Genomic DNA, 72,089 nt, shown 5'->3' on the forward strand with positions numbered 1-72,089 from the left:
TCAGTTTCACTAAACTTGAGAGCACAGGGTTGAGGGTGGTTTGTAAGTGTATCCCTCAGGCTTTAGGTTCAGTATGCTAATTTAATGTGAGTCGCCTCTACGGGCCTATGGGTGTCTCTTGACTTTGGAAGGTTCCCATTTTTAACCTTCTAATGTTGCCATTTTCAAATGTAAATGCAGAAATGTTTTGAAAGTGATAGTAGTGCTATTTTAAACCTTGCATCTTGCCATTTAATGAATGAATGAATGTTACATTTATATAGCGCTTTTCTGACACTACACTCAAAGCACTTTACACATTGAACAGGACTCTCCTCAACCACCACCAGTGTGCAGCATCCACCTGGATGATGCAACAGCAGCCATTGTGCACCAGTACACTCACCAGCTATTGGTGAAGAGGAGAGAGTGGAGTTATAGAGCCAATTAGTGGATGGGGATAATTAGGAGGCCATGATTGATAAGGGCCAATTTAGCCAGGACACCAGGGTTACACCCCTACTCTTTACAAGAAGTGCTCTAGGATTTTGAATGATCACAGAGAGTCAGGACCTCAGTTTAATGTCTCATCCAAAGGACAGTGCCTTTTTAAAGTATAGTGTCCCCATCAATATACTGGGGCATTAGGACCACACAGACCAGAGGGTGAACACCCCCTGCTGGCCTCCCTAATACCTCTTACAGCAGCAACCTTAGTTTCCCCCAGGAGGTCTCCCATCTAGGTACTGGCCAGGCTCAGCCCTGCTTAGCTTCAGTGGGAAACCAGTCTTGAGCTACAGGGTGATATGACTGCTGGATTAACACTACCTGCTCCTGTACTGAGTATGGTGATTCTGATTAAATATACAGCAAAGGTGTTTGGGCACTAATAGCAACATGGTGTTACATGAAATCGGCAAGCTGCCTCTGAATGTTCATGCATTCTGAAATCAACAACATTGTGCTGAATTACTGACAAGCTCAATCTCTTATCAGACATTTTTTGCATCATTTAAGCTGTTCACATTTCCCTGTGGCACTACTGATAGTGCTCTGCACAAGCAATCTCTGAGAAATGAGTTCTGGTTTCCCATGGAAACCAGAAAGTTTTAGCATTCACTCTGAGACATGGGTTCTTGTCCCATGGAAACCAGGAAGTAATGGCATTTAGATCAACAATGGTAAGTGCAATTCAAATGTTGCATTTTCGTACCTAAAATGACATTTTTACCCCACTTACAGTTTGGTTTAGGGTTGGGGTTTGGGTTAGGGGGAAGGGTTATTAAATATGCATTCCTGTTGATTGTATTACATCATTTAGAACTAAAACTAAAGCTCACTTTTGGCACCAACCTGTGGACATTTCATATCAACAACACCTCCAGCTTCGAATTTAGTTAAGCACCCTGACCGATTTAAGCAGCAGATCTTTCGACCTCCTGACGCTGAGTTCACAGTGTGATCAGTCTGCTAAAACCACACCTAAATATGAATTACATTGCATAAATAACACATTATCAAACCAATGTCTTTTGCAAACAAATAGCTACAACTTTTTTTTTTAACTTATTTAACTTTTCTGAGCCATTTTTGCAATTACTTTTAACCAACTGGTCTTAAAATTTTTCAGTGGTTAAAGTCAGTTTTCCTCATTTTTACAGAGGTATCACACAGGCAGAGTAAACAAAGGTGTAGTCCATCACATTAAATATGGATATGTTCAAAAAGTTTGAAAACCAGGAAGTGTCTAAATACTTCCTTAATTCTGAAATGTTTTACTTGAAAACTGTGCTTATGTTATCTTCATATAAAATAAATGCCAATTGGATGCCATTTTGTTATCTAATGTAATGACATTCAGACATTTTTAAGTGTAACGGAAGTATCCAAATAATTTTTGGGCATCACTGACTATCTGAAACATACTTCAACAACACCTTTCAAATAAACTAGCCTTTCAAAGATTGGTAAGTATTTTGCATATCTCCAAATGATGGGGTTTGACCTTTGAGCATTCAGATGATTTACAGCTGATTACACGGGTGAAATAAGGACGATGAAAACTGTTGCTGTGGATGTGGCCCAGGGCTACAGATACTGATGAATCTAAAAAGAGTGGTAAAATAAAATGACTGCCACTTAGTTTTATATTTTGTAATCTAATGCAATGACATTCACACATTTTTAAGCGTGACTTAAATGTTCAAACACTTTTTGGGGCCACTGTGTGTTTGAAACATACTGGAACAAAACACCTTTCAAATAAACTGGACTTTCAAAGATTAGTAAGAGTTTTATATTTAAAGAGACAATTCCCAAATGACAATTGCCTATGATCAAAATTTTTGTGAAATTATAGGTGGAAACACCCTTAATAACGCCAGTTGGTTTTGAAATATCTAGGTGCAGTTTACTTTGCTGTGGATTGCTGTTTTAGGTTTGTGGAGACAGCAAGCACAGCTCTTGGTTGAAAACTATGCATTATTATATATTCAAATATGTATGTTTGTACTTGAGCACCTCATTTGCCTAAATGTTTCTCACTGATTGATTGACGGTCGTGTTTCCAAACCACCACATCATCAGAAGTGTCACAGTCAATTTCGTCCCCTATCAGTTCACCTCGAGCGAAGAGACAATGGAACCCTGGGTAATGGTTCCAGAACTGGAGAGCAATATTATATAATATTAGAAATTCACTTTAGAATCTATTTGACTGATTCTTTCATTCCATCATTTGCATCTTAATAGCAGAGCCACTGGTCATGCATAGTTCCTTGCTTTAATAGGCGACAATTTTGCCTGAATGGGCATGAGGTATTCTGGCAACAATTACTGCCTCACACCATGCCAATGAATATAAATGAAACTGTAGTATGGCAGAAATATTGTATAAATGCTGCTCCCACCCATTGTTATAACAGGATAATAGTTTCATATCTCGTAGGTTTGACCTTTCATTTGTAGCTGACTACAGAGGTGAAATAAGGACAAGGAAATCAGTTGCTGTGGGTGTGGCCAAGATAATTTACATACATACACCAACAATGAAAATTCTGTCATTATTTGTTTACCCTTTTGTTGTCCCAATACCATATGCTCTTGTTTTCAGTAAATACAGACCTACATTTTGGTTTGTTCCTCAAACAAATTACTATTGTATGGCTTCAAAAGACTTGGAATATAGTTTACTGTGTATAAGCCAGAAGCACTAAAATTAACATACTAAATGTTACTATTATTTATTACTATAGCAAAAATAATACATACAAATAAACAGCTCCACAATGTAATTACACAGTAAGTAAAGGTTGCTCTTGATTATTACTCATTAAATACTAATAAAGTATAACTAACAAGCCTTATGGACTACTTTTATGGTTCTTTTATAGTGTAGATAGTCTTTGTATAAAAAAGTGCTGCATGAAAAATATTTTTCGTCCATGGACAAAATAACAACATTAGGGTTTGGAACAACGTGAGGGTGAGTAAATAATGTGAGAATTTGTATTTTTGCTTGAACCATTCCTGTAAAGTTGTGAATACATTTAAATTTTGAGTGTGACCGCTGTGTGTATTTTCCATTTCCGTTTTTGATTTGTAGTAAAATGGCCCCTAATAAACATGCAAAAAAATAAATTAAAAAATAATAATAATTAAAGCAAAAGGTTTTCCTAAACAATTGTTGTCTTCATATGGGGACAGCGGGACTAAGTTATGAAATTGTAAATAATTCCAAACTATAGAAAGTCAGATTTTTTTCAATCAGATTGTTTATTTTATTTCCAGGAGTGTTGGTTATTCATGTTTTGAGGTATTATAGACATTACAGGTGATTTACTGTAAAGCTGCTGTGTATTGGGAAAAGCACAAATAAAAAACGATACAAATATAAATTATTGACTTAATTTGACTTTTATGTTACAATGTTTTTTTTTTTTTTTTTTTTACTTTAGCATCAAAATCTCAAAATCACAAAAAAAAAAAAAAAAAGTGATAGCCAGCACTGAAGCATTTTACCAATCAGAAATTAGCATAATTAATTCTGATTCAAAGTAATTGCCAGCATTGTCCAATCACTGCCAACCATGTTAAAATTAAATTTAGCATTATAAATTCTTAATCTATGTACTGATTATCATTGTCCCATGTCTGCCAAACATGTTGAGTGGTCCAAACATCATCTGCAGCATGAAAATGAACTTTTGGTCGGATTTTATGAGTGAATGCACTTAGCTGCATAGGAAAGCTATAGGACGCTCCCTTGCCACCTGTTTAGTGAATGACTTAACCTCCAGTGTGCTGTCTGTCTGCACTGGTCTCAAAACAGTTTGAAATGCACCTTATTTTCCTAACTCCATATAAAGCCTCAGAAAAAGCCACATTTTTCAACCTTTGGAAAATAAACTGAGATCAGTCAGTTTAAATGAAATTAAATTATGCATAGCGTACAGCAAAGACAAAACACACAGTCCACAGTCCAAGTTTTTCACTTACAACCCAGTTGTAAAAAGTAAAATTAAGTATGTTAAAACTAAGTAGTCAATATATATCTTACCTAGGTGGGCCTAAAATATAAGTCATTACTGTAAAAACATACAATTCTGAAGTTTGGCAGTAATTTAACCCACTTAGAATGTGGTTCTCTGAAAGCACACTTCCTACACTTTTCTTGGCACTCTTCATCTCTGACAGCCACTTTCAAAGAGAGAGAGAGAGAGAGAGAGCAAGCAGAAGAAAAATCAAGAAGGATGGAGAGATGTAATAAGAGCGATAGAAAATGTAAAAAAAAAAAAAGAGTTGAGCAGAAGAGTGCTTAGCCTCTGATATCACCCAGCTGAGGATACCATGTCAATCAAATCTTCATAAAGAGCAGCGTGGGTGTGACTGTAATGTGTTTTTTATGGCAGGGTTGAGGGTGGGGGTCCATTGTCTATTAATATTTGATATATACTGTAATGACATTACAGCTGATTACTGAAATATTAAAAACAGACAATTCATTATTTAAGCAGTAACAAGTAAAGTAAAAATGCACTAGACCTGGTTCTAATCCACTGATCAAATCCACTGATTCTTACTGCAAAATATCATAACTGTGTATGCAATTTCATAAGAAAGAAGACAATTCTTCTGATATAATACTATAGTAATGAGCTTAAAATTTCAACTTTTAAACACAAAAGGCTTAACATATAAATGACCATAAAACTCTCTCCCTGTTATTTTCATTAGAGGGAATTCAGGTGTGCTCTAAAAAAAGGTCAGGTAGAAGAAAAGAGGCTCTCAGCAGATTCAAATAAACCTGCCTTAATGAAAACCAGGAATCACGAAAAGGAAAGTGGAAAAAGGTTGACACATTAAAAGAACAGAACCTCTCTTTTAAGTTTACCTCAGATAACTTCTGATCTGCTGGCTCACTGGTTTTTGTATTTGTCATAAAACAGTGATTGCATTTGCGGTGAGCCAGGCACACAGTAAGCAATAATATTTACAGCCCTCTGTAGTCTATTAAAGGAACAGCCTTGGAGGATGAGGGCATGCAAGCAATCAATAACCTGGATGAGGCTGGGATCCGATTGGCTGTAAAACAGGCTAAACAAAACATTAAACAAGAAGACAAATAAGCCTCATATGAGATATATAAAGTTCTTTCCTGGTTTTGAGATAATGCTGTAAAAACATAATATTGTCTTCCACAATGTATTCATGTGGAACTCACATACCCCTTGTGCAAAATCTGCTGTATATCATTAAATGAATTTAGCATTCAAATGTGACGACCCACTTAACTAATTGTGTCATCTGGTCATTTCACACAACCAGACGTCATCAATGATGAAAGACGGTAGCATCTGTCTCTATTATAATGAATGACCAGTGAGCATGCCTGAGATAACATCTTTTTCAATTTGAAGTCTTCAGAGAGCACAGAGTTTTTTGGTTCAAACGTCCAGCATTCAGCACTGGAGCTTCAGGTTTTTGGCTGTTACTCCTTATGCACACTGATGGACTGTACATGCGGTTGTCATGTTGGAGGGTCAGTTTGTGTCAATTCTTTTTTGCAGTTGTTTGCCCACCAAACAGATGGCACTTACACATGAGCGTGTGTAAGTTCTTCATTATGTGTTTTATTTGCCCGTGTGTGCTTTTTACCTTTGAGGGACAAATTTAGGAATTGTCCTTACAAACAGGGGCGTAGGAACGTTCTGAAAAGTGGGTGGGACACAATCTAAATCTAATCAGGCTCTCTTCACAATACAACTTTTTTAAGAATATCTGATAAGAATATGCGATTTATTTTCTATTCTTATAATTTGTGATATCAATTGAAAGCATAACAACTGAACTTCAGTCAATCATCAGTCAATCAAGCATTTTTTATGATAGAAAATATACTGTTAATATACAATTTCTTAGGCCTAAAACACTGTTTTAATGTCAGTGTCAAATATGATCTCACCTGAACAATTTCAGAAGCTTGTGTAACCTCTCTATCTACACTGTTGACATGGTCACTGATCTTTTTCTAAAATAGATATGCTAAAACATCACCATTAATCTAAATTCAATATAATGGCCAAACAAAAACATGGCAAAGTCAAAGAACAATAGCATTATATGAGATGTATGTCATATTGTTGTCACACACATGACCTGAGTATCTGTTCCCTTCAGTTTTTTGGATGATGGTTGTGCATTAGAAATGATTAGTCATTCAGTGTTTCTATGAAAAAGACTAACAATATAAATTGCAAGTAAATTCGCTGCAATATGCTGTATTTCATTAAAGCATTGTAGGCAACATTCATAACAGTATAGAAACAGTTAACTTGCAAGTGGAATCATGTGTAACAGTATAACAGTCACATTAATTTCTCTTTTCATCACAAACTTCTTCAGAACGTTGAATTGTTGTGAAAAAAAAAAAAAGACAGCTCTAGATGCTACGCAACAAATGAAACAGAACGCAGGTGTCTCGAGATGCATTAATAAACATGTACATTCCTTTTAAATTGACGCAATGTCTAAAAAATGATGCAGTCCTGCAAAAGACACACTAAAAACATAGCGAGACACGGTACAATGGTCAAAGATGTCCATCCAAAGCATGTTTACATTTTTAAAAAATGTGAAAAACAGTGCAGACGCACGAAAAACACATTTGCCGTGAACAACCCCTAACTCATCTGTTCACACATATCGTTTTTCATAATTTACAAACCCAAACCCAGCCCAAACCCGAAGATATACTTGAAAAACTGAATCGAACCTGGCCCGAAACCTAACAGTTTGTCGGGTTCCGCCGGGCTCGGGTCGGATAGCAGAGCTCTTATCACTAAAATGAACTGTGCTTCTGAGGACTGTGTGTGCGTGTTTGTGTGTGTGTGTATGTGTGTGTCTGTCTTTCAGTGTGTGTATTTAGTAGCCTGTCTGGTTGTCAGAGGCACTGCACTCCACAAACAGTGATATTAAACTATTGATCCATCTGTCACATCAGGTCATAAATAAGGTGAGTGTGGTGTGTGTGTTGCTGTGGCTGTGCAGAGAGTCAGCAGCTTGTTCTAGTGTGTATATGTCAGAAATTAATGTGTGTTGTTGGAGGTGGAGGCTAAGACAGGAGCTACATTGGTCAAAAGAGAGGGGAGGGAACAAGGAGGAAAAGATGGCCGCAGCTACTGAAATCTTATCCGCACTGACACACACACACACACACACACACACACACACACACACACATTCACATCTTGTTATGGACAAAGCAACGTACTTACACTCACACAAACACACACACACGCACGCACACACACACGTATAAACTCCTATAATACAAATATAAACACAAACCAGTGCCTCCAAAGACAAAGAGTACATATCAAAAACAAACAAACAAGAGAGCCATAACCCCCAGTAAAACAAATGTGCCACGGAAACATGTTTATCTTCTGTAAACAACAGCTATGTCCTCCCTGTACAAACTGCAAACAAGGAATGTCCTTCATCAGCACTATGTACCAATATGACACGGTCAAGTAAAAAAAAAACAAAAAAAAAACAATCTCAACAAAAATTGACTCTCATATACAGTATGTAGCCAAGTGGAGAAATTTCATGTAATTCAACTCTAGTCATAAATTGGACGTGGCCCTTTAAGAACCTGAGTTGTGCGACATCTGCTTTCCGGCACTCCTCGTGTTGCATATATATGCTGGTTAGAAACATGAGAACATACATTGTGCAAGAGAGCTCTCGGTTTTGTTCATCGGTTGAGAATTCTTGGGTAAAATTACAATTTTACACAAAATGCTTATAAGTTGCATTAAATATGAATTCAGAAGAGCCGTATGTGAAAATTGAGTGTTTGTTATGGATCATTTTTGAAGGATGCATATGGATTGCATGTGTGGAGTTTGATCACATTTTGTGCACGTGAGCACTGGGTATGTACATTTAGAATGAATCATATCTTATTTAATGATTTATAGCCCAGAGTGTTTTCCAATTAAGTGAACTTGTGTAATGAGAATTTTATTGTTCAAACTATTATACATGTCCTTAAAATCTGGTTAAAAAAATAAGCAAAATACTCTGAGTGATTTAAGCATGTGTTAAATGCATAAAATGCTGTGAATGATATAAGCATGTATTAAGTATGTGTTGAAGCATATGGGTAGGCTAATGCCCTGTTTGTATTTTCATTTGACATTAGCCTATACCGTATTTCATTTCCATATTCCATTTTTTGTATTTCATTACCGTATTTCATTTTTGTACTTCATTTTTGTATTTAATTTCCTTTTTTATATACATCGACTGCTGTTTTTTCTTCTTTGATTTAAAAGCCATCAGAATAAAACCCCATAAGATATTTTTGTACCCTGTGGTGATTATTTTCAACCCACCGACTACAAACAGGGGACACCTGGGCTAGTTGTCACGTTTTTTACTCCAGTGAATATTTCTCAGGGTAGGTTTCTTTTTGAAAGTCAATTTCTGCACATTTTCTTGACCAGGAAAATGTTACTGTTCATTGAACACACGTTGCATGTTATCACACGTTGCAGGTTGTCACAATGGAACCTGCCATTATACCAGTGGTTGTAGATTTAATGTGAACATTAGTGGGGAAACGCCCTCCACACACACACACCCATCCCCCACCACCCATCAACCCCCATCACACAGACTGATCTCACAGTGAAATCGGAAACAGTAGGCTAACTTATTTAGCTGAAATCGGTCAGTGCTTACTGAAATGTGAAACACTGCCCCCAGTGGCCAAAGTGGTAACTGTTGTTGGCCATATGGGCACACGTGAGTGCCATTTTTCAGGTGTAATGTCCGAGGGGTAAAATTGGGCCGAAAGTGTCCGGAACAGCGTTCCGGCACCTTCGATTAAAAAAAGAAAAAAGAAAAAAAAAAGAAAAAAAAAATCCTTGTTTGTCAATCCATTCAGTCTCTTGTATTCTCCAGTGTGGTTTTTGTTTGATCCATTTGACACATCCGTCTCTATTTAGCGAGTGTACATGCTCAAAAATATTTCAAGTTCATTATGCTTTGCTCTAGTCAGTTGTGGAAGCTGATAGAGGCAGCAAATTCGAATGGCTCAAGACCGCAAGCGCCCCAGCATATAGACGTGTGTTCTGCTTCTGTACCGCGCCATGGTCCGGTCTCTGGTTCATAGAAGTCACGTTGGGGTTGGTGCAACATCACCGGGATTCCCCCACCTCCAAAATCCCAATTTAACCCCTGGTAATGTCCACAGAGGAGCGCCAGAAGCAAGTTGTGAAGCGAGTTGATTTCAGTTGTACAGGCTATAACACAGTGAGGAGGAATGCATATTGTATAAATTGAACCCCTCAAACCCATGCAAACACCAAAAATAAACCTAACCATCACTTGGGCTGTCACAATCGCAAAATAATTCCAGGGCACTGAAACGTTCGCTCCCTAAAAATTCCCAGAATGCACTGTAAAAACAAAGGAGCACTGTTGCTCACCATGTTCCCTTACCGGAAACGTTGTCATGTCTCTCAAGTTGTTAGAAGATGAACAGTGTAAAACTACTGTATAAAGTCAAAGCCTTCTCTTAAAAAGAGATGTTGTTTGTAATGTCTTTCATCCATAATAACCATGAAAGGGAAACAATATTTCAAATATTAGAGTTGTTAGAAGAATGTTAAAAATACACTCCTTTATATTTGTCTACATGTGTACAACGAAAATGCACAACAGTCTCATTTATACAGTGATGTTGTTAATTAATACCAGCTGTGTTCCTATGCTCAAGCTCGTAATTGTGTCACAGCTGATTAAGTCATAAGTGTCCCAATGCTCAGTGGATAAACACCCTTGCCAGTGCCCAAATTTGTGTTCATGATATATACTGATTCACGACGTAGGGAGTTAGGAAGCTGATTGCAACACATACTTAGTATATATTACTTGTCCCATCAGTCCCAGTAGTGCTTGTGGTTTTGGACACTATACTGACACCCAGTGTCCTGGATACTGGAAGTTTGTTTGCTGCCGTTTCACACCGAAAATGTTTGATTATCTTCTGTTTTGTTACTTTGAGTCTGTGTTTTTCTCATCCCTATTATGGACATTCTTGGATTTAATCCAAACAAATTTATGCGCGTTGTTGTGCGCTGGACTGTGAGCTCTCTGCCCAGAGTAGACTCGCGATTGCTGTCTGATGTCACCGTTTATCTGTGATGTGTGCTGTGAGAGTTGCAGGATGTAGTGTTTTGTTTCATGACTCCTTCTTGTTTGGACATTTTATCATTTCACTTGCACTCATTCTGTTTGGACTGTCTGTTGGATCACACTCCTGCTGATTCCATCACTCTGGATTAGAGGTCTGCAACCCTACCCGGGCCCGACGGGACCCGAGAACCCGACGGATTACGGGCCGAGTTCGGGTCAGTTTTTCAAGTAGGACTTCGGATCGGGTTCGGGTTTGTAATTAATGAAAAAATTAACAGGCCTACCGAACTTGATTTGCGCACACACTCTCACTCACAGACACGCGTGATGAGTTAGGGGCCATTTACACTAAACGTGTTTTTGTGCATGTTTGTTTGTTCTGTTTTCCCCTCGTTTTCCTATATAAACACATGCTGTATAATGTCTTTGACTGTTGTGTCGTGTTTTGCTGTTTCTTCAGCGTCTCGAGCAGGACTGGCACTTTTTAAACACAGTGTCAAGTTAAAAAGATGCATGTCGAGACACCTGCGCTCTGTTTCATTCTTTGCGCTACATCTAGATTGTTTTTAGCGCAGGTGTCACAAAGATTCAACGTTCTGAACAAGTTCAGGCTGTAAAGAGGGGACTTTTGCCTTGTTTCATATTATTCCAGATTGTGCTGCACCAAGCAAAGTTTCAGCGCATAAACATTAAGTCAATGCTTTTCTTCCGTTCTGCTCTAGTGTACTGAGGGGCTGCCGTGCCTTGTTAAAACTGTATGTTTACTGTGTCAATACTGTTATGAATGTTGCCTATTTGCTTACATAAAATATAGCCTATTGCAACAGTACTTGCTAGGAGAAGAAATTATAAAAGATAGTGAGCGAGTTTGGGTTCGGGTCCAGTTCGGGCTTATAATCTGATGGTATCGTTCGGGCCGGGTAGGGTTGGGTTTCATTTTAAGGCCCGTGCAGACCTCTACTGTGGATTATACTGCTGACTTGGACTCTGTTGTTGTCTGTAGTAAATATATTGTGTTTGTTGTTATATTGTTTGGCTTGCTTGTTTTGTTTAAATGTACTCTTATGTTTGAGCATTGGCTGAAAGCGCTATATAAAGTAAACATGTTATTATTATTGTTATTATTAGTTTTAGTACCTCAGTCAATTGCATGACAGTGTCATGTGTTGTCAACATGGCAGCACCCATGAGGGGGCGACCCACTCCATGTAAAATTAAATGGCTTTTATTGGGTTTCTGAAATGGCTGGAGTCTTCATCTCATGTGAATGTACATCATTTTCAACATATTTCTAAAAAATGCTATTCAGGTCTTTATGTGTAAAACTTTTTTAATTAGCAAATACTTAGTGCACTTTTAACCAAGATTAATAAATGCTGTAAAGTAGTGTTCAATGTGAGTTCATGTTATTAAATGTGTTTCTCTCGCCTGACGACTTTGCTGCTCTGTAAAGCAGAATGAGTTTTGAGATTGGAAATGGTACACTGCTGTTTGGCTCTGTCAAAATCCTGGATTTGGATAATTTTTTGCACGACAGTGCAGGATTGGAGCAATAACATTGTGTTTTGGGATTATGTTGGCAGTGTGGTACTGGGATTTCTTCCTTACAGGATTTGCAAACATCTGTTCCAGTGTTCCCACTTAAATTTAGGAGAATACCAGCCTGCAAATCAAAAAACCTGCTGCCACTGTGTTTGTGAACAGATTTTTTTTTTTTTCTCTGTGTTTAACAAAGAAAAAAAGACAAACAGGGCAAGTGTTTGTATGTGCATATTTGGGATGGAATATTGTGTGTTTACAACAGCATGAAATAGAGATAGAGTTAATAGTGTGTGTGTGTGTGTGTGTGTGTGTGTGTGTGTGTGTGTGTGTGTGTGTGTGTGTGTGCGTGTTTGTGCATGCATGTGTGCAGACACCCTCCCTTGCACCATAGGGAAAAATGGGTGGATTAACCTAAATGGAAATTTTCTGTTCTGCGTGGCTCTCAAGGCTGTGTACAGGGGGCCTTATCTAAAGCAGGTTTTAGAGGAAGTAGATTCTTTTATTAAGGCCTTATTTCTGTCCCGCTATCGTTATTCCACAAATTCATATGTCAGAACAGGTCTATTCAACCCTCTGTGTCTCGTGGGGCATGAGGATGACAGCAACACTCTGAGAAAGCCTCAGGAGTGGATTATTATTTTACAGAGTATTGTACAGGCTAAGGGAGCTTTTTAAAGATGCTCAACAGGGAGTAGAGTGGTAGTTTGGAATGTTTAGACCAGAGTTAAATTAGCTTTAATGGAGAGAAGTTTCTGTGCTACTTTGTGTGTGTATGTGCCTGCCTTTTTATTCATTTATTTCCTTAAAACAACTTAAATAATTACCTTTTCCCTTTTCAACCCAGGAATAATGATTCTTTATAAATGTGGACCCTGTGTAATTTAAGTTGAAATGTATAATTTAATGTATGAAATGTAATTTCAGTATTAAAATATCTTAATCTCATAAAGCCTGAATGTTTTTTTTTTTTTTTTTTTTAATGGAGCTGTATTTTGAACCTATCTACAAAATCTAACAAAATAAATAAATAAATAAAATTGAATATGTGATTTTTATGTGATCAGTCTTCTAAGGGACATAATAATAGCTTGTAATGTAAAACATTGCGATCTTTATAATGACAGAGCAGGCTGCATGTGTAAAAATACATACAGTGCTGTGAAAAAGTATTTGCTGATTTCTTCTGTTTTTTATATCTCGTACTAAATTGTTTAAAAACAAAATCTAACATTAAGCAAAGGCAACCTGAGTAAACACAAAATGCAGTCTTTAAATGATCATGTTATTTATTGAAGCAAAAAAGTTATCCAATAACAACTGGGCTTGTATGAATAAGTATTTGCCCCCTTAGTTACTAAATCCCCAAATCTATGAAACTGCATTCATAATGGGGTTCAGCTGGACTAGACACACCGAGGCCAGATTATTGCCAGCCCTGTTCAATTAAATCAACACCTAAATAGAACTTTTTCAGCAGCATGAAATTGGCTAAAAGGTCTCACCCAGTAGCACACTATGCCAAGGTTGAAAGAAATTCAAGAAATGATAAGAAAAAGGTGATTGAAATACATCAGTCTGGGAAGGGTCACAAAGCTATTTAAAAGGCTCAGGAACTCCAAAGAACCACAGTGAGAGCCATTATCTCCAAATGGAGAAAACTTAGCAGAGTAGTGAACCTTCCCAGAAGTGGCCGACCTTCCAAAATTCCTCCAAGAGCACAGCGACAGCTCATCCAGGAATTCACAAAAAAGCAGGCCTCTCTCGAATCAATAAAGGTCACTGTTCATGACGCCACTATCAGAAAGACACTGGCAAAAATACCATCCATGGAAGGGTGGCGAGGCAAAAACCACTGCTAACTCAGAAGAACATTAAGGCTTGTCTGAATTTTGCCAAAACACACGATGATGATCCTCAAACCTTTTGGGAGAATGTTCTGTGGACTGATGAGTCGAAAGTGGAACTGTTTGGAAGACAGGGGTCCCGTTACATCTGGTGTAAATCAAACACAGAATTCCACAAAAAGAACATCATACCTACGGTCAAGCATGGTGGTGGTAGTGTGATGGTGTGGGGATGCTTTGCTGTGTCAGGGCAGGGCGACTTGCAGTAATTGAGAGAAACATGAATTCTGCTCTCTACCAGAAAATCCTAAAGGAGAACATCCGGTCATCAGTCTGTGAGTTGAAGTTCAAGCGCAACTGGATTATACAGCAAGATAATGATCTAAAGCATAGGAGTAAATCCACCGCTGAATGGCTCAAAAGAAGTTAAATTAAAGTTTTGGAGTGGCCTAGACAAAGTCCTGACTTGAACCCGATTGAGATGCTGTGGCAGGACCTTAAACGGGCAGTTCATGCTCGAAATCCTCCAGTGTGGCTGAACTAAAGCAGTTCTGCAAAGGAGAGTGGGCCAGAATTCCACCACAGCGTTGTGAAAGACTGATCTCCAGTTATCGGAAGTGTTTGGTTGCAGTTGTTGCTGCTAAAGATGGCACAACCAGCTATTAAGTTTAAGGGGGCAGATAGTTTTTCACATGGATGATATAGGTGTTAGATAACTTTTTTGTTATCAATAAAAAAATCTATATATATATTTGAAAACTGTATTTTGTGTTTAATCAGGTTGCCTTTGTTTTATGTTATATCTCGTTTGAAGATCTAAATCAATTTAGTATGAAAAATACACAAAAATAGAAGAAATCAGGAAGGGGGGAAACATTTGTTCAAAGCACTGTATAAATATCAGTTCACACTTTAAATATATCTTATAAAAATTATATGTCAGTACTTTTGAAGCTCTGTGTTTTTTGTGGGCATGAATAGAATGTAATGATGATTGAGAGATTCACCTCAAAAGCCTTCTGTGTGGTATTTGATACATGCATTTCAACGTGATTTTTTTTTTCTCTAAATAATGTAAGAACTTTTAAGCAAGCACAAGTTGCTTCAATTCAGCAAATACTAATTTTGAAATATCAATAACAATATAAAGGCTATTGTTACTTTTTCTTTATTTAAATCAGCAAAGATTTCACAGCAAAAAGACATGTGCATCACAAAACTAAGGCAGCCATTTTGGAAATGATATAATAAGATGATCTATCTCTAAAAGAGCATGGAAATTTTCACCAGGAGGCAGTAGACATCTAGTAGGCTACACTGCAGACAACATATCATCATCATGTAGAGACCGGGGCAGACTTGCCATGGGGAACACCGGGAGCTTTTCCGGTGGGTCGCTGGGAAATGTGGGCTGGCCGTCTTCTACGCTTTGAAGCGAATGTTCCAAACCATTTATTTGTATTGTTGGCAGGAGTAGCGCCAGTGCGTGCAGCGCAAAATGGAACGGGACATCCGCTTACTGTCATCAACAACACTACACAACAGATGCTTAGTCACAGTGTTGACAGCTTTATTAATTATAGTGGGATCTATTTGCTTAAGGTACCTTTGTTCCTTATCAGTTTCTCTGTGCCTTTGAAGTGAGATCCTTCATTTTGTGCACAACATGACAATGTCCAGTACTAATCTGACTAATTCTGTTGTCCAATCGCCTTGAAAAAAAGGCCCAGGCCCACCCATGGCAATGCCCCTGTGTGCAACCCTGTGAACAATAAACCTCTGCTGTCCACACAAATGACACTACAGCCATGCTAAAGAAAGACTCATTGATATTTTATCACCCAGCCAACTAAATAGATGTAAGGACAAAGCTGAGAAGTGTTGTTAGCTACAGTGCCAACAACAACAAAACTGTGATATCAGTGGCTAGAGAATATTAATTAATCAATAACAGCGGAGATCACGTGACACCCAGCGAGGTTCGGATGTGTGAACGGTACACTCTGTTCCATAACGGTTCTAGGAGGACGATATGTCAAAGAATTCAAAAACCTCAGGCTCTGGAGACATTAAAAGATACTTACGTGCTCAAGCTGACACCCCTCCGGAGGCCTCGAGCCAGGGAGCCGATTTGGCTGGAGAATTGAGGGAAATTCGGCAGAATTGTTGAACATGTCAGCAATGCTGATGAAGGTCGTTGCTGACTTGGAAGATCTTGCTGTAATACGTCGATTGATCACTGCCATTGAGACAAAATTCACTGAGGTGGTCACAAGAGTTGGGGATGTCGAGAAACGGATCGATTATCTGGAGTCATCGGAGAGGGAACTAGCTGCTAATCTGCTAGCGACCAAATTGGATTTGGAGCGCGTCTGGAAGCTTTTTGAATTAGTTTTTTTGGTGCTGGTTCTGCCTAGTGGCTGGAATTTGTTTTGTGGAATAATACACCTTCGGGACAGTTATGTGGATGAACCTACAAATTCTTTGTGTTTATTCTGTCTGTTGTGTACCTCTTTCTCACAAAATTTGTATAGAAACACCGGACTTGAGCAATCCGACAGCTAAGTTGTCGCGAGGGCTCTCGTAGACGTACATGGACTGTTTGAGTTTAGAGGGATGGACGCCAGTTGGCAATATCATGCGTGGGGTTAATGCACACGTTTTTCTTTTTGTCTGGTTCTGGGGGAGGTTCAGGGTTTGATTGTTGCACTAATGTTGGAATGTGGTCTTTATAATTTTGTTTTTGACACACAATCTATTTTTTTCTCATATGTCAAAATGTCAAATGTTAATATGAGTGGATTGTCTCTCTCCTCATGGAATGTGAATGGGTTGGGGCACCCATAAAAAGAAGGAAGGTTATTTCTCTTCTTAAGCATAAGAAATATGATACAGTGTTTCTTCAAGAAACGCATCTTTCCCCGCAGGAAGCTGAAAAATTTGGGAAGATATGGGGTGGACATGTTTTCTTTAGTGCTGGCTCAAATAAGAGCAGGGGAGTCATTACATTGATAAGTAAGCATCTACAATTCAAATGTCTCAAACAGATTAAAGATAAATTACGAAGAGTCATTATTGTTTTAGCAGAAATTCAGGGCAAAGTCTTATTTTGGCTAATATTTACGCACCTAACGTTGATGATCAGGGCTTTTTTATAGATCTTGAAGGGATGTTGCATGCCGCCGGCATCCCTCATGATATAATATTGGGAAGAGACTTTAATCTTTTGATGGACTCAGTCCTTGATCCTAGTGAAACAAAAGTGAGAGCAACATTGACGCTTCACAGGATGTGTACAAATCTTGGTCTTACAGATATTTGGAGACTTTTTGAACCCATCTGGTAGGGACTATACATTTTTTTCATCAGTCCATAAGATTTACTCTAGAATAGATTTTCTTTTATATCTAAGTCCCTCGTTTCATCTGTTGTTGATTGCTCTATTGGAAACATTTTAGTCTCAGATCACGCCCTGGTGAGTTTAGAGGTGTTGCCACATATGGAGAAAAGGAAATCATATAGTTGGCACCTTAATGTATCCCTTTTGAAAAATCCTGAATTCCAGCAAATGTTAAAAGCTGAAATCAATGTTTATATATTTACCTCAGCCACTGATATTAATAATGCTTTTAAAGAATTCTATCTTGATCTCTATAGTTCCACGTCTTCATCTACTGATGAGAATATTAGAAACTTTGTGGAACCATTAGAACTTCCTAAGCTGATGGCTGAGCAAAAAAATTCTCTTGATTCTGAAATAAGCTTGGAGGAGTTCGGCGAGGTAATTAAGGCCTTGCCTACAGGCAAGGCTCCGGGGCCAGATGGCTTTGCCACTTAGTTTTTTAGATCTTATGCTACAGAATTGGCTCCACTTTTGCTAGAAGTTTATATGGAATCATTAAAGAATGGAAAGCTTCCACCAACCATGACACAAGCCCAGATCAGTCTGATTCTTAACAAGGACAAAGTTCCAAGCGAGTGTAAGAGCTACTGTCCAATTTTCCTGATCAAGCTAGACATTAAAATCTTGGCAAATTTTGGCTAACTGATTAAGTAAAATTATGACATCTCTTATACATGTAGATCAGGTGGGGTTTATTCAGGGCCGTAGCTCTTCTGATAACATTAGGCATTTCATCAAGGCGTATCATGTGGTCAGTGGCCAATGATCAGACTCTGCTCGCTGCCAACTCACTTGATGCTGAAAAGGTGTTTGATATGGTAGTGTGGGATTATCTTTTTAAGATTTTGGAAATGTACGGGTTCGGGAATAATTTTATTGGTTGGATTAAGTAACTTTATATACACCCGGTAGCGGCAGTACAAACAAATGGACTAATTTCATATTATTTTAGTCTGGATAGGTTCTGTCTCTGATTGTTCTGTCTTGCCCTGGAACCATTCACATAAAAAATTGGATTCTAACCAGTGTTATGATCGCCAGACAAGTCGACTTAAGGGGATGGAAGTCAGCTGGAGTGCCCCCATTTCAGGAGTGATACACGGAAATGGGGAGGGTGGTGGCTTTCGAGGAAGCATCAGCATCATCTAGAAGACTGGGGAACTTGGATGCATTTGTTGGGAAATGGGGCAACTATTTAGCGTTCTTGGAGGGCTCTCGGGGAAGGGCAGTAGAGAGAAAGGTATAGTTATAAATGTGTGTGATTATTATATTTTTTCTTTTTTATATATACTCATGTGTGACCACAGTATTGTTTGTTGGGGGTCAGGGTGGGGTCAGGGATTGGGAGGGGTAGTGGTGGGGGTTCTTTGTTTATTGTATGAATCAATAAAAATATTAATCACAAAAAACAAAACCAAAAAAAATTAATCAATAACAGCTAATTAAGCTTCAAAAATAGGTCTTACGATATAACGATTTGCTCCAAACACACAATTGTTTTCAAAGTTAAGTCATGTTGGTCAACACAGTGGAAACTCTTACACTAATTTTGAAGTTTTATTTTTTTTACTCCAGTTTTTAGAGGAGCTAATATATGCAGCAATAATGGCTCGATTTTCTGCATGGCTACCGGAGTCACTGTCGATATTGTCGGTTAACGGAGAGTCAGGCCATTAATGCGGCAGGATGCAGAGGTTAAACACACTCATCTATTCACCTGCTGTCACCGGTTCTGTTCCGCTTCGACAAGCAGCAGTGCAGATAATTAGCCAGAGCACGGCACCGAGCTTGCGCTAAATTAATTCTCTAAACAAACAATGGCAAAGCAGACACCCACCACCCACAGGGAGGAAAGAATACTAATTTTGAAATGTGTGTGTGTTAGAGAGTGCATGTGAGTGAATGCTCTTAACTTGTTTGCAAGGGTGTGTTTATAAGTAAAGAAATAAACTTCCTTGATGTTTAGGAACCCACAATGGGATTCATTTATAAGACATACACCACACACACTATGCTCTGCGCCTCTCATTAACCACTTTTGACACAGCAGGAGACAAAACAATATTATTTATTACCATAAAATGGATTAACTAAATTATTGTATTTGAAATTATAATAATGTAACACACACAGTAGAGCATGCCTTGATCTTTTTGCACAGTGGATCATAGAGGGAAACAAGGCAAGTGTTTGAGGTCCTTGTAATTAGAGATATTTTTGATATTGATTGATCTTTACTTTTAACAAAAGAGGAAGGGGGGGTGGGGGGGGGTTGCAAGTACTGTAAATTAACACCATTTTTGTACAGTGCACAGCATACGTTTAGACACTTTCTAGTTGTCAAACTTAGTGGAACATGTCTATAGTTAATTTAATGAGCTTCAACTGTGGTTATTCTACAAGGACACCTGTGTGAACTTGAGGGCAACTGACTTCATATACATGTACACACCTTTAGGCCAGTTGGTTGAAATTAACTCCAAAAATAGCCACTTGGTTTGATTTTCTGTTATCTAATGCAATGATATCATATGTTTTAAGTGTAGCTGCTAAGTGTCGAAATAATTTTTTTCCCAAAAGGCCTTAGAATCCCTTTTTTTTTTTTTTTGGTTTAATTTAAAGGGGCCATGAATCAAATTTTCCTTCATATTAAGACATAAAAGAGGTAACTATACTATAAAAACATACTGTACATTTCAGAACTCAAAACTTCCTCCCCAGTCTAAAAAGAGCATTTATAGTTCCCACCTGTTTGAAACGTCTCATTTTGGAAACTGTGTGTTCATGACGTCACGAGACATTGCTCAGTTGTATTTACACGCCCCACAACATGTGTCATCTCACCCATAAACAGAGAGGGAAAGAGATAGGCCTAGTTTGACCAACTATTCCTAAACAACAAAAGGGACTATTTTGAAGTTCTTTTGTGCATATAACATGCATTACACAGACGTGTTAAAAGACATGTTGTCAGTTACAACAAGGGTTGGAAAGAGTACTGAAAAATAATACTCAAGTAAAAGTACTGTTACTTCTAAAAAATTTAGTTTGAGTAGAGTATAAGTACCTGTCCTAAAAACTACTCAAGTAAGAGTAAAAGAGTAGCTCATTTAAAAGTACTCATGAGTAGTGAGTATTGAGTACTGAGTTGCGAAATCTATGCCCCTTTATAATAAAAACTCTATGATGCAATTTATAAATATAGCACACATACTGTAATTTACATTCCCTTTTATGACTGTTTTCCAGAAAGAATAAAAAAATATAGGTATTTTATAGGTGTTTGTGATTTTTTTGTTTGTGAACTTTTAAAATGCATCTGTTATCTATGATACTGTAAACACTACATGAATCTGATTTAAAAAATAAATAAAAGGGCGACATGATTACAGAAATGAAAAGATGAAAAAGTTGTTTTCAATATTATAATGTATGAAACAATTACATTAAAATCAGTTTATGTGTAGGGTCTAAAATTTCCTTAATGCCGACTGAGAGAGTTATTGTTGTGCATAAAACATGTTCAAAACAATGCAAGGAATGCAAAAAAAAAAAAAAAATAAAATAAAATAAAAAATGAAAAAGCAGGGTCACTTGGTTACTCTACTGCCTCTATTGTCATGTTCCGCACAATAGAGGCAGTAGAGCAGTTGTTTGGTACAGGGGCCATATTGGGCTTTATAGGAATAATTCACACAAAAATGAAAATTCTCTCATTCAGTCACCCTTATGCCATCCCGGATGTGTATGACTTTCTTTCTTCAGCAGAACACAAATTAAGATTTTTAGAAGAATATTTCAGCTCTTTTGGTCCATAAAATGCAAGTGAATGGGTGCCAAAATTTTGAAGCTCCAAAAATCACATAAATCAGCATAAAAATAGCCTAATCCATGTGACTCCAGTGGTTAAATCCATGTCTTCAGAAGAGATATAATAGGTTGGGTGAGAAACAGATCAATATTTAAGTAAATTTTACTATAAATTCTCCTTTAAGTCAAAAATTTACTTAAATATTGATCTGTTTCTTGCCCACACCTATCATATAACTTCTGAAGACATGGATTTAACCACTGGAGTCATATGGATTATTTTTGTGCTGCATTTATATGCTTTTTGGAGCGTCGAAATTTTGGCATCCATTCACTTGTATTGTATGGACCTACAGAGCTGAAATATTCTTCTGAAAATCTTAATTTGTGTTCTTCTGAAGAAAGAAGGTCATACACATCTGGGATGGCATGAGGGTGAGTAAATGATAAGCGAATTTTCATTTTTGAGTGAACTATTTCTTTAAATAGCACATGGGGGGCCACATTGTCCTCCTTTTGAGATACAATGTTCCACATTGATTTAGTTCTTGTATCTTTTAAACCCAGCAATAGTTGTGCTCTCATTCTAATGCGTGATGCACAATTTTCTGAAGTTTGTGACTGGTGGAATGTTCTGCCTGAAGTATTGCTCAACAAAGGTTGATACTTTTCTATCATGCATTAGAAAAAACATGATAAAGGCTAAGCATAATTACAAATTATTTTACCATCTCTACTTTCCTGGTAATTTATTATACAAATTAACACACTCTCTACATCAGGGGTCTGTATTATTAAAAAAAAAAACTAACAATATTAATAAAAAGATTATTATTAAATTTTATTCTATTACATTAATACCTTTAAAGCTACTCAAGTTATTCAGCCAAAAGTAGTGAATGGTTTTCTCGTTTCCTTGTTATTGTTGTTTGATTAATAGCCTTTATATGACATAGGCCTACTAGACAATGCTCAATTCGGTTACATGTACACTTCAAGTCTGACATTTTGATGCAAATATGCTTTTTGACCCACTGTTTACATTCACTTTAGGCCAAACCGACTGCATTTATATTAATGCCTCATCAAAACGGCATTGGCGGAATTATAAAGTGTATTTGTCAATTTAGGCACCTACCCGCATTAGCGCACAAACATTAGCCGCCTGTCAATCAAACAGCACGCAGCTACAGACGACAGCAAATAAAAAGTCAGTCTTTTATATTTTAACTAGATCAACCAACCAGTGGTTGTCTTGCTATCATGATCAATGTAATGAACACCCCTGGTCTAGATGTAGAACATAGGCTAAGTATAGAAAATAACTCAAACGTTTTTCATCGATATCGAGGACATCTCTCTTTCTTTTTTTCAGGTAAACATCAATATTGTTTTATCGCCCAGCCCTATTGATAACATTGCCTTAATCTCTCACATCAACCCAATAGTCACAGTGATAGAAAGCTAAATTACAGGCTACATTATAGACACAGAATCTAGTAAGCAGAAATATGAAATTTACCTTGATATGTTTCTTAAAATTAGAGGCAGGATTAATGCTGATATCTGGCTTGAGCAAGTTAAACTCACATGACACAGTCAAGCAATTGGCCTTTTTCACTGTGAAAATCCCTTTCAGGTGTGGCCATGGTGTTTAGGTGTTGAAATGTGTTTGAGGCATCCTCCACATCCATAACAGTTGGTGCCTGATCTACAGCTGCCATTCAAGTATTTTTATATGTGATTTGATTTGACGGGAGTCATGAGACTCTCCCTAGCCAATCATGTTGATAGATACAAATAAAATCAGGACAGGGAAGTAGCGAACACAGACGGTGGGAAAATAGCGCATTAAAAGTACAGTTATAGCACTTAAAATATACTTAAGTAAAAGTATAAAATTTTTAAACTACTTTAAAAAAGTACAATTCCTGGGAAAAACTACTTAATTACAGTAACATGAGTATTTGTAATTTGTTACTTTATACCCCTGTTTACAACTCAGATAAGGAAACTAAGTTCGGCTTCAATCAGCTGCTCTGCATCTTGCCGTTCTTGCGACCATCTAAACAAGCACTAGCTGGACGTCTTTGACCATTTGGATGCGTTTCTGCCGTTTTGCGTCACATTTCACCATGCTGTGGACTGTGTATGTGCGGTTAATATCAGTGTTGACTGCTTGAGAACATAATACGATCCAAGCTTTGCAAAGGAACTGTATTTGAAGAATGGGGCAGTTAAAAACACTTGGACTTGACAGCAAAATCAAGAGTAAACAGTTTCATTCATGCATATTTCATATGTCATGACTGTTTGATAGTTTATGGTGCTGAGTGTTAACAGTTGTTCTTGAGTAAATGTAGGATATTAGATGCAGAAGTATTGCAGAAATATGACTTAAATCTAGAAAAAACCAACCTGTTAATCCTGGAATTCCTCAACATCATAAAATAAAGGACCAAGCACCAAGTCTCACATCTGGCCAATAAAACTAACAAAGGAGTCTTGTCCAGATAACACATGACTTGAGAACTTCATGTTTCTGAAGAAACCCCACTGCTTCAAGGGGAGAGGTTACAGGCAATAAAAGACAGAGGACAAATTCCCTGGAATTCCTGGGAAAGACTCTGAACACACTCTGTTTTATCCTTCGATATAAACCAATTTGCTACCCTTAGACTCATCAGATCACGAGACATCGTGATTATTATCCTGCAAACAGCATCTAAAAGGAATCCATGAATGCTCTCATGGATAACTCTCTAAAATGTACAGAATGCATTTAAACCCAAAATGTACACCATACCTAGCCTTGCTAGATAATTCTGAAAATTACTTTGACCTGTGATTACTTTTATAACTGACAAATTAATGATTATAGCCGATGTACCTTTTAAAATATGTGTAGTAATTTGCAATCACTTCTAACTAACAAATCGATGATTATAATCTTTAATCTTGTATGATTCATCTCATTCTACTAATAATGGTAACTATTCAAGGTTTAACCTGATAATATACCCCAGCAATTAGGTTTCTCATAATGTGTAATATATTATCCATGTTGTAAAACCAATGAATTAACCAGTATGATTGGTAATCAGGGATTTTCATGTTTTGTTACTTGCACATGTAATATTTATGAAAGTATGTCATATTTAGTATGTAAATGCTTGCTTGTTTACATAGAGAATGTTGATGACAACGAATGTCATGTCTCTTGCACCGTTTTCATGATATAAAAGTTCATGATTAAACATTCACTATTTTGAGTGGGAAGAATGTAAGGTTTCTCCACACAAAGGATTGTAAATCAACTTTGAAAGGGACAGACCAGTCAACCATGTGACTCTGGAAACTCACTTCTGATTGGCTCAGGACACCTTTGGGGTGTGGCCAATTTCAGTTCAAACTTCTCTACCACGGAAAAACTCCCGCTTCTTATTTCTTCTGCTCTTCTGCTCTCTTGGAATGGTCTCTTGGTCCTGTCTCTTGCTCTTCACTGCAGCTCTTCAGCTCCACAGCCTCCGAGCCATGGAGAGTCCAAGGAAAACTCGGGACTCGTCTCGAGGAAGCCTCTCACTCTCTGCTCTACAGTTCACACACCCAACGGGAGTCGCAAGTCCTCCTTGTCGAAGGCCTCGCTTCAAAGCCCACCAGCATCATCCATCCAGACAATAACTATCCACGATCATAACAGTGTTTAGAATAGCATAAAGTTTGTCTGTATTCAAAGATAATTTGACTGTGGTATATTTTGATAAATAATCTCATCCCTGTTTTTAAAAGATTTCGCTTCAAAGCTATACCTAAATATGTGTGATATTATTTTCAATAAGCCATGAGAATAATATTACTCCAATAAGTGAATTAATCATAATTCCCTTATTAAAGCTAATTCCTTACAATAGAAATTGTGAGCGGATACAACGAGACATTATATTACGATTTTAATCTAGTTATTTGTCATTTATCTAATTTATAATGGTTGTCGAATGCGACTAATTCCATTATAACATTCCTTACATAATAATGTAGAATAAGGACATTTTAATTTAATTCCTAGCTCACACATACTGTTTTCCTACATATAATGGTGGGGGTATGCCGGCACTTTAACCCATCCCGTGTACATTTATTCTACCAAATTTCCTGCATGAAGTTTTTATATATTCGGATGCAATGTGTTGGATGTGCATTATGTGTAAACCCTAAAATATAGTTTTATAATGTTGTGGAGAGCTTGTTTATTCTCTTCCGATTGAGTTTCAAATATGGCTGAATTTGAGGGGCTGTACGATGTTAGCTAATCAGAACAGTGGGTGTTTACATTGAAATTTAAAGGAGACGCTGAGGCCAAACCAGAGCGTTTGAGACAGAGGGACAGAGACAGGGTGGAAAATGATCATTTATTACTAAACTATGACAGTTTTGGTCAAAAAAACTTTACTGACATTATCAATGGACCTCAGGGAAGATAATACAATTATAAAAAATAGTATTTCATGACCCCTTTAATGGTAAGATGACAAAGGAGAGGAAAGAAGAGAGGAGGAGAGGCTGGTTAAAGCAGAAGTCAGATCCATCAGCAACCTGAATCTGGTGTCTCACACGAAGGGGGATGTAAGGGTGTCAACTTATTACCAGGTGCTAGACAGAGACCATGAGAGAATGTTCCTGTGTGACAGAGAGTGTGTGGAGGGGAGGAAAAATTTAATGTTTAGGCTGAAGAATGTGCAGGAATCATGTTTAATTCCTGGAACTCTTCTTTAAACTTAAATCATTCATAATTTATCTTGTGCCACTCAGCATTCATAAATTTTCTGAACCACATTTCTGAGATGTCCATTACATTTTGGTAGAGTGTCAAATATTTCTTAACTGATTGAGTTTCTTTACCACAAATCAAAAAGCTCGTACAACACAAATGGCCTAAGAATGTTGCCATGGGAAACATGGGGAAAAAAAGTATATGCTGCTTCTTCTTGTCTTGGCATGTGAATCAGAAATCTGAAGAGGAACATTTCTAATATTGTTTTGGAGTTATTTCCACAAAGTTACTTCGGTTTGTTTTAGATTTACAGATTGTTCAATAATTTAGCCCTTTGACAGCACAGTGACCCACAAAGCAAATCCAACATCAATGACACTTGAACAGACAATATAAATCGCGTAACATTTAGTGAAAACAAAAACTGTTGCATTGTATGTAGTAGTAAAGCTCACAGATTGTGGTCTGTAAAAGTTCACATAGAATCACCCATCCCATCCGCAATAATGTCATAATTTGATAACATGGCCTGGCTTTATATTCTTAGATGCTGGTTCTGACCTGGATGAACTGAAATGCTGTCAGGAGTATGAAGAGAAGGAAAAATCAAATCACTTTTATTGTCACACAACCATATACACAAGTGCAATAGTGTGTGAAATTCTTGGGTGCAGTTCCGAGCAACATAGCAGTTGTGACAGTGATGAGACCTATACCAATCTACAATAAACATCAAATTTACACAACACAATTTAAAATCTAATATACACATAATTACACACAACACAATATACAAATAATAACAATATACAATGTACATTATACAATACACACAATATTGAATACACATTATACAATAAAAAAATAGTATATATATAGTATATATAAAATGTACAGTTGGTTATATTGTACTGTATTGACATTCAGGCTGTCGGTTGATAGTCAGTTGCCAGTGTGTTGTTAAGAGAGAATACAATCCAGTGTGAGATAATAAGATTAATAAAGTGCAGTGCTGATGTATATTGATCGTGAGAGATCAAGAGTTCAAAAGTCTGATTGCTTGGGGGAAGAAGCTGTCATGAAGTCGGCTGGTGCGGGTCCTGATGCTGCGATACTGCCTGCCTGATGGTAGCAGTGAGAACAGCCCATGGCTCGGGTGGCTGGAGTCTCTGATGATCCTCCGAGCTTTTTTCACACACCGCCTGGTATATATGTCCTGGAGGGAGGGAAGCTCACCTCCGATGATGTGTCTGGCAGTTCGCAACACCCTTTGCAGGGCTTTGCGGTTGTGGGCGGTGCTATTGCCGTACCAGGTGGAGATGCAGCCAGTCAGGATGCTAGAACCATGTGAGGATGTGACGGTTCATTCGAAACTTCCTCAGCCATCTCAGGAAGAAAAGGCGCTGATGAGCCTTCTTCACAATGGCTTCAGTGTGGACGGACCATGTGAGTTCCTCAGTGATGTGGACACCCAGGAACTTGAAGCTGCTGACTCTCTCCACTGGTGCTCCATTGATGGTGATAGGGCTGTGTTCTCTTTCTCTTCTCCTTAAGTCCACCACAAGCTCCTTTGTCTTACTGACATTGAGGGAGAGGTTGTGCTCCTGACACCGGCATGTCAGAGTGTGCACCTCCTCTCTGCAGTCATATCATCAGCAAATTTAATGATGGCATTGGAGCTATGTGTTGCCACACAGTCATGTGTGTACAGGGAATACAGGAGTGGGCTAAGAACAGGAAGTCCAGGATCTAGCTGCACAGTGAGCTGTTTAAGCCCAGAGCCCGGAGTTTCTCATCAAGCTTGGAGGGCACTATGGTGTTGAATGCTCAGCTTTAGTCTACAAACAGCATTCTCACATAAGTGTTCTTTTTTTCCAGGTGGGAGAGAGCAGTGTGTATTGTAGATGCAATGGCATCATCAGTGGAGCGGTTGCTGCGGTAAGCAAACTGCAATGGGTCCAGTGATGGAGGCAGCACAGAGCAGATGTAATCTCTGATTAGTCCCTCAAAGCATTTGCTGATGACGGGGGTCAGAGCAACAGGACGCCAGTCATTTAAGCAAGTGATTTTGGATTGCTTTGGTACAGGCACAATGGTGGATGTTTTAAAGCATGTGGGGACTACAGACAAGGAAAGAGAAAGGTTGAAAATGTCCGTAAAAGCACCAGCCAGTTGGTTCGCGCACGCTCTGATGACACGGCACTGGAATGCCGTCTGGACAGCAGGAGACAGGAAGGGCAACTTAATTTCTGACACTATGACATTTACCAACATTTGGTTTCCAGGAAAGGTGTTGGTAAGCAGGAGATTAAATTAAGAAATCAGAGAAAATAGCATGAAGTCTGAATCACACCTGTTCTCTGCATTATCACAAATATAAAATACATTTTCAAAAATCATGTGACTTGTGTGTCACATACAGCGTTCTGAATTTATTTATTTATTTTATTTATTTATTTATTTATTTTTAACTTTGAACATTAAATATGTATGAATTTATTTTATTATTTAACAAATATCAAACCAAGTGGCATTTATGAAAAATAAAAATAAAAAAAATAAATAAAAAAGAGACAGAAAAAACACTTTCCAAGCAAAACACAATTTTTATATTATTCATCATTTTGTTATTATTAATTATTTTGCTTTTAATTATTGTTCAAAAAGTATTCGGACACATTCTAATCAAACTTTATGTCCATAGTTAATGTGATGAAATATCCTTAATGGGAACTAATTTTACACATCCACTTAAATGACCTTGGGACCAGCTGGTATAAAGTCAATACAAAAATGGTTTGCTCTAAGAAAAGGACAAGCATAATTTATTTTCAGATATTTGGTTTCATATTTTGGTATCTAATCTAATGCAATGAAATACCATCAGAGGAGGAATAAAACTGCCACTTGCTTTGCTCATTTTAACAAAAATAAAATGTATATGAGAACATTCCATCAACACAAGAAGCAAGAGACTTCTTTACCTCATTAATGAACTGTTCCTTGGCAAATCATGTTTCACATATTAGTTCAGAAAAAGTGCTGCTCAAATGAAGACACGACAGTCCTCTTTCTGTTGGTCTGGACCTGAGAAAACAGACCACCACCTGTGAACCTGTTGCACCCAAACAAAAACTCCGGAGGTGGTTTGAGACGCATTCCAGACAAAACTAGATCAAATGTACATGCATCTGGCTGTTCAAGCCACATTTGTAAACTTTACTCCGCCCGAACAGAGCTATGACAGCACAGGGAAAATGTGAAAAAAAAAACAGCTGTTACCGAGTATTTGCACAGGGCTCTCGTCGCATAATAAATAGTAATAAATTAAGAAATGGGTGCGTGCATGTTGCAGGAGAGAGAAATGTTTTCTTCATTTATTTAAAGTAGATTGATGATATAATAAATCACATCTTTTCAATTCGCTGTCTGGCATTAGCATAATCATGCAAGTAAAACCGTTTTATTTGCATATTGTGTGAGAACTGAAGATCTATTATCTTGCAATGTAGCTAACCTCTTTTTTTAAATGGTAGCTTGACTGTAGTTAAGCTACTTTGTATGAGTAGCAGTTTCAAAGTAGATTCCTCAATTCTCACACAATAAAAATGAGCCCTTCCCGGACTTCCTAGGTTGCTTATTAAAGCCTGTAGACTGATTTTCATGCGAAGGGAGCGGGTCAGTTTTGCAGGGAAAATCCAAAGTTTGTGACGTTGATGTGTGCTCCCGAGAGTCTTCTACTGAATTTCGTCTGGTTCAGCGTGAACGTGATCGTGGGCGAGCGAAAACTAGAGTGAACATCAGCAGGGCATTTGATTCCTGGAGGGAACTGCGTTCGGTTTTGGGGATCAAAATTGATCCTGAATTGGCGTTCTTCTTATTGGACAGGTAGGCTTACATAACTGCAAAGCATGTGAAATATAGTGCCATAAGAATTGATCTGTGTAATTTTAGCTAACTTGATCTTGCCTGCTAACACTGACGAATTGCAAACTACCTTGCTTCATAACTTTCAAATAATTTCAACGATCTTCTCTTTATATTAGAAGTCAGGTATACAGGATACATTTGAGGAAATACGCTGGTTTCTTGATCGTAGTACAACAAATGACATACAAAACATACAATAGTGCAACATAACCTTGCAGTGCAACAGTAAACTGTCTGGTATAGTTTGGTAGTATGTAGCTGTATGTGTGTATCAGTATGTTATGTTAGCTGATAAGTAGTTTTAGTTTAGTCTCAAAGTTTGTAGTAAAACAATCATAACTGTGTAATTTTAATTATGCTACCTCATCTGTCAGCATGATGCCAGCGGATCACGTTCAGTCTCTTTGTACGTTACGTCATTATTTTGGCCCTATGGAGTGTGTGCACGAGCACGAGCAACAGGTAGCTGGCTGCTGTTCACTTAACGGCCACAGGTGTCATTAATAACAAGGGTTTCTGAATCTTACATACTACACCTTTAAGCAAGCATTATCATGATTAAATCACAAAAATGCAATATAATTCTAAAAAAGATCATATATTTTCAATTGGTTACTAGCAATAACTTGATTAAAAATAACAAATAATGTTGCACTGATGTCATGGAATTCATGTTAAGTGATGTGTTAAGTGAACTGATTTTATACTTTTTTATAAAGTCATTATGATTGTCTTCAAACTGTTGCTGTTTTTCCGCAGCCCAGTCCATCCATCATCAGACCAGAAAGGCAGGGCTTTGAACCTTGGATCATGAGCTGAGGGAATGTGAAATGAGGCCTTCTCAATTTCAGTTTGCTATATTTTTTTGTAGATTTTTGTAGATGCATGTTGTTTTATCTCCCTTATGATGTTTGTGTTGCCAAAGCTATCATGGTAATCATGGAGCAACTGAGCATGTAATGGTGTGATAACAGACAGAGTTGAGCTGCTCCAACATGTGACTGAAATGACAGACTTAAAGTGATGACATCCTTCTCAATTGTTCTGACCTCATAGCATCACAATAACTGTTGGTAGCTGTTCTGAAAAGGCTACAAAATATGAAGAGTACTGCTCTGTCTCGTCGCAATGTCTGTCATCAATTTGTGTTCAGGAAGCTGTAGTAGCCTCTATTGCAATGTGGCTGGCTGTTGTGCTGTGCCGATTTGTGTCACACATCGGACTCTCTCCAACAAGTGTGACACACTGTAATTGCAGTGCGAGGCCATATACAAAGTATGCACTCGTCATGCTAACAGCATTATCTGTTATGATTGTGGCTACAGATATGGCTTTTAAACCCCAGCGGAAGCAACCGCGGGGTGCCCGGTGTGCCTGTCCGCTTGGTGGGATGAGCTTCCTGATGAAAAAGCTTTTCAGACACACTATGGGACACAATAATGATGGCTATAACAGACGCTCCTGAGGTGGTCAGGAGCTGTCTGACATACTAAAATTCTCTAGGGATTTAGACTATTTAAAAATACCATTTTGATCCAGAACTTGTTTTATTCTATTTCATTACACATCCCACCTGTGTTCTAGCCTTAAATGGAAAGCAAAAACACCTTAAATGCTTTAGTTTGAAGTTTGGTCGCCTAGAATTTTTATTATTAGATTAGATTATTCCACCCCAAAAGACTATATTCCATCACTTTCTGTCTATCTCATGAGATGAAAACACTTGCACTACAAAAAAGTTTGTTTTGCAATTTTAATGGCTAATGCACCAATTCAATTCGAAGTAAGTTAAGTCATAAATAGATTGCCCTGTCTCTTTGAATATTCTGCAGATTACACAGAGGGCCAGATTGAATCAGTCTATTGCATGGTTTTTAATAAGCATGACATCCATACGAATCTGAAATTGAACATCAGAAAAAAAGTGTTTGGAGTGAGACGAAAAAGTATAAAGTCAGGGCAAGACAGATTATCTGAAATGAAAGGAAGGAGGATGAAAGGCAAGAGAGAGAGAGAGCAGAGAGAGAGAGAGAGAGAGAGAGAGAGAGAGAGGGAGAGAGAGAGAGAGCTTACTGCTTGAGTGTTGCAGGGCGCAGGGCATGATACAGCATAGAAGTATGAAATATAGATTTCTACTAATTTTGAAGGCTGTGGTAAAAATGAGTGGGTCGAAAATACCTAATTTGGAAAATAAGTTTGCATTAAGAAGGAGAAGGCCTGAAGTGACACTCAAGTCCTCCTCTCAATGCAATGGGAGTTTTAAAAACATTTTCAAGCATGAAATATTTAAACCTGAGTCAGTTTACCTTGTCATTGATTTTCCAGACTGTTCTCTCCTCTGGGCTGATGGTTTGTGCTTCCAGGCAGTTGGAATCGTAAATTGTAAAAAGCTGTGCATTCCACCATCTTCATACGTCTAGTCTTTCCTCTATTGACAAGCTGCCAAACATGTCCGCCAAGACTGATGCAGTGTCACCTTGTAAGCAAATCACCTGCACCACAGATGTCACTCTTGTTAAATGGCGTTATTTTGTGTGTGTGAATGTGTGTGTGTGTGTATTTGGAAGGATGTCATACAGTATTTTTTTTATGTTCTCAAATCAAACTTGCTTTCTTTCTGCTGTGAAAATCTATGGGCTATCTGGGTCTATTCATGCTGAAGGAGGCTTGTTAAAACAGAGGAGGTTCTTTTTGTGCTCATTTACAATTGCTCCATTTGGAACACTCTCCCTCACTGTACGTAAACGTGGGCAAAAAACAGGTTGTCATAACATGTCAGATTCACATCATTTGAGTTGGAATTTGCCTGCTGATGCACTGCCCAATTTAACCATCAACGTTAGGTCACACCCTAAAGGTCGACTCACCAAAAAATACAGAAAATGTCAAACAAAAATACAATTCCAATTTTAGGACTAGTCTAGAAAGAAAATTCTCGTTAACATTTTTCACACATGCCTCACATGAGATTTATGTCATTTTTCTCATATTTTCTGAAAGTCATGAGAATTCCAGCAACAGTGGATTTTCTAATACATCTACAAATTATATATTGTGTTTGAACAGAATTCTGTGGTGGAAATGACAGTGATGGAAATTATATATTTATAGAATAATCAATTTGCATAATTTGGCACAATTACATCTAATTTGGAAATTAAGACAAATAAAAAAACTACTAAAAGGTAATCTTTCTCTTGAATTTTTTGTCTAATATTTCATCTCAAGCATGCTCTTCACTGAAACTTTTGTTGACTTGTTAACTGTAACGTTGGGTGTCTAGGAGTGGAAGAGGAAGACAGGAGATGCAGGAGTAGATTAACTTTCAAATCTTTTAATAGTAATCGTTGGAGTAGAACAAACACTAGAGTGGAAACAAACAAAAGGCTCAACAATAGTAATCGCTGGAGTGGACAAACGTTAGAGTGGAACAAATACAAAATCTAAACATCAAAGCTTAACTCAAAGCAACACTTCAAAGACTGACGAAGGAGTGGGTAAAACTAGAGGATATTTATACAAAAGGAACTAATGAGGGAATAGAATACAGGCAAGGATAATAAGAAACAGATGGAAGTGATGAGGGCAGTGCACTATGGGAAATGAAGTCTGGGGGAAAACTTCAAAATAAGAGTCCTTGAAGAAGATGATGGAGACAGACTGTGACAGTAACAAGTATACTAAATTATAAATATATATATATATATATATATATATATATATATATATATATATATATATATATATATATATATTATTATTATTATTATTATTACAAAATGATCTGAAAGCATAATGAATAAAGTGTTGTTTTATAAACAGGTGTGATAGGGTCTTTGTGATCGTATGTGTACTGTATAATGTGTGTTTGTGTAGATCTGTGAATTAGAAATGGAAGCAATAGAGTTAATATAGATATTTTAACCTTTAAATTACTAAAGCAAATTTTAAAAGAGTTCTCCCTGCCACGAGGCCCACCATGCTCTGTCCAACAGCCCGAGCTATTTGTTTTGTAGCTCTTAGCACCAAATGAGAATCTCGGCTTAACTCCATGATGGCCTCTGTGTACAGTACAGTTCCCTCATCCAAATCCCTCATAAAATGGGCTTGGTAGGCTTGCAAAACTACTAGTGTGTGCAAAGCTGGAACCGCTTGGCCTGAAGCCAAATAGGCCATGTTAGAAAGCAGTCATCTGAGATGGACGTTCCTCTAACTGAGTATCATCCGGCCAGTCCAAGTGCAGCTTCCCCACTGCACGTGTAACAACCTCAAGTAACTCCTTGTAGGTTACCAAGGGCCTGGAAATCTGTCTGCTGGGAGGCAAGGCCTCGGCCTGTCCTTCGGCAAAGTCTTTGTAATCCAAAGCCGCCGTCCTCATCCTCAGCTGCGAAGGAAAGGGCTGGGACACAAATGCCCATGTGTAAATTCCACAGGTGAACGTTGAGCTGAATCCGGTGAGAGCAACAGAGAGAACCGAAGGTCGGCCTGCTGTTAACCTCCCATCTCCAGGGCCTCCGTGCCAGATTCCCGCATGTCGAGTGGCCGCATAGTGTTAGTGGACATGCGGCCAGAGTGAACACATGGCTTGACCGACTCCCTGAAGGAAGCGAGTCTCATAATGAGCCTCCGGACATTCATCAAATCACACTACGGGCAATCTGATCCCTCTAAAGCATCCTCCGTGTGGTGAAAACCCAGATAGCTCACACTCATGTCATATCTCCACTGATGATGAACCCTGTACACGGAGGTAAGCACTTCCTGAAAGCATCCTTGCACTGCCACTCAAAAAGGGAGAAATAATCCTTGCTTTGACATGAGTTGCTTGAAAATAACAAGGGCTGAGACAAATTTGTGCACTGAAGTCAAGAAAATCTGAGGGATGGCGCTATGGGCTGACGCTTATAAGGGGCCCATGACAGAGCTCCTTAGGGGCGTCACTTCAGCGCCATCAGCCAATGTATTGCCATTATTATACAAGGGCTTCAGGCCACGTGACCACTGACCTATTCCCATTGTGTCATCACGCAGCACAGATTTCCTATGAAAGGGAATGCATAAATCCCCTAACTGCCCATGTGAAAAATCACTGTTCCATGTACGGTCTGAAACACAATTATACTGGTGTTCTGCTGCCAGAGAGCAATTCAGAGTGAATTTCCCATTGCCTTTGAAGGAATGCAATGTAAATGTTTTACAAAGTAACATTCATTTTTAACAACACTCTCAACGTATATAGCAGGCACAACAATAGTTTTAAAGATTTACATTTAAACAGTCATGAACTCTTGTTTTTGTCATTTGGTCAACTGTCAACCTCAAGTCTAAAGTCTCTATTTTACTATAGGAAGTGCCCTTTACCACTATAAAATGGATCAGGATGATTGGATGAGCCACATTTAAAGCCGTTGTAAAATGACTGGAAATGTACATCTGTGACTGCACATTCTAAATTAAAGGAATGTTCCGTGTTCAAAACAATTTAAGCTCAATCAACAGCAGCTGTGGCATAATATTGATTGCCAAAAATAATTTCGTCCCTCCTTTTCTTTAAAAAAAGTAAAAATCGAGGTGACAGTGAGGCACAATTTTTGAACATTAAAATACTCACTGTTTCTTATGTATAGCCACAAGACATAATTGATATACATGTAAAATTATTTTAGTGTGATAAAATCACTTACCAACCTTTTCTGTAAAGTTATAACCAGTTTTACAACTTTGTTACCATGACGATGTGATGTCAACAAACCCTAAAACGACTGTAAAATTACAATTTAAACAACTTTACAGCTCAAATAATACACAAGTTTTAACAGAAGAATTAATGTAAGTGCTCTTATAAAATTATAAGTGTCACATTTCTGTGTTTAAGCCCTCCAAAAATGTGCCACATTCACTTCCATTGTAAGTGCCTCAATGTAACCTCAATTTTTGCTTTTTTTAAAGAAAAGGAGGGACAAGTAGATTTTTGTTTCTTTTTTTTTCTTGGTAATCAACATTATGCCACAAATGCAGTCGATTGAGCTTAACTAAACATTCCTTTAATGAATCAAGGTTTACAATCATAAACAATGTTGCTTGGTACGTAGGTAATGTTGATGGGCAACCAAGAACAGTTGGGTTAATGAACTATAGTAGTTGGTGGATGAATCTTTTATTCTGGGTAATATTAATAATAAATGTAACTCTTTAAGGAATATTTCTTAAATATTTTTTATCATAGTTCTGTTGCCATTTTAACACGGTCCATGCATTACAGTGATTTTACCATGGGTAAGGGGGTTTTAGACACTCCACTTCAAATCGTACATACACTCTAAAAGGTGGTAACCTGCAATTGTTCCCTTAAGGAATTATATCTACTTGATCTAACCCATACAATAGTTTTGGTGGTGTAACCTGATGTAGTTAGTTTTATTCAGATATGTTAAATACATTTTTTGACTTGAATCAAACAACTGAATTTGGATGTTAACACATGAAGCACATTGTTTAGGCTACCTCCAACCCCCTCCTGTGTAAGAACACTCCTTACCAGTGATAAAATCACTGCAAAGGATCTTCTCAAGTGGCTTGTTGTTTTAATAAATAAGTCCTTTGACCTCTCTGTGTAGGAATACACAGACATATTGAATTATTCTAATGCTTGCTATACCTGTCTGGTATGATTCAGGTAAGATAAAGTCTCTTCAACCCACAAAAATTACAGTTATTGACACTTTCACCCTGTCATTGGCCTGCCAGTGTCTTTCCACCTCTCCATATTTTTAGTTCTACATCACACAAATAACACGTCAATTTTTCCATATGGGTAATGAGAAAAAAAAGAGATGAGAGTGAGCAGGGGCTGTACACTATTAACATATAGACAGATGCCTTGAAGTTATCAGAGTCTGAACAGTGTGACTCTGTCCTACTACAATAACAGATCTCATTGCAATTCTTTGTCTACTCTCTCTTTCTTACCCTTTATTTTTCCACTTAATCATTCAATTACTCATTCACATTTAAGCCCACTCTCCTGTTCTTTATTTATCCATCTCTCAGCTGCCGATTTACTCATGCTTCATCCAATCACTTTCCCCTTATCTTTCATCAATGACAGAATTGCACAAATCTTCCTCAAGTGGCCCTCTTGAGTTCTGTGAATGTGTGTATTTGTGTGTAGGACAGCCGTCCTGTAAAACAGTGTTTGTGTAGACTTTCTCAAGGCGTCCTTGTGGCAGACACAAAAGAGATGCTTTCATCTTTTCCCTTCACCCCTAATATGAGTCCTCTGTCCCACTTCAGCCCCCTAACACTTGACCTTCTCTCTTCGTGTATAGGTGGTTAACAAAACTTTGTGGGAATGTGCAGTGAGCAGTATTTTGTATTAAAAGAAACTCCAAAATACCCACATTCAAATTATGTCATCAGTTACTCACCATAATTTAGTTCCGAACCTGTATTCCATTCTTTCTATATGGAACACAAAAGGAGAACGCTTAAAAAAAGATTTTTTAAAAAAAGGATGCAAAGCACCATTACAGTAAAGTATATAAAAATGGTATGTGTGACTTGTATGCTATATTCCAAGTCTTTAGAGCAGACTGATCACACTGTGAATTTGGCAACAGCAGGTCAAAAGTTCTGCTGCTGAAATCGGTCTATGCTTACCGAAATTCAAACCACTGCCCCCCAGTTGCTGAAGCTGGAAGTGCCGTTGAATATATACAGGTACATATCAGTTTCAGTTTTGGGTGAAATGTCCACAGAGTTGTGCCAAAAGCAAGATATAATTATAGTTTTTAACAATGTAACACAGTCAACAGAAATGCAGATTTTAGAAAAGCCCCAACTTTAAACATAATTTTACCTTTCAATTGCACTCACCTTTGTTTATGTGAATGTGATTACTTCCTGGTTTCCAGAACCAGAACCCAAGTCTTGTAGGTTGCACTCAGTATTGCTATAGAGAAAGGTAATCACGTTTGTAATTACGCAAAAATACCTAATGGGGGATGGCACTTGTCATTAATTTGGCAGAATGGGATAGATTTCAGGGTACATGAACTTAAGGAAGCTACATGTCAATTTTTCTTGTGATCATGTTGTCGGAAGACTCGGAATAAAGTGCAGGATTTGTATGTACTGCTTATAATGATTTTGCATCCTTTTTGAAGCCTGTAACTCAGGTTCTTCATATAGATTAAGAACAACATAAGGGTAAGTACACGATGACAGAATTGTCTTGAAATTTTCCTTTAAGTATTTTTTTTTTACAATTACAGTGTTTGAGAGTTAGTTTTCTACCTCTGTCTTTCTCCTCTCTTTCTGTGAAACTGATTACACAGCAGATTTCTTTTTTATAATAGAGAGCAGTGGAATTTGTGCAATGCAATTGTACGGCTATCAGCACAAAACACACGCACAAACACCTCCATACTGAGGAGGCAGGTCAGTTAAATTGGTTGGCAGCCACATTCTGTTAACAGATGCAGTCTATTAGCGCAAACTGTATTCACAAGGGAGAAAGAGAGAGAGAGAGAGAGAGAGAGAGAGAGAGAGAGAGAGAGAGAGAGAGAGAGAGAGTGTGTGTGTGTGTGTGTGTGTGTGTGTGAGAGAGAGAAAGACAGAGATGAGAGAGAGAGAGAGAGAGAGAGAGAGAGAGAGAGAGAGAGAGAGAAAGAGGGAATTGGGAGAATGAAAGACAAAAAAGTAAGCTTAATAATCTTGCAGCAGGAGACGAAAAGAAATTGCCTCACAACTTCACACATAAACACTCAACTGGCTTTTATAAACGACAGACTTTAAATCATAAATTCACTGTGGGTGTGTTTGTGTGTGTGTGTGTGTGTGTGTGTATGTGTTTGTGTTTGGCAGCCAGGATTAAATAATGGTCTTTTTCACCATGAATATGAATCGCTTCTTTGATGTTGCTAAATGCAAAATTGGTTAAGATCACACAGCAGAATGAAAGTGACGTGTCACATTACTTCAATGAAACACAGCCAGTCCATTTCATGTCCAACAACACACTCTGAGTGGCACACTCCTTATTCTACCACAGTCAGTCAAGCCAGACACAGAAATAAAGATCTTTCCTAAATTGTCTTTTCTGATGCATCAGTTTCTGCCAAAAGAAAAGCTGTGATTCAAATGCATGACGAAACTTACACTTTCAAAATAAATTATTTAATCATTTCATTAATCATTCATTTTTGTTTATGAGCATTGCAACTGATGCTTAATTAAAGTGAATAATGATAAATGCATGCATGCAGTTTGTCAGACTGACAGGTTGGACCCACTTTACAGGATATCTTGTAAAGCTTTTGTACATTTTTGGTGAAATGTACAAAATCGGCAAAAAAATAAATAAAAATAAAATAAAACTAGGCATGGTCCAGTGATGCAGTGTATTAACTATGGACACACATTGTACTTAAATTAGTATCTGCATGTAAGAACATATGTAATTACGACATTAAACCTTAAACCTACCCCGACATTTACTTCAGTGGTGGATCAAGTGTGAGGGTATTCTCTAGATAATCTGCTCTAAGACATGCACTCTACATCTTTATTATCACCTGTCTGTTCTTCGTTCCAGTAAAATCACAAATTGAAGAGCAACAAATATGCCATTGTTATAGATGTACAATGGCCCAAAAAATTTCAACTTATGACCTTGCATAGCCTACTTAAAGCAAAAAATATTCCTCTGAACCACAACATTACAGATTTGAATAAAGGACTGAGCCACTATATGGCTGAAATCCTGGAATTGCCAGATAAACACATTTCCTGTCACACACACAAGATTAAGACAATTGTCACACTCTACTGAGAGTGATAGTCCTGATTGTGTAGTAAGAGTGTATCAGGAGTAAACACATACTCACATATTCTCATATTGGCACAGTTGGATAAGCAGACACTGTCATAGAATTGCAGAATATGTACACACACAAAACACCCACATAAACACACAGACAGTTCACACACACTCCCAGTTCTGTCCGAGAGGCATAGGGATATGACAGGGCTGGAGTAAAAGATATAATGGAATGGAAATCGCTCATAGGCTCCACAATGCAGTCACTGCTGGAAGGCCAGTCATTCAACAGCTTTCTATTTATTTCCCTAGTGCCTGCATTGGTGTTGTGGTTTGTTATTGATTTAGTCATGTGCTTGTGTTTCAAGGGGTATATTTGATGCTGCTCTGATCCTGGATATGTTTTTAGCCCTGCAGATTTGCATTCCATTTGATTATTCTGTTTACAATAGGTTCAATATCCTTGAAAATCAAATTGAAAATATTGAGAACTGTTTCTTTAGCCACCAAGGCTTTGTGACATTCTTTTGACCTGTGTCGTTGATTGAGTTAAAAGTGTTTGGTACATGTGATTGGTTTGAAACAGTTAAGGCAACAAAAAGATTATTGGGTAAAGGGGGTGATACCAATAAGGGTAAAATTTCAATTACAAAAATTACATGTAGTATCTGATTAGATAACAAGGTGTGAAAAGTGTGGGCTCATAACAAGTGGCCTGTTAGTATCTTAAAACAGCAACTAAACATTTTGGACTTTTTGGAGAAAATGTGGGCTGATAGGAAGCCCCGATTAAAATTACAGGTTATTAAAAAAAATGGAAGCAATATGGTTAGCTTTACCCAATATTAAAAATTACTACCTTGCCACAAATATCAAGCAGATTATTAACCAGATGAATTATATATAGCTAAATGGAAAGATATGGAAACACAGTTAATGGGAAAATCATTAAATACAATCTTATTTTCTAAAACATTAATGAAAGAAGTCAATATAAAGCATTTGGGTATACAAAATATTCTGAAAATTTGGGCAAATGTAATTAGAAATCGATGTAATAATAATTATTTCATTTAGTTGGAAGAAATTACAAAAGACATAGATTTAGAATCAAATAGATGGGAAAATACCTTTAGAGTGTGGACGAGTAAAGGACTTATTTGGTATTCTAACAGACCAAATTCTAACTGATCAAGGTTTGGAGTCATCTGAAACTTTAGCAAAAACATATAACCTTCAGAATTATTTTTTTTATAAATATCTACAACTTATTGATATTTGACTAGTTGGACTGGACAAGGTAAAACAATAAGAGACTTGCATGTATTAATAGGATTTATAATAAAGGCCCTCAATAGTAAAACTGGGTAATAGGACAAGTATATAAAATATTTGAAGATGAAATTAAAAATAATAAGCCCACATCAATAGTAAAATGGGAAAATGAATGACAGATAATAATAGAAGAGAAAGATTGAGAAGACATATAAAAAAATACCTTTCAAAATACCCTATCAGATATCTGGAAGGAATTTTCATGGAAAATACAATACAAATCGCTTTTTTAAAACCCCAGAGATTCAATAAAAAATATGATGCTAATAGTACAGCTGAATGTTGGCGTAAATGTGGAGAAATTCATGCAAACCATACTCGTAAATTATACTCATGCCCTGCTTTAAAACAATACTTGTTGGAAGTAAGATGGCAAAAAATATGTAAATCCAAAATCCAAGGTCATGGGATTTTTAGAACTACTGTATCTATCCTAACATCAAAAAATAGAAATTAAAAATGGAAAATATATGTATGTATGTATGTATGTATGTATGGGTATATGTTATACTGTATGCTTGTATGTATATTTATGAATTTATATATATATATATATATATATATATATATATATATATATATATATATATATATATATATATATACACACACACACATATAAATTACATATATTATGGCTAAATTTTATATAAAAGAGATCAAATATGTAGGCTTATACAAAAGTATATATAAAAAAAAGCAGGGGTAAAAATAAGTATGGCTAACTTTGGGTTAATTGATTATATATGCATCGGTGTGTACAGACACAAGCGTAAGTGTATATGTATTATTGTTTGCAGGGTTGGGGAGTAATGGAATACATGTAACTGGATTACGTATTTAAAATACAAAATATTTGTAACTGTATTCCACTACAGTTACAGTTTAAATCATTGGTATTTAGAATACATTTACATTCAAAAAGTATTTTGATTACTGAAGAGATTACTTTGCATTTTATTGTCATTTGTTTCATTTAATATTCAGTCCTTTCAGATGGAAAACATTTAAACATATATATGATGCGGTCCAAAGTGCATTTGAACAGCGGTGAAACACTTTCTTATGATGTGTTACATTCATACGAGCAGACAGAGAAGTAAGTTTGAAGTAAGTTTGGAGCAGAAGAAATAGAAATAAACCTTGTGTAAATTGTCAGCTTTATGCTAAGCTAAAATGCTATTTCTAGCCATTTTACATGCACATGTTTCCAGGCACGATCATATTTTTTTATTAAAAAAATTAATGTTAGATCATAATTTCTTTTTCTAGTTAGACATTTGATATAAGGGCAAAATAATATTTGAAGTAGCTTGGAATACCATGTTAATATTATAATTAAATATGGTAATCATTCAATATCACTGTACCACCATCCTTTCTGTAAGGGAAGCAGGCTTTCTAGCACATTAATCCAGAACTCTGGCATACACTTTAGAAACCCCATATGTAATTGTCAATATGTGATAAATAAACATATGTAATTTTGATCTTTTTGACCCCAAAGGTTTTTAGTTTCATAAAGCTTAAAGTTGAACTGTGTAATTGTTTTTTCTTTTTTTTTCTTTTTTTTTTTTTTTATGTTAAAATACTCCTATCCCAGCTTGAAGCTGAAGTGTGTGATTCCTGCTCCACTAGAGTCAAATGAAACTGCAAAAATAAACATTGATTTCAAACACCCCAAATACACCCTTGATATGACAGTGGTCAAACACAGTGTCAATGTTGCTGTGTCTGGCTGGTCAGGATGCTCAAACACATGCCACAGACCCACAGTGTTTTCACTTTTCGGGGAAATCAACCTACAGCTAGTTTGCTTACTATATAATTAGGTCAGGACAAATCTTTATTTCAAAGTTTAAAGCAATCTTTTAGTGATCACACTGTGAAGTAGGTTGAAGGTTCTACTGCTGATATCGTTCAGTGCTTACTGAAATACTGAAGTTCCTATTGGCCAAAACTGGAAGTGTTGTTGAGGTGAAATGTCCACAGGGTAGCACCAAAAGCGAGTTGTATTTTTAATTGTAAACGATGCGAATCAGTCAACAGGAATGCATATTTTATTAACCCTACTCTCTTACTAAAATTCCCAATCCGAAACCTAACCATTGTTATTGTGACTAAGATTACTTCCTGGATTCCAAGGGACTAGAATTTGTGCTTGTACAACACACTATCAGTAGTGCCAAAGGGACAGATGAACACATTTGAACTGATGCAAAAATGTCTAAAGGTGGACGCCGCTTGTCAGTAATTCCCTGATTTCAGGGTACATGAACACTGTTGGTGGTGTGGTTATGTTTTGGGCAAACCCCCCTCTCATCCATGCAGCCATGCATGGACAGAGCGGTGAGAGCAGCGAATCAAACCACCCATGGGTAACAGAACAGATCTAGTTTAATTACATCACAGTAATGGTACAAATTGTTTCATTTCCATATTATAGATTAAATTGGCAGTTGATATGATTAAAACATTTTTACAAGTTGGTAAATTGTGAACAATGTACAATACCACATTGAAGATAGACTTACAATAGATTGGCAGTCTGGAATTCCTATGAGCACAAATGAACAAGACACAAGAAAGCCGTTAAACAAGAGGTTGAGCTGGGGATGGAAGAGGGTGTTAAGTGCAGCTTGAATCCATACATTAGAAAGGCAGCTAAGAGAATGAATGAATGACTTAAAAATAATCACTCTGTTATGTATCTAAATTGTACTGGTAGACATCAGAAATCAGCTGAATTTGAGCTTGACTTAAGCCGGCGCCACTCGACAGCCGATTTTTCCAGTGATTTTCAGGTGTGAGCTTCATTTACATAATCACCAGCCAGGTAGAGGCAGATGAAGCAAGCATTAGCATCTGGCAGCGGGAAGTCATTAACCACTTGACTGTTGGGACTCTCATAAACTGAAAAAGTACATCAGGCTTGCTTGAAAAACTCGTTCTGTCACCAGGGCGGGCTCTTCTCTTCAAGTGACCAATGAGCTTCATCTTTTACTGAAGAACAGACAAGACATCAAGCTGATCTGAATGATTTTATCACACTTGGCTACATATCATCGTAAACGCAATAGTAGTCCAATGTGATTCTGAAAGCGCAGCCACAACAGTCTGTTTTTATTGAATGTAATTTCGTTACTCACTAAAAGCTGCATATGGGCTTATTTTTTCTACAGCAAGCCTCGAGGGGATAAACAAACAATCATGGACTTTCACAAAATAAAGTTACTCCATAAATCGCTTAAGGGCGTTTTCACACCTGGCTCGTTGGAGCATTTGCTCCTGAGTCTGGTGCGTTTTCTCCCTTGGTTCGGTTCTATAGGCATATATGAATATACCAGTCGCACTTGGATCCACACCAAAACAATCGGTCTGAGACCATCTGGACGGAGAAGAAATCTGTAGATCAGCTTGTTACTGTAATTCATCTTCAAAATGTAGATATAGCCTTTTAGCGGCTATATTAGACATAGGCTGTGATCTTCACGATCGCTTCTCTCTTTTGGATGGCAGTGGAACAGACACAGGTAGGACGGCGGCAGCAACTTTTTGACATATAAAATCTTGGCATTACTGGCAGTGAACTGTGTGTAGGTCTGTGTGCAAGTGTGTGTTTTCATGTGAGCAGGCGCAAGAGGGTAAGAGAGCTCTGTGACCGTGAGAACAGATACTTGAAGAATTAATGGAAAAGCATCTAATGACGGATTAAAATAACCACAACGGACATTTTACAGTTTTGGTTCATCTTGAAACATTACCTTGTGATAGCGAACCGAAGAAAATTGTTAAGAAAATGCATTGTAATAATTTAACCCATGATTCGAAACAAATCAAGCGGCTACAGGTCTGAAAATGGCCTAAATCACTCTATTGTAATTGTTTATGCTCACGCAGTACTCCTATTTCAGTGAGCTCCACGTGATAGGTGAGCGAGACTGTCACGATAAAATCTTTTATGGCATTTTCTAGCAAAAGTGTTAGCTTCTGTCATTCATGTTTTTTCATTCATGCTTTTAACCAACAACCTTGAGATAATATAGATATGAGTAAGTTTAAATATAAAGGGATCAAAACTTTAGACAGCAGAGGATAAATAATGGAGATTCAGAAAATCACTTTCATACATCATAAGAGAGAGAAAGAGAGAGAGAGAGTGAGAACTTTACTGAGCATATGATAAACACATGTCATCTGTCAAGCTTGTTTGCGATCAAAGAAATTTAGTGTGTGACAAATGTCCCCAGTCTCACATACCCTGCCATGGCTTTGCCAGACACTCGACCCAACAACCTGACCCAGAAAATGACTCACTTGCACACATCTCGAACACAGCCACATCAGTCTATCACACAGACTGTCTTTATCTCCACCTCTGTGTACTGAATGAATCCTAACCATAATATATAATGGAACATTAATGAGTAAATTTAGTAACTTAGCTGTACATGTAATTGTTTGTTGAAATTATTCTGTCACATAGCTCAGATACTGTTCAAATATTTATTTCACACACATAATAAGTATGTCACCTCATACAACACTGTGAAAATCAGTTTACAGCCAGCAACAATAAACAAATTCCGCCTGTCCTTTTTACTATGCGCACAAACATCCCACTCCAATATTGGCTGAGCTGTCAAAGGAATCTGGTCATTCATTTGTGATCTGTGTAGCCTGTCTGTAATGTTTCGTAATAGTTTCTATTGAAAAAACAAACAAACAAACAAACAAAACATCTGGACTGTTTTGCATTAAAACCTCTGCTCTAACTTTGTACTATTTTACTTAATTTTACTTACTGTTTTCTCCCTTGGATGATTCTTGTTTGCTTGTGTTATTCTTATTTGTGAGCCACTTTTAGGCCTCATCACAGTACAGAAACTGCACTTATCAGAGTTACAAATGACTTGCTCTTATCTGATTGTGGCTGCATTTCCCTTCTAGTGCTTTTAGATCTTAGTGCTGCATTCGACACGATAGATCATGACATTCTCTTGAATAGGCTAGAGAATTATGTTGGCATTTGTGGAGTTGCTTTAGTATGGTTTAGGTCCTATTTAGCAGACCGCTACCACTTTGTCTATGTGGAACTGTCAAACCAAAAAAAAAGTAAAGTTTGGAGTGCCACAGAGATCAGTTTTAGGGCCTCTGCTTTTCTCCTTGTATATGGTTCCCCTGGGAGATGTTATCAGGAATCGTGGAATAAGTTTCCACTGTTATGCCGACGATACCCAACTTTATATTTCTTCAAAACCTGATGAGATTTCACAGTTCTCCAAAATAGCAGAGTGTATCAATGAAATAAAAGATTGGATGGCCAGAAATGTCCTTCTACTCAGTTCCGACAAAACAGAGGTACTAATTATTGGACCAAAACCTCTAAAAACAAGCCGCTAAAATATAATTTGACTCTCGATGAATGTACTGTTACATTGTCTTCAACAGCGAAGAACTTAGGTGTTATATTTGATACCAATCTGTCCTTTGAAAATCAAATTACCAATGTTTGTAGAACAGCATTCTTCCACCTAAGAAATATTGCTAAATTACAACATATGCTCTCTGTTGCTGATGCCGAAAAACTAATTCATGCGTTCATGTCCTCAAGACTAGATTATTGTAATGCATTACTGGGAGGATGTCCAGCAAGATCAATAAATAAACTTCAATTGGTTCAAAATGCAGCAGCCAGAGTGCTGACTAAAACCAAGAAATATGATCATATTAGCCCCATTTTATCATCGTTACATTGGCAACCTGTTAAATTTCGTATTAATTTTAAAATTCTGTTAACTACGTACAAAGCTTTGAATGGTCTAGCTCCGCAGTACTTAAGTGACCTTCTACCATGCTATATTCCATCACGTTCATTAAGATCACAAAATTCTGGCCTGTTAATAGTTCCAAGAATATCAAAATCCACAAAAGGAGGTAGATCCTTTTCATATTTGGCTCCTAAACTATGGAATAGTCTCCCTAACACTGTTCGAGATGCAGACACACTCACTCAGTTTAAGTCTAGACTAAAGACACATCTATTTAGCCAGGCATACACCTAATTTATCCTTCAACTCACATTTAGGCTGCTTTAGTTAAGTCTGCTGGAACCAGAAACCAGAAACATTGATCGTGATCTACAACTCTGCAATAAATTGAATGGCATCTATACTAATATTATTATATTTGTTTCCATGTCTCAACCTCGGGACTCCTATACTGAGGTCACCAGAACCGGTTGGATCCAGCTCCATTCCTGCTTCGTGTTGGACTCCACTGCTACGTGTCACTGAGTGATGATGTCTAATAGCAGCCGGTGCCAGCCAAACATCACTCCAGTCTATTACGATGGACTTCAGAGGATGAACTAATGCCAACTCCAACCATAAGACATGGGATACTTCATATGCCATTGCCTGAACCTTGGACTTAGGATAGACCTCACCGAAATTACCGGCCGGTTGAACTGCGATGCACCTAACTGATCTCTGCCTACATCACCTCGGTCTAATGATGGACTACACTCTTGTAATGGAATACATAGACTATCAATGAATTGCCAACAAAACCCTTCATCAGCCAACTAACAAGGACAATGCATCTATGTGAACTTCTGCAGTTAATCCAGGATGAACTTTAAAGAGATTAGTCATTAATCTTACAGTTCATACAAAATCTTTGTTTAAATACTGGCCCTTAACACTAACTTAGTTTAATAATTTTAAACCATGACTTGCACTATACGTAAGTAATATTGGCATTATATTCATGCGGTTTAGTCAGAGGGGAACTGGCCCCCAGAGTGAGCCTGGTTTCTCCCAAGGTTATTTTTCTCCATTGACCAACATCTTATGGAGTTTTGTGTTCCTTGCCACAGTCGCCTTCAGCTTGCTCACTGAGGTTATAAATACAATTATTATTTAATTACTTATTTTTAAACACAATTCAAAATCGTATTTTATCAAACTACACAATGATGACTCTAAGACATTATAGATATTACAGTTTCATTTTCTGTTAATGCATGATCTTCTGTAAAGCTGCTTTGAAACGATGTGTGTTGTGAAAGGTGCTATAAAAATAAAAATGACTTGACTTGACTTGACTTTGGTTAAAAGCATCTGCTAAATGAATAAATGTGAATGTTGTAATAAAACATTGCTGGGCAGGCACACACTGCCACATCATTTGTTAGTTGGATTCAGATCTCCAGTATGGTCTGCAGAAAGACACCGGTTATGTGGCCTTTCTTAACTTCAATGCCTTCATGTATTTTCAGAACAGCCTACTGCATGATGTTGACTTTTGTTCCCCTCATTTTGAGGTTTATTGTGTGTAATGACCTTCTATTACTATAAACCTCCCTTCGAAATACAAATTTGTGTGTGTGTGTGTGTGTGAGAGAGAGAGAGAGGGAGGGAGGGAGGGAGAGAGAGAGAGAGAGAGGCAAAATGTGTGAAACATTGCTTCTTTCATCTCATTGTCAGTCCTCACAGCATTTTACTGTAAATGTGTTGTTTACTAAGGGTAAATGAAATCACATTCAAAAACAATATATTCACAAGGGTTAAATGTATGAAATCACATTCAAATCAAATTCAAAAGTGTTTAATAATGTTTTTTTTTTTTTTTTTTTTTTTTTTTACTATAGCATGTAAGCGTGTGTGAAATTATTATGCCTACATTATTTAATATCTCATTAATTGAGAGACTACATGGAATATTTGTAGTTTTAAAAATGTGCACACACATAATAAGATGGAACATAAGATATGCAGTATGATTGACATTTGTGGCAGATGTCACAACAGCTGATGTCACTGACTGCTGGCATTTACACACACATACAAACAGATCTGAGAAACTGCAACATGGCAGAAGAGTGTGTGTGTGTGTGCACCTGTGCATGTTTGCTTGCTTAAAATAATAATAATAATAAAATCATACCAAAAAAGCTATACCTGCACTCACATTTGGTAGAATGAAAGTTTTGAGATTCAAACATAACAAGTGTATTTCAGTGTGTTTGTGTGCATGTGTGTGTGTGTGTGTGTGTGTGTGTGTGTGTGTGTGTGTGTGTGAGTGTGTTTGTGTGTGTGGAGTCAACAGAGGGCAGTGTTTCCTTCTGTGTGTCAGTCTTCAAAAATCATTTTCAATTACATCTAATTTACAGCCTACAGTATTTTTGGAATTATTTTAGCAACCCTGGATTAGTTTGGTATATTCACATGCTATACTGTATTTTTGATTCATATTATGACAAAAATAGAGCAGGCTATAGTCTCTACTGGTTTCTATCCTTCTTTACTTCTGAAATCTCTCTCCTTCCCACTCATTTATTAAAGGCATATGATGAGGTCAGCCTGTTTTCTTAAGGGCATGAGTGCTTATTGATTGAAATCTTACACCCTTCATATTTTTTGCATGCGTGTAGTGTTATATTGCTTTTGCCTCTTAAAACTCCAGGCACAGAGGACCAATCTGCACATATAGTGTGTATTCAGAAGATTTCTGTACAGCCCATAGCTATTATTTGACTCACATTCTCCTCTCTATATGTGCTATATACAGTATGTAACCCGACTTTACTGTGAGTAGCTGCTTAAAGTCAGCATCGGGATTCACTCAATAAATACACAGTTTACATTCTCACATAGCAGGCAACATCTTAGAACATTTAATTTTGGGCATCTAATCTGATTGGACAAGTGGTGTTCAACTTTCAAGAGTCCTGATATTTAGTATAACAGCACGGGGACACTTCACTGTTTGTATCACTTCACTTGTCTACATTTGCACTGTTCTACGTAGGCTGCCAATCTGTGCGTTGCACGCTGACATGCAATGGTTGATCCTGCTTTGGCTTCATATGAAACTATTTTAATTAGCGGAGCAAAAATAGACAATGTAACATCATATTGTGTTTAAAATGTAAGCTGTTTGTTATTTGCTTCTTGTTTCTAGAACTGTTGTATAAAAACAGTGCTATTGGACTGAATATCAATGACTGTGATTACCTGCTATGACTAAATCACAACTGTGCTGACATTTACTACACCATTGCTCATGTGATATTGCTTAAATATTACTTATTTTATACTTTATCACCTGAGTGTTTATTCATTCACCAGTTTTAACAGTGATGTATTTTTACTGGCTTAGTTAACGTGAGATGCCTGCTGGATCTCTTTGTAATGAACCTATTTACTGAACACGGACACTTAGAGGACACACACCACACATACACGCGTACAGAAAAGGCTTTTAGATGACTACAAGCCACCTGAAATTGGTCTGTTGTGGAATACAAGCTCTCTTTTACACTCTGTATCTCTTTATAAGGGTGGAAGAAGAAAAGGAACGGGGGTACTAAAAGAGAAAATGTGTTATTTCAATAGTACAACAAACAGAGAGAAAGAAGAATGAGCGAGAGAGAGAGCATTGCTGTCCTTGAAGATGACGAGTGTGCAAACGGCCTTGAGAGATACAGTTGAAAAACACCAGCTGATGAACCTGATGTGTGTGTGTGTGTGTGTGTGTGTAGGTAGTTGACACAGCATGACAAACATATTCCATATTTAATCTGTTACAGGGAGTAGAAAAACTACATCACAAATACACTACACACCTATGAAGTTTTGTGGTCGTGCGATATTCTTAATTACTGTAATGAAAAAGTTAACTCCATTCATAGGAGGATTAATTTGAACTAGGACTGCTAAACTTTAGGCTAGTCTTTAGGGTACTTTATTTTTATGTATTCAGTGGTTGGAATAGTGCAATTCTTCAAAGTTGCTAAAAATGGATCTCTGTGGAAATTTTTGGAAACTGAGCCGGAATCAATAGACTTGGTGGGAAATGTGTTCTGGCATGTAATGGTCTTGTTCAGATTTCAGATACTCCTTTTTACTTTAACGAATCCAAAATCCCATGGAGTTTTTGGAGCTTCAAAAGTCTGACCATCCACTTGCATTTTAAGTACCTATTGAGCAGAGATATTTTTCAGTTTTTCTTCAAATGTGTTCTGCTGAAGAAAGAAAGTCATTTCTCAAATGTTGAGAGAATTTTCATTTTTGGGTGAACTATCCCTTTAAGACACGAAACATTGCGGTGCAACAGCGCTACAACTCTTACGTCATACTCCGTGGTTCCCCCTGCACACCTGAGCACATGCGCACTTAAAAAAGGTATAACCCCTGGAATGAGCTGTTTTCTCAAACACATGTAAACAGGGACAAAAGTCTTCACAGATTAAAAGATATATACATTATGGATGGAGTAAAAGAAATAAAAGCCTCGAAACTATGCTTCCAGTCACATGTGCATTCCCAACCACACAACTTTGCGATGCTGTTTGTGAATGTTGACTGGAACTATGGTTTTGGGAAACACTAAATCATTGAACTAAGTTGCTAATGATGGAACTTGCACTGAGAGTTGGCTAACAATACTTTTGCTAAACACACCCCTGAACTGAATTGAAAATGCTTTTTAAATTTCAATTAAATTCCTAAATTTGAATTTAATTGGAATTAAGGCACCAATTAGTATGTAGAATAGTAATTTGAATTTGAAAGGTAGGCTCCTTTTTGGCTAGTAACCTAGCAACCACCCAGAATGGCCAAGCAAATGCACAGTAACTCTCTAAAAACCAATCAGAGCACATTAGCTGCTGCATAGCAACAACCTGGCAACAATTCACAACTCCTTATAGCATCATTTTGGATGGGCAAGCGCCACTCATGGGCACACACGTTTTCTTCGGGTATTGAAGTAGTTTCAAACTGTTATTGCTCCTGCAAAAGTAACATATGTTTGTTTGTTCTTTTCTGATCTGATTTGGTAACAATATTATAAAAAATGGCAGATAGATGTAGGGTACAATGGGACTAAAGGCACCCCTTAAGGAAATTTAGCTTTTTTCTGATCACAAAATGTATCAAGGTCAAATTTTTTTACTTATTTTTATTGAAAATTGATGGGGCAACATAACTTGTGTGAAAAGAAATAATAACAGAAGTTCCCCTTCTGTCACTCACTCGATGTTGTGTCGATGTAGTGACACTAGGGGTCGCACTTGAGAGCCCTGAACACCTCAGATCTTTGAGAAAAGGCCAATGAGAATTGGCGAGTGGAATTTGCATGCCACTCCCCCGGACATACGGGTATAAAAGGAGCTGGCTCGCAACCACTCATTCAGATTTTTTCTTTGGAGCCAAGCGGTTGTACTATCAGTGAGCTGAATACTACTGCTGTTCCATTCACCTCTTAAGAAGCATATGCTGTTGGATATATGGCGCATTTCACAACAACGAGTGCAGATTTCACCCCTGGGTGCTTCGATAGCACTAAATGAGTGTATATTCCTGCTAAAGAGTATATTTTCTCTATTAAAGCACACACATTGACGTTGAACGTCTTTTTAAAGACGCGTCTTTATAAAGATGCCTTTCCGTCTTTGTGTGTTTCCAGGATGCGGTCGCTATCTGTCCACTTCCGACGGCCACGGGCACTGCCTCACGTGTCTGGGCAGCGATCACACTGAGGCAGCGTTCGTGGATGGTTCATGTTCTCATTGCGAGAATATGTCCATGGCAACGTTGTGGTCGCGGCTTTCCTTCTTCTGGGGGAAAGCCACTCTAGCCGACCCCCGTGCCTCGCCTTTTACTTCCGGGTACGAGGCCGGCCCAGCTGGTGCTGGAGGCGATTTGGGGGCTTCAATAAGCACAGCTCCGCCGGGTAAATCCCCACGGACCTCCCATTCCCCAGCACACTCGTTTGCCCCTGGCGAGTTCCGAGAGGAGACCAGCTCGCCCCAGGGCCAGCTTAGTGTCCCTTTCGGTGCTCTGGAGCGGGATGAGTGCTCGATCGCTGCATCAGAGAGCGTACTGGCGATGTCAGACACCGAGAACACGACTGGGCTGCCACCTTCAGGTCGGCCCGCCCAGTCTGAGGCTGATGGCAAGATGACCGCCATGCTTGCCCAGGCCGCCACGTGTGTCGGGTTGGAATGGAACCTTCCACCCTCCCCTGAGCCCTTGCGGCTAGATGATTGGTTCCTGGGTTCGGGGTACCGCTCACAGCCAAGCCCCCCCGGTCCCTTTCTTCCCGGAAGTGCACAATGAGCTGACAAGATCATGCTCGTCTGCTCTCACTACCCTTGATGGCGGGGCAGCCCACGGGTATACGGAGGTCCCTCAGGTGGATAAGGTGGTTGCGGTGCACCTGTGCCCGCAAAGCGCAGCCACCTGGCACTCCCTTCAAAGGCCTGTAGGACAACGTTGTCTCTGATGACCAAAGCCTACAGCACTGCTGGTCAGGCCACCTCTGTCCTGCATGCCATGGCCCTCCTGCAAGTACACCAGGCCAAGGCACTAAAGGAACTGCACATGGGTAGTCCTGATCCTGATGTGATGCAGGAGCTGCGCTCAGCGACCGACCTCGCCCTCCGGGCGACGAAGGTCACGGTGGGAGCACTCGGGCAGGCAATGTCCACCCTCGTGGTCCAGGAACGCCACCTGTGGCTGAATATGGTCGAAATGAGGGACACAGACAAGGTTCGCTTTCTCAACACCTCATCTCCCAGATCGGCCTATTCGGTGACACCATCAAGGACTTTGCCCAGCAGTTCTCGGCAGTGAGGAAGCAGACGGAGGCTATACAACACATCTTGCCCTGGCATGGCTCAAGGTCATGTATCCAGTCTGCTCACCGAGGACGTCCCCCTGTGGCAGCAAAAGCCCAGGTGGCTCCACCTCAGCCCGAGCCCAGTTCTTGGCCTCAGTGTAGAGCCCCCCGCAGGAAGCTGATGCCCCCCACCTCACGGGCCGGCATGAGGACCCGGAAGACTCCAAGCGCCCCTGAGATGGATTACCCAGGAAGCTAGATGTCTGCTGCAAACCCGGAGCTGGTATCCAGACCACTCCATCCCCGGTGGAGGGGGATTTCTTTTAAGTTTGCCACACCCCTAACGGGCTGTGGTACCCACATTCTCAAAAGAGCAGTTTCCTCACTCCTTGGGTCACATAGCCAGTGTTTATGACCACCGTTATCATGGCAACCGGGCACTGAGCACCTGCGACTTAGACGCCGGGTACATGGAGCAAGGTAAGTGCTTCGAGGGTCCCCTCAGCACAGCCATGAGTTCGAGATGAAGCGAGGCTCCTCGACGTGGTATCCCCTGCTCCCTCCCACCGCGAGGCCCCACCCACAGGTACGTTAAACTCGATCGTCCCCTTAGTGCCCCTCGCCCAGAGCTTGGACACGTGGCTAGCACTTTCCAACCTGTCACGGTGGTTGGCCAGGACCATCCAACTCGGATATGCAATTAAGTTCACCAGGCACCTGCCCCGGTTCAGCGGCATCCGCTTCACTTCGGTGAGGGGCAAGGATGCCGCCACCTTGTGTGCGGAGATCGTGACCCTTCTGCACAAGGGCGCGATAGAGCCTGTCCCTCCAGCCGAGATGAAGAAAGGGTTTTACAGCCCTTACTTCATTGTACCGAAGAAAGGTGGTGGGTTGCGGCCAATCTTGGACCTGTGAGTTCTGAACCGGGCCTTGCACAGACTCCCGTTCAAGATGCTGACACCAAAGCACATTTTGGCGTGTGTTCGGCATCAAGATTGGTTCACGGCGGTAGACCTGAAGTATGTATACTTTCACGTCTCGGTTCTACCTCGACACAGACCCTTCCTACATTTTGTTTTTGATAGCCAGTCATATCAGTACAAGGTCCTCCCCTTCGGCCTGTCCCTGTCCCCTCGTGTCTTCACGAAAGTCGTAGAGGCAGCTCTTGCCCCATTAAGGGAAGTGGGCATCCGCATACTCAACTACCTTGATGACTGGCTGATTCTAGCTCACTCTCGAGCGTTGCTGTGCACACACAGGGACCTCGTGCTCAGGCACCTCAGCCGGCTAGGGATTCGGGTCAACTGGGAAAAGAGCAAGCTCTCCCCGTTTCAGAGCATCTCTTTTCTCGGCATGGAGTTAGACTCAGTATCAATGATAGCATGCCTCACGAGCGAGCATGCATGGTCGGTGCTGAACTGCCTGAAGTCATTCAAGCAGAGAACAGCGGTTCCACTGAAACACTTTCAGAGGCTCCTGGGACATATGACATCCTCTGCACCGGTCACGCCACTAGGGTTGATGCATATGAGACCGCTTCAGCACTGGCTTCAAACTCGAGTCCCGAGATGGGCTTGGCACCACGGCACACATTGCGTGGCCATCACGCCAATCTGCAACCTGTGCAAGGTCAGGGAGGACGAAGAGCAGGTCACCCTCGTGGCCCTGTGTTGGCCCACCCATACTTAGTTCTCAGACCTCACACACGTCCGAGTGACTCTCACGTAATCCTGAGACCCTGGCTGGGCTATGTGCCCAAGGTTCCCACAACCCCCTTCAGGGATCAGGTGGTGAACCTGCAAGTGCTTCCCCAGGAGGAGGCAGACCCAGCCCTGCCATTGCTGTGTCCGGTGCGTACTTTGCGCATCTACTTGGATGGCACGTAGAGCTTTAGACGCTCTGAACAGCTCTTTGTCTGCTTTGGCAGACAGCAGAAAGGGAACGCTGTCTCCAAACAGAGGCTTGCCCACTGGATTGTGGATGCTATCGCTATGGCATACCAGGCCCAGGCCATGCCCACCCCTACGAGCACACTCCACAAGGAGTTTGGCATCCTCGTGGGCACTGGACCATGGCACCTCTCTAGCAGACATCTGCAGGGCAGCAGGCTGGGAGACACCCAATACCTTAGAGATTTTACAATCTCTGGGTTGAGCCGGTTTCGTCCCGTATTCTGTCAGGTACGAACAGGTAAGTTCGGGAATACGGACAGCTGGCCAGGTGTATCATTTGCGTATAGAACCTTTCCCCTCCAAAGAGGTGAAGATGTGTGCTTCTTTTCCAATGCGAGTTCACGAACCCATAAACCCTGGATGTCCTTCCTTCCTAGCCCTGTGGCTCACGAATTCAGCGGAGGAATTCACAGCCGGAACCAGTACGTGTGCTAATATGCCCTAACTGAGGTAGGTGCTCCACAAGTGCCGGTTACTCCGGTAACCCCCTGTGATGTATTTTCCGCAGTACGGTCTCCCTGTCGGCAGACCTGCGTCTCCCTTCGACAGAGCCCTCTCTGTCCCAGTCACCGTGTGTGTAGAGCTCCTCCCCTTTCAGACAGGACCTACCACCGTGCCTCTTCCATGTGCGGGTCTGAGCCCACATGATGTGCTTGCCACATGTTACCTCCCCTTCGGGCAGGAAGTGGTCTCCGCAGGGTCTTTTCCCCCTGAAAGAATAGGATAGGAAAAGAACACCTTCCCCGGCACATATATTGAGCATTAAAATGGCCCCAGCCGAATAACTGAATACTCCGTGGAGAAAAAACATAGAGAGAAAAGGCCGCGGCTGGTGCGGCCTGCTTCCATACTAGATACGTCTCTTCCCCCCAGGGATGTGGAAACTATACAACATTTTTTGGGGCTTTGGGGGAGGCTACGTGCAGACCAGTGCACCTGCTACTACGCACGCAGCAGCTTGCTTCCACCTGCACCAGCAGTCCACGTAACACGGTTCTAGAATCTATATAAAATCTTGAATTGCATAAGGTTCACCCTTGCATCTCTAGATGCAGACTTGACATTTTTTAGAATCCTAGCCCACACTCCCTCCTCCAATACCAAATTTAAATCTTTCTCCCATAATCTCTTGAGAGAAGATGAAGCTCCATCCCTCAGACTCTGAATTAGCAGAGAGTAATACACTGATGCCTCATGACCTTTTCCAAAAACCATAATCACCTCGCTCAGAGTATCTGCCACTTTAGGGGGGTTTGTGCCACTCCCAAAAACAATACAGAGCAGGTGGCACAGCTGTAAATACCTATAGAACTGAGATCTGGGAATCCCAAAATGTTGAACCAAATTTTCAAAAGATCTGAACACTCCACTCTCATAGAGGTCACAGAGTATATTAACCCCCTCACAATCCAGTCTGACCAGCAGAAAGGGGACTTATTAATACATAATTTAGGGTTCAGCCATATGCTTGAGGCAACATTTAAATAAATGTCTTAATTAAACACTCTGGACACTTTTGTCCATACCGAGTGCAAACGCGAGATAACGGGGTGTAATTTTACTTTTCTGACTAGTTTGATAGACAGGCTTTGCAATGGTAAAATAGAGGCAAGAACTTCCTGTTCAATACAAAACCAGGAAGGGGCTCTCTCAGGAGGAAGTGACCAGTAAGCCAAATGTCTGAGACCGTATGCTAAATAATAAACAAAATCTTGGGTAGGCCAAGCCCACCTTTGTCAATGTAATCTAGGACGCTTACCATTCCAAATGAAGGACTTCGCTATGCTATCAAATTGCTTGAAGTAAGAGAGGAGGACATCTATAGGGAGAGATTGTAACAGGTAGTTACATTTTGGAATACAATTCATTTTAATAACATTAACCTTCCCAATCATTGATAAATGTAATGAAGCCAAACTGCCCACATCGCTCGAAAACCTTTTTATTAAGGGGTCAAAATTAACTAACTAAATCAGACAAATTTGCTGGGAATGAAATGCCCAAATATTTAATGCCCTGTTTGGGCCTCTGGAAGGCGCCCAGCTGGAAAGCCGTTACTAGGCAGTACGCTGTCAGAGCCAAAGCTTCGGATTTAGACCAACTGACTCTGTATCCTGAGAATTTAGAAAAGGAATTAATAATTCGGTGGAGGCAAGGCATAGATCTAGTAGGATCGGAGACGAATAATAAAATATAATCTACGTAAAGCAAAAGCTGATGCACCACACCTCCCGCCACCACCCCTGGAAAATCATCCTCCTTTCTTATCACGGCTGCTAATGGTTCCAAGGCAAGACAGAACAATAATGGGGAAAGAGGGCAACCCTGCCGGGTGCCCCTATTCAGAGTAAAATAATCTGAAATTAATCCATTTGTTTTTAATGGGTGTCTATAAAGTAACTTGATCCATCCAATAAAAGTATTCCCGATCCCGTATATTTCCAAAATCTTAAAAAGATAATCCCATTCTACCATATCAAATGCCTTTTTGGCATCAAGTGAGATAGCAGCGACTGGAGTCTGATCATTCGCCACTGACCACATGATATTGATAAAACGCCTAATGTTATCAGAAGAGCTACAACCCCAAATAAACCCCACCTGATCTATATGTATAAGAGATGTCATAACTTAATCGGTTAGCCAGAATTTTTGACAATAATTTTATGTCTAGCTGGATCAGGGAAATTGGATGGTAACTCTTATACACGGTTGGATCTTTGTCCTTTTTAAGAATCAGACTGATCCGGGCTTGTGTCATGGTTGGAGGAAGCTTTCCATTCTTTAATGATTCAATATAAACTTCTAACAAAAGTGGAGCTAATTCTGTAGCATAAGATCTAAAAAATTCCGCGGCAAAACCATCTGGCCCCGGAGACTTGCCTGTAGACAAGGCCTTAATTACCTCGCTGAGCTCCTCTAAAGTTATCTCAGATTCAAGAGAATTTTTTTGCTCAGTTGTCAGTTTAGGGAGTTCTAATGGTTCCACAAAATTTCTAATATCTTCATTGGTATACGAAGGTGTGGAACTGTAAAGATCGAGATAGAATTCTGTAAAAGCATTATTGATATCAATGGCCGAGGTAAATATTTCACCAGCAGCAGACTTCACTGAGGGAATGGTATAAAAAGACTCTCTCTGCTTTATATATCTAGCCAAAAGCTTCCCTGCTTTGTCCTCCAACTCAAAGTATGACTGTCTTGCCCTGAATAGCAAAAACTCCACCTTCCATGACAAAATAGTATTATATCTGTATTTCAATAGGGTCAGTTCTCTGAGGCCATCAGACAACATTCGGCTCTTCAGCTATTCCCTTGCAACTCCACGAGTTCTCATGCTTTGAATTTTTTGACGGATGAGGCATACTGTATGATCCGACCCCTAAGAACCACCTTAAGTGCCTCAAAAGCTACGCCCACAGAGGAAACTGAGGACCAGTTGGTCTCCATATAAACATTGATTTCAGCCTTTAACATTTGTTGAAAATCAGGATTTTGCAAAAGGGATACATTAAAGCGGCAACTATATGATTTATTTTTCTCCATATGTGGCAACATCTCTAAACTCACCAGGGCATGATCTGAGACTAAGATGTTTCCAACTGAACAATTAACAACAGATGAAATGAGGGACTTAGATATATAACAAAATATCTATTCTAGAATAAATCTTATGTACTGAAAAAAATTTATAGCCCCTCCCAGATGGGTTTAAAAGTCTCCAAATATCTGTAAGATCAAGATTTTTACACATCCTGTGAGGCATCAATGTTGCTCTAGGGGGCTTACACACTTTTGCTTCACTACGATCAAAGATTGAGTCCATCAATAGATTAAAGTCTCCTCCCAATATTATATCATGAAGGGTGCCAGCGGCTTGCCACATCCCTTCAAGATCTACAGTGCATCCGGAAAGTATTCACAACGCTTCACTTTTTCCACATTTTGTTATGTTACAGCCTTATTCCAAAATGGGTTAAATTAATTATTTTCCTCAAAATTCTACAAACAATACCCCATAATGACAACGTGAAAGAAGTTTGTTTGAAATCTTTGCAAATTTATTAAAAATAAAAAACGAAAAAAAGAAATCACATGTACATAAATATTCACAGCCTTTGCCATGACACTCAAAATTGAGCTCAGGTGCACCCTGTTTCCACTGATCATCCTTGAGATGTTTCTACAACTTGATTGGAGTTCACCTGTGGTAAATTCAGTTGACTGGACATGATTTGGAAAGGCACACACCTGTCTATATAAGGTCCCACAGTTAACAGTACATGTCAGAGCACAAACCAAGCCATGAAGTCCAAGGAATTGTCTGTAGACCTACGAGACAGGATTGTATCGAGGCACAGATCTGGGGAAGGGTACAGAAAAGATTCTGGATTTTTTTGGCGGCAGGAACTGGGAGAGACTAGTCAGGATCGAGGGAAAGATGAATGCAGCAATGTACAGAGACATCCTTGATGAAAACCTGCTCCAGAGCGCTCTGGACCTCAGACTGGGGCGAAGGTTCATCTTCCAACAGGACAACGACCCTAAGCACACAGCCAAGATAACAAAGGAGTGGCTACGCAACAACTCTGTGAATGTCCTTGAGTGGCCCAGCCAGAGCCCAGACTTGAACCCGATTGAACATCTCTGGAGAGATCTGAAAATACTGTGCACCGACGCTCCCCATCCAACCTGATGGAGCTTGAGAGGTCCTGCAAAGAAGAATGGGAGAAACTGCCAAAAATAGCTTGTAGCATCATACTCAAAAAGACTTGAGGCTGTAATTGTGCCAAAGGTGCTTCAACAAAGTATTGAGCAAAGGCTGTGAATACTTATGTACATGTGATTTTTTTTTTTTCCGTTTTTTATATTTAATAAATTTGCAAAGATTTCAAACAAACTTTTTTTCACGTTGTCATTATGGGGTATTGTTTGTAGAATTTTGAGGAAAATAATTAATTTAATCCATTTTGGAATAAGGCTGTAACATAACAAAATGTGGAAAAAGTGAAGCGCTGTGAATACTTTCCGGATGCACTGTATAAAAAAGCCCTGATCATCAGCGTTAGGTGCATAAATATTAGCCAAAATCAACCTTTGCCCCTGAATTTCTGCTAAAACTAATATAATATAATGACTCTTCATAATTTATCTTTAATCTATTTGAGACATTTGAAATGTGGATGTTTACTTATCAATGTAATGACTCCCCTGCTCTTACTTTAGCCAGCACTAAAGGAAACATGTCCACCCCCCCATCCTCCAAAAATTTTCAGCTTCCTGTGGGGAAATATGTGTTTCTAGAAGAAACACTATATCATATTTCTTACATTTAAGAAAAGAAATAACCTTCCTTCTTTTTTTGGGGTGCCCCAGCACATTCACATTCCATATGAAGTAAGATAATCCACTCATATTAATGTTTGACATTTTGACATATTAGAAAAAAACGATTGTGTGTCAAAAATAAAATTATAAAGACCACAATCCCCATTAGTGCAACAATCAAACATCGAACTTCCCCTCAAACCAAACAAAAAGAAAAAAGTGCGCATTAACCCTGCACACGACAGCGCCAACCAGTGTCCATCCCTCTAAACTCAAACAGTCCATGTACGCCTACAAGAGCCCCCACAACAACTTTGCTGTCAGATTGCTCGAGTCCGGTGCTTCTGTACAAATTTTGTGAGACAGAATTACATAACAGAAAATAATCTATAAAACAAACTCCAGCCAATATGCAGAATAAACACAAAGAACATGTAGATTAATTCACAAAACTGTATCAAAGGTGTGTTCCTCCACAAAACAAACTACAGCCTCTAGCGGAACCAGCAAAAAAAAAAAAAAAAAAAAAAAAAGTTCAGTTTCCTCGGACAGTCAAACGATTGTTCAGTGAGCCGGCTGTTCATGAATGCAGCAGATGACCTAATCCTTCCAATGTCCTGCAAAAAATACTCCACAAAACAAACTCCAGCCAATAGGAGGCATAAGCACAAAGAACAAGCAAATTCATCCACAACTGTCCTGAAGGAGTGTTATTCCACAAAACAAACTCCAGCCGCTAGGCAGAACCAGCACAAAAAAAAAATAAAAACAAGAAAGGTGCCCAGCTTCCTCGGACAGTCAAGTGAATGTTCAGCGAGACAAGCTCACTTGGGGGCAACATGAGAAACATACCTGTTTGACTTCCTCAATCCATTGATTTTATGAAAGACATCGCTTGTTGTGGGCATGTAAATATTTAGCGGCCATCCTTAGTATCTATTCTCAATTTGGCTGGAAACATCAGTGCAAAAGCAATCCTCTGTCGATGCAAGAGTTTCTTGAAGGAGTGTTACTACACAAAACAAACTCCCGCCGCTAGGTGGAACCAACACAAAAAGAATCAAAATCGCACCCAGCTTCCTCAGGAAGTCAAGTGTATATTCAGCGAGTCAAGTTCACTTGGGGGCCACATGAGAAACACCAAATGGCTTACTCACCCCATTGTATCTATGAAAGACAATTTTTGCTGTGGGCATGTAAATATTTTGCGGCTATCTTCAGTATCTATTCTCAATTTGGCCGGAAACATCAGTGCAAAAGTGAACTTCCATTGATATAAGTGTTTCTTGCATTCCTTGAATTGATCACGTTTCTCTCTTGTCGAATTTGCAAAGTCTGGGAACAAGAAAATGTTGTGGTTTTTCCAAGAATGCTTTCCTTTACTCCTTGCCTTGCGTAACATGAGATCTTTATCGGACGATCTCAGAAATTTGACCAGAATTGATCGGGTCCTGTCTCCCTCAGCGGATCTGTGATCCGGGACCCTGTGAGCTCGCTCGATTTGCATCTTATGGCCTTTTATGTCGAGCAGACTCGGGAAGAGCTCGTCTAGGAATTTCACCATATCTTGACCTTCATCATGCTCAGGAATTCCAACAATTCAGACATTGTTTCGTCGATTACGATTCTCAAGGTCTTCAAGCTTTTCCCAAATGCGCTGCAAATCTACTTTAGTTGCTAGTGGATTAGCAGCTAATTCCCTCTCCGATGACTCCAGATAATCGATCCGTTTCTCGATGTTCCCGATTCTTGTAACCAATTCAGAGAATTTCGCCTCCATCGCCATAATCGATTGACGTATTACAGCAAGATCTTCCAGGTCTGCTACGGCTTTTGTCAGCATTACAGTCATGCTGGACAGTTACTGCTAGATTTCCCCCACCGCACCGTCCAAACCGAGTCCCTGGTCTGCGGGCCTGTCTGAGGTATCAGCTTGAGCACGTAAGTGTCTTTTAATGTCTCCAGAGCCCGAGGAATTTTAACAGTTATGTAGCAGGGTGTATCGAATCTCACCGGTTTATAACATTAAAAAGAATTAAAAACTAGCAAAGTGCGCAGAGCTCGCCGTTCACACATCCGACCCTCACATGGCGCCACACAACCTCCCGTCCCTCATTTTCTTAAAATAAAAAAACGAAAATCGAGGTTACAGTGAGGCACTTACAATTTTTTTTTTTTTGGAGGGATAAATGCAGAAATTAAAGCTTATAATTTTATAAATGCACTTACATTAACTCTTCTGTTAAAACTCATATATTATTTGAGTTGTAAAGTTGTTTAAATCTAATTTTTACAGTCATTTTAAGGTTTTAGGGTTTGTTGACATTATAACATCATGGGAATAAAGTTGTCAAACTTTACACAGAAAAGGTTAGTAAGCGATTTTATCACACTAAAATCATGTTAACACAGGCTATTGTTTATGTCTTGTGGCTATACTTTTGAAACAGTGAATATTTTAAAGTAAAAAAATTGGCCCCCATTCATTTCCATTGTAAGTGCCTCACTATAACCCAGATTTTTGCTTTTTTAAATTTTTTTTAGAAAATGAGGGGCAAGTCAAAATACATTTTTGTGATAATCAATATTATGCCACAAATGCTGTCGACTGAGTTTAACTTGAATTGAACCCAGACTATTCCTTAAGTTAGCTTAGTTAGAACATTGTGTGTCTGAGTGTGCAATTAATCCAAGTTACCAAGTAATTATTTCTATGTATGTTTTGTGCCTGTGTATTTGCAAGTGTGTCTCTAATCTTCCTGATGGTAATGTTTAAGACTCAGATCCTTCTCCTAATCTTTTCATAGCATCTGGCCACACAGTGCTGTCGCTATAGCAACACTGGGAGCTGTAGTCCAAACGTGTTAGACATACACAGACATCACACCTCTCTAATAAAATTAATCAGCCTCAAATGTGTTGAAGGGAGAGAAGTTTTTGAGTCGGGTCCAATTTAGCCATAAATCATATACCACTCACCCCATGTCTGTGTAGTCAACAAGCACTTGAAAACAGATAGAGTGAAACAGGGAGGAAGTTCAGTATTGTAGAAATACCTATATATACTTCCTTTTTAATTCTGAGGCTTTGTTTCATGACAGCTGTGTATTGTGCATGCAACCTCCCTGTTGCATCTGATGACCCTGAGGTCAGAATGCAAAGGTTAACCTCCTGGTGTTTTCATGAGGGTCAGTAACAGATGAGGGGACATTAAGATAATTGATTTTTGACTCCATTATGTTATTTGCCTAATCTGGTAAACTACAAGCCTTGTGTCTTCTGTGGATGAGCAGTCAGTGTATCCCCTGATGATTGGCTAATCTGAGAAGTTAATTATTTGTCCCAGACTTGTAATAAGGATGGATGGTGATTGGATTCTGTTGACATTTTATGTCAGGCAGTGAACTGGTGAGCTGTGGAAGAGAATGTGGTGGACACAGTAGGCTTTGATAAGTGTATCGGCAAGAGGTTATTGATTGGTGATGTGTAATGTAATGTGTACATCAACAGTGTCCTGATCAATAATCTCTTATACAATTAATAGTTCCGACTCTAAATACTGATTGGAGCCATTTTCAAAGTCGTCATAAAATTACTAAATGTACATCTGTGACTACACACATATACATTAAAATAACCTTCAGTAAGACTAATGAACTATATTAATCTGCAAAATATTTGTCTATTCCGATAATTATTATTAATTAATTTAACTGTTTATTGAATGCTGGTGTTCAATGCCACCATTTTATAAAAGCAATAAACCACTCGAGTCCATGCGTTATCATGGATGAAATCACTATAATGCATGGCCTCTCATTTTTGTCTTAATTATGGTGATGTGGTGATGATGATGCTGATTGTGATGATAATAACGGTGGTGTTGTGGTGGTGATGGTGATAGTGATGATGATAAGAATGACAGAGGTGATGATTTTGGTGCTGATGATGGTGGCAGTAATAATGATGATGGTGTTGGTGATGATAATGTTGGTAATGATGATAGTGGTGGTGATGGTAATGTAGATGATGATGGTGATGACAGTAATGATGATGGTGATGGTTTTGGTGATGATAATGTTGGTGATAATGATAACGATGATGTTGGTGATGATGGTGGAGGTGATGATGGTGGTGATGATGATGATGATTCTTTTGAAGATGATGCTGCTCATGATGGTGATGATTATGGTGGTGGTTGTGTACATGGTGATAGTGATGATGTTGGTGGTGATAATTTTGTTGATAGGGAAGCTGATGGTCATGATGATAATGATGGTGTTGGTGATAATGATAATGTTGGTAATGATTATGGTGGTGGTGATGATGATTGCGGTGATGATGGTGATGATGATGATAATGGTGGTGTTGTGGTAGTGATGAAGGTCTTGGTAATGGTGGTGATAATGAGTATGGTGGTGGTGGTGGTGATGATAAAGATAATGTAGGTGATGATGATGTTGGTGATGATGGTGATGATGGTGTTGCAGTGATGATATGAGGATATTGGTGATGATGATGTGTGTGTTGTGGTGATGGTGATAATGATGATGATGGTGATGATGATGTTGGTGATGGTGTTGTGGTGATGATGATTTGAGGATGTTTTTGATGATGGTGGAGGTGATGATGATGATGGGTGTGTTGTGGTGATGATGGTGATGTTGATAATGGTGTTGGTATTGATGGTAGTGAAGATGATGCTGATGATGATTGTGATGATAATGATGGTGGTGTTGTGGTGGTGGTGGTGACAGTGATGATCGTGATGATGATGATAATGACAGAGGTGATAATTTTGGTGATGCTGATGGTGGCGGTAAGAATGATGATGGTGTTGGTGATGATAATGTAGGTGATGATGAATGTGATGATGATGGTGATGATGGTATTGGTGATGATGATGATGATGATAATGTTGGTGATGATAATGATAATGTTGGTGATGATGGTGGGGGTGATGATGATGATGATGGTGATGATGATTCCTTTGATAATGATGCTGTTCATGATGGTGATGATTATGGTGGTGGTTGTGTAGATGGTGATAGTGATGATGTTGGTGGTAATAATGATAATTTTGTTAATAGTGAAGCTGATGTTGATGATGATGATATTGTTGGTAATGATGGTGGTAGTGATGATGATTGCGGTGATGATGATGGTGGTGGTGTTGTGGTAGTGATGAAGGTCTTAGTAATGGTGGTGACAATGAGGACGGTGGTGGTGGTGATGATAATGTTGGTGAAGATGATGTTGGTGTTGATGGTGTTGTGGTGATGATATGAGGATGTTGGTGATGATGATGGGTGTGTTGTGGTGATGGTGATAATGATGATGATGGTGATGATGATAATGATGTTGGTACTGATGGTGGTGATAATGGTGGCGATAATGATGATGATGATGGTGATGATGATGTTGTTGATAGTGTTGTGATGGTGATGATTATGCTGGTGGTTGTGTAGATGGTAATAGTGATTATGGTGGTGGTGATAATGATAATTTTGTTGATATTGAAGCTGATGGTGATGATGATAAGGATGATGATGGTTATGATGGTGGTGGTGGTGATGATAATAAGGATGATGGTGGTAGTGTTGTGGAGGTGGTGATGGTGACAGTGATGAAAATGGTGATGATGATAATGATTGTGGTAACAATGGTAGTTATGATGATCTTGGTGATGTTGATCGTGTCAATAATGATGATGATGGTGTTTGTAATAATGAAGATGATGGTGATGATTATGATGGTGTTGGTGGCAATTATAGTGGTAATTACGGTTGTGTTGGACAATGCTTCAATGCCATTATTTGTCTTGCAGAAGTTGAACGGGTTTCTCTGTTGCTCAAGGTGGCATTGTGGTCTTTTACAAAATAATGGAAAACACCAGTGCTGAAGACGAGAAGGTTAATAAACTTTTAAGGTATCAAGAATAATTCTGACTGTAGCTACAAATAAAATTTTTGGTTGTAATTGTTCAATCTGAATTTTATTCTAGTGCCTTACTGACCTGCTTCCATTCTCTAATATAAGACACATAGTCATGCTTCCCTCTTTAGAGCTGCTCTCTGGAAGAGTAGATTAATCCTCTGTAATTGGTAGTAAAATAGGCTGAAATTGGCCTGTGCCTTAGAGAGAGGGGGAAAAGCTAGAGAGAATGAGTATAATATTTATCACAAGGGACTATTAGTTTACACACAAGGGCAGTTTAGTGTAATTAAACAATTATTTTTCTTGTCTTTTGAATGCCTCTTTTGTGTTTCCACCCCCCCCCCCTCCCCCCTTTTTCTGCTTATTTCCTCTCTCGCTCTGTCTTTTTTTTCTATACCATTATTAGAACAACACTAATTGAGAGATTTTCTCCATCTGCACTGAAACACAGATTTCATTATTATTTTCCTTTAATGACGAGTTCTAGCACCCCTGCATTCCCCATTCATAAAGCATTTCTCAGTGAGGGGGCCCCGTCTGAAGAAGCTCTTCTTGCAGGATTTAGTCATCTTTTTGTCTCTTCATACAGCCGGAAATATGATGTTGTCACCATGCCTGAAATATCTGTCTTAATATGCTTTTTAATTCTGTATTGCGTGTAAATGAATCAAAAGCAGATGAACAATATGAATAATTCTGCTCTACAATTTGTGCAATTTGTGTTACAGAAAACATAGTTTTCCCCATGACCTGTGAAATATATTAAGGCTTATGGCATGAGAGAATGGCCCACTCTTTCTTTTCTGAACTGTGTGATTTAAAAAAAAAACAAAAAAAACATACTAATGATAATACACCACTTTAAAACAAGCCCATGGCAATGACAAAGGTTGCTATGACACCAGAAATGAGTGTGAGAAATGTGTTGATCAAAAAAGTTTGAATGCTAAGAAAACTTTGGGTTCACTCCAAATGCCAATTACAGAAATGGGTATTTTTGAAAAGAACGTTGTGTGAATCCTCCAGAGAGCTTGACAGCATTAAAAATCATTGTTTTTTTTTTTGTTTGTTTGTTTTTTTTTGCTTTTCTGTTTTCTATCCTAGAAAAAAAAAAAAAGGTAAATCTTAGCAAGAGATTACCAGAGGCATATAATGTACACATCTGAATAGTGAAATAGTTTAGTCTCTACATGGTCTAAATGGACAGAAATAGAAACAGACAGCCATAAAATACTAATGTACATTTGACCTCCTTTTAAATGTCATTGTGTGTATATACTGTGTATAAATATATATATATAGAATACAGTATACACACATGCGAAGGGAAGTAGTCTTGGGAATTCAAAGAAGGATAGAATTTAAAATGATATCAAATGTACATTAGTATTTTCCATTTCGTCGTGATGTGTCTCGGACAGCAGCAAAGGACCACATACTCACCTGTCAATCATTCACAGCTCTAAAACAATGGTTTAAATTTTGCAAGCTTTAAAAGAAAATAATCATCTGATGCAAAAAAAATTACAAAGTTGACACCTATACATACAAAATATTTCAGGGGATTGATTAACTGATTGGTTGATTGATTGATTGATTAATTGATTATAGAATTTTAAGACTTCCATTTGTTTTCTAAGTACCTCTGCTGCTTAGTACTGATCCTCTGTTGGCTGCTGACAAAGTGGGCTTGTCAATTCCACAAATTCAATTTTTTGGGGGACAACAAAGCCATTGTCATGACTGATTGAAAGCATCCTCTCCCATAAGGCAATGCGTGTTTGTGAGACATTAGATTACAGTACTTTGTTTACATGAGGCCAAAGCAAGAACAAAACAACGAAAACAGTATCAGGTAATTTCAGGAGCTTTTTGTCTCATAGGCACAGAATATAGTAAGATTAATAGTAAGCAATAAAAGAAAGATTTTGATACTGCACTCCCTATAAGTGACAGTTTGTAAGAGCCGTTACAGTGATATTTGCAAAAACCCCATAACAAACTGCCAGTTATTTAAAAGGAAGCACTTTAGAAAAAATCCCACTGCATGTCCTGTAATATCATATTGCTTTGCCGTAACACGTTTTTATATTGAGTGACTCTAAATGGCACTGGAAAAAAGGCAAGCACCTGCCAACATTTTTGCAGAAGGATAAAGAGATCAAGAAATCTATTCAGAATATATTCTTTACACTCATTCACAGATTTGTATCAATTTATTGCCGCAGTTACACACTGAATCTTATGTATAGGGGCTGTCGTTAAACATTAAGGGGTAACGTGATAAGAGCTCCTTTGTTATTTAGGTTTTGCAGTGTAACTCATTTCACATTAACCTTTTAACCTTTTTGTAATCTTTTGTTTTGCTTAAAGAAATCATAATTAGAGTTTTGTGGCTTATAGTCCTTTTCTATTAGCTATATCTATATGCTAGTTTACTTCTAAAAGTGGTGGTCAGAGTGAATTTGAATTCATATTTAAAATGTACAGTCTTTCTCTTCTAAGAAAGCTATTTTTAGGTTATTTTTATTAAAAAGGAAGATCCCTTCAATATGTCTTGTCCAGACTTTCAATAGGAAATACTGTACATCAACACAGGACAAAAAACAAGTCATCAAGTGAATTCATAGTGAATATATAAAGATATTAACCTTAGAATAAAAGAAAATGGGCTAAATATGAACTCCATATTCACAAAAGTAAAGCAACTCCATAATCAAAGCACACCCTTTACCTTCTCATCTCTACTACCAGCAAACCTGAAATCCAAGCTTCTTCATGCCCTGGCTATATTGGATTCTACATACATATAGCTTTGTGTGCATGACTGAAAAGTATTGACTGGTTAGCAGCATGAAGGATCCTCACAGTTTATTTTATGGATAGTGTTATTTACTGTTCAGGAGGGTTCAACATACGTGTTAAATGGGCAAAGTGTGCCTAACATGGTAGAGTTGCCCGTTGTTGTGCCAAAGCAAGTCTTTTATTTTTAATCTATGAAATGGAAAATTAGATGGAAAGCAAAGAGAAAGAGTGAAGGTGAAAGAGATAGCTGACATGATTAGAACAGGTGGAACATAATTATTGCAGAGTACGGTCCCCATGTGCACTGGAGTTCTCAGAATTCACACACACACACACACACACACACACACACACACACACACACACACACACACACACACACACACACACACACACACACAGCACTGAATGTGAATAATTGCATGTCTATTAATAATTCCTTGTTCTCTTTTGTAGGAGAGAGTATGTAAGTTTATTCATTAATTCATCATAGAGGAGAGGCAGCAATATACACTCACTGAGCACTTATTAGGAACACCAGTACACCTACTTGTTCATGCTATTAACTAATCAGCCAATCGTGTGGCCACAGTGCAATGTAAAAAAATCAGCAGATACGGTTCAGGAGCTTCAGTTAATATTAACATCAGCCATCAGAATGGGGAAAAAAATTGATTTCAGTGATTTTGACCGTGGCATGACGGTTGGTGCCAGACAGGCTGGTTTGAGTATTTTGTTTGAGTAGAGTGGAACGTTTTCACTCAATAATCATGCACTAAATGCTACATCAGCGTCTCCCGCAGAACGTATTTACATACGCGCCCTCCCGGGAAAATACTGCGACAGGATGTGAATCTCCAAAAACAGAAGTAGAATGAGAAAGTAAAGTGAAAGTTGACTGTGCAGGGAAGAGAATTTATAGTAAAAAAAGGACTTAAATATTGATCTGTTTTTCACCCACACCTATCAAATCGCTTTAGAAGATATGGATTTAACCACCAGAGTCGTCTGGAGTACTTTTATTTTGCCCTTATGTGGATTTTGGAGCTTCAAAATTTTGGCACCCATCCATTACATTGTATAGACCTAAAGAGCTGAGAAATACTTCTAAAGGTGGATGGTGCCACTGGAGGGGGTATCCCATATTTTTAAACTTTGAACTCTACACATTAGGCACATTTTTTTTTACACAAAAATAGATTTTTTTTTAATTTTTTAATGAATATCCTGTTTTTCATTATCAAAGCATCACATTGTAATTTACATCTTCTAAACATTGATTTACAAATATTCTAAATCACAGAAGTCTCAGAGATATCTGCTGAATGTCTTATTAACATCCAAGAGGAAACATCTTATAGATGTATTGCAGATGAGCATACAACCTAAAAAAACATGTCTTCCAGATGTAAACATGCACATCAAATAGATGTCTGGGTGGTGTACGTGTACCATCAGATGACAGTGTGATGGAGAGCCTGAGTCGGCCTGCATCACATGATTTTAATGTGTCTAATGGATTAACTTATTTATTGTTTTACTCTTCATTTTGCAATATTTATTTGGATTTTGCTATTTTAGGTTTCCTGTTTTCAGCGAGTGGGCACAACCATTTGGAAGCGCACACCTGTGGGAACCATGCATTTTAACTATATAAGAAAATCTTCATATGTTTTTATCTGTCCTATTTATTGTAGTATTTGGTTTGGTGTTTGTTTTAATTCCCATTTTAAGTCTTGTTCTTATTTATTTATTCAATGATATTGTATTTAAGAATGGAAAGGTGAGGGTTAAATTTTTTTTGTTTGTTTTTTTTGGTCATAATGGTACGGTCCAATTGGAAAAGGCTGTAAAATTATGTATTTAAGCAAGCTGCCACTAGGGGGGAATCAAAGAGGCACTGCTTGAGTGTAAGAAAATCTGGCCTCCATTGTTGAGGGAGGGGCATGTGTACTTCTCCTTGTACCAAAGAACTGTCTAGCTTTTAGATGTTTTTTTTTTTTTTTTTTTTTTTTTAAACAACCTTGGATACATTTATGTTCACTTTTAAACACTATTCATTTGCACATTTTGCACCTTTCATGAAAAAAATAAATAAATAAATAAAACATATTTTTGGAATGCCAGTCCTTCTTTCTGGTGTGACTCTCTTGGTCCCTGTGACAGACTGACATGAGGGTGAGTAAACAATTATCAGAGCATTTTCATTTTTGGGTAAACTATTTCTTGAAATGTGCATGCGTCAACTAAGCTGAGAGATTGAGAACTGTCTGCAGACAATCCTCATTTATAA

At 38.6% G+C, this 72,089-nt stretch overlaps 1 long non-coding RNA gene across 1 annotated transcript; it reads right to left on the minus strand.

Moving 5' to 3' along the window:
* Positions 1 to 25,756: 25,756 nt before the first annotated feature.
* LOC127445405 (uncharacterized) lies at positions 25,757 to 39,998 on the minus strand. The gene is made up of 3 exons (XR_007897986.1): positions 39,877 to 39,998; positions 32,296 to 32,481; positions 25,757 to 25,965 (listed from the first exon to the last, which is right to left on the minus strand). It is a non-coding gene; the product is annotated as an uncharacterized LOC127445405 (long non-coding RNA).
* Between the last annotated feature and the right edge of the window lie 32,091 nt (positions 39,999 to 72,089).

The sequence above is a fragment of the Myxocyprinus asiaticus genome, chromosome 8, assembly GCF_019703515.2.
Source record: "Myxocyprinus asiaticus isolate MX2 ecotype Aquarium Trade chromosome 8, UBuf_Myxa_2, whole genome shotgun sequence".
NCBI lineage: Eukaryota > Metazoa > Chordata > Actinopteri > Cypriniformes > Catostomidae > Myxocyprinus > Myxocyprinus asiaticus.